The following is a 72,089-nucleotide window of genomic DNA, read 5'->3' as shown; positions in this document are numbered from 1 at the left end:
ACAAATTTATATGCCCAACAATTTTTTGCACAAAACCCCACTTCATCATTTTCTAGGTGGACCCCTGTAGATGCAGTAGAGATGATGAAGTTTTGGGGTCTTGTGCTCCACATGGGCATTGTTAAAAAACCAGAGGTTAGGCAGTATTGGAGTACTGATGTTTTCTACAGTACTCCAATTTACCGCACCGTAATGACACGGCCACGCTTTGAGGCAATTCTTAAATTTTTGCATTACAACGATAATGCACAATGTCCACCTCAAAGTGACCCATCATTTGACCGGCTATATAAAATTCGGCCAATCCTCGACCATTTTGGCACAAAGTTTGCCGAGGCATACACCCCTTTACAAAACATCTGTGTAGATGAGTCACTGGTACATTTCAAAGGCAGGTTAAAATTCCGCCAGTACCTGCCCAGCAAGAGGGCCAGGTACGGAATTAAAATGTACAAGTTGTGTGAGAGTACCACAGGGTACACCCATAGGTTTAGGATTTATGAGGGTAAAGACACCCGAATTAGCCCTCCAGAATGCCCCCCTGTCCTAGGAGTTACAGGGAAGCTTGTGTGGGATTTGGTGCACCCACTTCTGGATAAAGGTTACCACCTCTACGTGGATAACTTTTATACCAGCATTCCACTTTTCCAATCCCTAAACTCCAGAGGTACTGTAGCGTGCGGCACTGTACGCAAAAACCAGAGAGGCCTCCCGGGATCCCTTGTTAGGCAGCCACTTAGAAAGGGGGACATAAAGGCACTCTGCAATCAGAACATGATGTTGGTAAAGTATAAGGACAAAAGGGATGTCCTTGTTCTGACCACCATTCATGGGAACTCCAGCACCCTCACCCCTGTACGAGGTACCACCACCACTACCCCTAAACCAGACTGCATCCTGGCTTACAATAAATACATGGGTGGGGTTGATCTGTCAGATCAAGTGCTGAAGCCGTACAGTGCTCTACGGAAAACGAAGATATGGTACAAAAAGCTGGCTGTGTACATTGTACAGATGGCACTGTACAACTCTTACGTGCTGTTCCAATGTGCAGGCCATGCTGTATCATTCCTCCATTTTCAAGAGGTGGTGATTAAGGCATTAGTATTTGGACAGGAAGGACAGGTCCCCAGTACCTCTGGATTAGATGTCCCCCGTGTTGTGCCAGGGCAACATTTTCCCGGTGAAGTGCCCCAGACTGCATCTAAAGGAAGGACTCAGAAAAGATGCAGAGTCTGTTCCAAAAGAGGGATTAGGAAAGACACTATATACCATTGCGAAACCTGCCCTGAGAAACCTGGCCTCTGCATGAAGGAGTGTTTCAGGATATACCATACAACTCCTGAGTAATAAAATTTTAATAAAAATTCTTGGGCATCCATAGCACATTATATTGGGAAAACCACCTGTATGTTCAAAATGCTCACTACACCACTTGTATTACACTACACCACATATTACACCTTGCTCAATTCTTCAAGGGGTCACTTTTTAGGTTTTACTCTGTTTTGTACCACTAGGGCTCTCCAAATGCATCCTGACACATGTAAAGGATTTCTGGGTTCTAAAAGACCAACATCACTCTTTTCCTCTACTTTGCACCCAAATCACATTTGATATGAACATGTGGGGCAATTCTACATTTGGGAGAAATAGTCTTACAAATGTGGGGGTATTGTTTCATCTTTTATCCCTTGTGGCTTAGAATAATTTGGGGTAAAAGTGACTTTTTTGGGAAAATTTTCACCTTTTTCCTTTTGGGGTCTAATTGGATCATACACCTTTAGGGGTACATACACATATTACACCTTGCTAAATTCTCCAAGGGGTGTACTTTCCAAAATGGTGTCACTTGTTGGGGTTCCCCTCTGTTTTGTACCACTAGGGCTCTCCAAATGCACCCTAACCCATGTATACGATTTCTGTCAAATTTGGCTTCTAAAAGACACACATCCCTCTTTCCCTTCTGAGCCCTACTGTGTACCCATACAACCTTTTATCTGCACATGTGGGGCAATTCTACATCCAGGAGAAATAGTTGTACACATTTTGTGGGATTGTTTCATCTTTTGACACTTGTGGCTTAGAATAATTTGGGGTAAAAGTGACTTTTTGGGGAAAATTTTCACCTTTTTCCTTTTTGGGGTCTGATTGGCTCATACACTTTTAGGGGTACATACACATATTACACCTTGCTAAATTCTCCAAGGGGTTTGCTTTCCAAAATGGTGTCACTTGTTGGGGTTCCCCTCTGTTTTGTACCACTAGGGCTCTCCAAATGCACCCTAACCCATGTATAAGATTTCTGTCAAATTTGGCTTCTAAAAGACACACATCCCTCTTTCCCTTCTGAGCCCTACTGTGTACCCATACAACATTTTATCTGCACATGTGGGGCAATTCTACATCCAGGAGAAATAGTTGTACACATTTTGTGGGATTGTTTCATCTTTTGACACTTGTGGCTTAGAATAATTTGGGGTAAAAGTGACTTTTTGGGGAAAATTTTCACCTTTTTCCTTTTTGGGGTCTGATTGGCTCATACACCTTTAGGGGTACATACACATATTACACCTTGCTAAATTCTCCAAGGGGTTTGCTTTCCAAAATGGTGTCACTTGTTGGGGTTCCCCTCTGTTTTGTACCACTAGGGCTCTCCAAATGCACCCTAACCCATGTATAAGATTTCTGTCAAATTTGGCTTCTAAAAAACACACATCCCTCTTTCCCTTCTGAGCCCTACTGTGTACCCATACAACATTTTATCTGCACATGTGGGGCAATTCTACATCCAGGAGAAATAGTTGTACACATTTTGTGGGATTGTTTCATCTTTTGAAACTTGTGGCTTAGAATAATTTGGGGTAAAAGTGACTTTTTGGGGAAAATTTTCACCTTTTTCCTTTTTGGGGTCTGATTGGATCATACACCTTTAGGGGTACATACACATATTACACCTTGCTAAATTCTCCAAGGGGTGTACTTTCCAAAATGGTGTCACTTGTTGGGGTTCCCCTCTGTTTTGTACCACTAGGGCTCTCCAATTGTATCCTGACACATGGAAAGTATTTCAATAAAATTTGTTCTCTAAAAACTGAACAGCGCTGTTTCCCTACCAAGTGCCACCCTGTGCCCGTACAGCAGTGTATATTGACACAGTGGGTATTGGAATACTCAGGAGGAATTGCACCAAACATTTTGAGATGCATTTTCCTTTTTAACCCCTTGTGAAGGCGCAAAATTTAGTGTTCAATGAATATATTGTTAAAAAAAATTAGATTTCCGTAATTTCACGTTCATTTATTTTTCACGCTCGTGAAATGCTCAAAGGGTTAACTAACTTTCCAAAGGTTGTTTTGAATATTTTGAGGGGTGCAGTTTCTAAAATAGTATCACTTGTGGGGGGAGTACTATCATAAAGTCCTTAAAAAGTGATTTCTAACTAACTTGGTCACTGCAAAAATAGGTTTTGACGATTTTTGTGAAAATCTGAAAAATAGCACCTAACGTTATAAGCCTCCTCACATCCAAAAAAAAAGGAAATAATGTTTGAAAAATGATACCAAGTTATAGCAGATATATGGAAAATGTTAGTTATCAAGTTATTTTGGTGATATGACCAACTTTCCAAAAAGTGTAAATTTTTGAATTTGGAAAACATCATTTTTTTCAAAATTTTGACCAAATTTCCATTTTTTTTATAAATAAATACTAAACATATTGCCTTAATTTATCCACTTACATGAAGTACAATGTGTCATGAAAAAACAGTCTCAAAATCACCCAGATATATTAAAATGTTCCAAAGTTATTACCAGATAAACTGACACATGTCAGATTTCAAAAAAAGGGCCGTGTCAGGAAGGTGCAAAATGGCCAAGTCGTTAAGGGGTTAATGGCCAAAATAAAAACACAAAAATTTTCCAAAAATTGATGATTTTCATTTCCTCCACCAACAGAGTTAATAAAATCTCAACAATTAGCTATAGATTCCCCAAAATTACGTACCAGAAAAGTGCATCTCATGTGGCAAAAGAAATAAGACCCTATAGGTGCACATTAAAAAAAGAAAAAAATTATAGCCTATACAATGTGACATAGCAAATCTGATCTGCATGGCACCTCCTTCCCTTCTATGCCCGGCCGTGCGCCCATACAGCAGGTTACCACCACATATAGGGTATCGGTGTACTTGAGAGAAATCAAACTTTGTGGAACCTTTTTTATTTAATCCATTGTAATCCAATGTTTCATTTTCCACCCAAAATGAGTGTATTGTGAAAAAATATTACAATTTGTAGACTCCATTTTGTTTTAACCCCTATAAAACACCTAAAGGGTTAACAAACTTCTTAAAAGTGTTTTTTCATACGTTGAGAGGTATAGTTTCCATAATGGGGTAATTTACGAGTCTAGCTATTATTTAGGCCTCTCAGTGTCAATTAGAAGTTGAGCAGGTCCATCTAAATACGGGTTTTGGTGATTTTACAAAAATGTGAAAAATGATACCTAAATTCTGAGCCTCATTTTTTCCAAATTTTTGCCAAATTTATTTATTTTTCATAACTGAACACAAAAGATTTCATCCAAATTTTTAAACTAATTTGAAGTACAATGTGTCACGAGAAAACAATCTCAAAATCCCCTGGATATCTCATAGGGTTCCAAAGCTATAACCACTTATAGTGACACAGGGCAGATTTGAAAAATGGGGCCGCGTCCTTAAGGCCAAAAGAGGCTGAGTCCCGTAGGGGTTAAAGAACTCAGTTCTGTTATTGCAGTGCCGCTGCCTAAAATCTTCCTCTAGAACTTCTCCAGGCAATTACATGCCTGTAAGCTTAACTTCTTTTGTGGGGAAAATATTGCAAGGGTTAGTTAAAGCCTACATACAGGAGTATGTGACACCACATAAGTGATAATATAATATATACATATAATAAGTGACAGCCAGCATGGGTTTATTAAGGATAGATGTTCTCAGACTAACCTAATCTGATTCTATGAAGAGGTGAGCAGATGCCTGGACAGGGGAGCTGCTGTGGATATTGTGTTCTTTGATTTTGCAAAGGCATTTGACACTGTCCCTCATAGGGTAAATAAGGTCTAATGGTTTGGCAGGAATGATTTGCAATTGGATTGAAAACTGTCTGATGGATCGTATCCAGAAAGTTATTGTCAGAGTTATCAGGCATTGCTATCAGGCAGAGCGCATATATTACATCACTATCATGCAGATCACCTGTATGACATCACTATCATTCAGATTACCTGTATGACATCACTTTCATACAGAGTGCATAATCAGGCAGAGCACATTTATTATATTGCTATCAGGTAGAGTGCATTTATCTGGCAAAGCACATTTATTACATCACTACCAGGCAGAGTGCATTTATTAAATCACTATCGTGCAGAGCACATGTATGATATCACCATCAGGCAGGTAGAACAATATTGACTGCACACCATTTTGGGGGTTGGTGCTGAATGTGGGATTATCAGTCCGCCTCAATCCATATAGAGAACATGGCGTACACCAGAGTAAACTTCATGATTTTATTTCAGTTAATATTTCACATAGCATAGCCTTCACTGTAATATATGAGCAAAAGGAAATATATTATACAGATCAGAAGTAGTTTACATCGTTTCGGTCATTACGACCTCTGTCAAGTATGATCTGGCCTGAAAATATAAGAATATAGAGAAAAGATCATGCTAAGACACCAAAATAAAAATCAAAGAAATACTGTCAGGTTCGCTGGGGAGATCGCTGGGACTTCTGTTCCTTACCCCGATGCTTCTGGTGGTGCTAGCAGCGTTGTCCGTCCTGCTGCACGTCTCCACGCAGACTCCACCTCTCATCCGCTACCAGCGGTCTCTGGCCTGCACTCCTGGCAGTGGCTGCTAAGATTTCGCTCTGTTCTGGAGTTGTGGTACCTCTGCATGGTGTCTGCAATTGTGCTTTGTTGTTCTGCACCATGAGGGGTTAATTCCCAGAAGTTGTCCAGCTCCAAACTGGTTGCTCTGGCTGCATATATTGCAGCTTCACTAGTCACCTGTGCCAGTGTTTGAAATCCCTTCATCGCTTGCTCTCTGCTATAGGTTTGACCTGTATTGTCAAATTTAGGAAGCCATGCAGATTCCGGATCAGACACCACCGCAGGCTCCACTGCCACCTGCGCCAGAACCTAAGGTTGCTCTCCCTGAATAGTTTTTTGGTGACCGTAAGAATTTTTTTTTAATTTCGGGAGGGATGTAAACGTTATTTTTCTTTACGCCCTCACTCATCAGGCACAGAGACACAAGGGGTGGGCGTGGTCATTTCCGTTTTGCTCAGGGATCCGCAAAATTTGTCCTTCTCTCTCCCACCTGACTCACCATCCCGTTCTTCTCTTAACCCTTTGTTTTCTGCTTTAGGCCAGATTTAGGCCAGATTTATGCCAGACCGGGTGAACCTGCGGCGCTCCCCTCGGAGCAGCACATGGCCAAGATGGCGGCCGCACAGGAGATCTCCAGCGGGGGAGGACATGAGGTGCTGGAGTGTGCGTCACCGTGACCCGCTCTGCAGCAGGTAGTAGCAAAGATCCATGCTGATCCCGGAGGAGCACAGAGGGAGATCCTTCACTCCGATAAAGGTCCCGGCTATGTGGTGATTGTGCCGGCCTCCCCACAGGTACTGTCACCTCTCCCTTCTGCTCTAGCAGACCATACAGCTGGGCACAGAGGGGATAATTTGTCTTCTGCCTCCTTAGGCCCTCGGCATAGAGGGCCCTCTCTCAGCTCCCCAAAATGGTCGACAGACACCCCATGCAGCTTTCTCTCCAGGGGGTACTCCTGGGTCTCAGCATATGTTGCTTTCACAAGAATTAGGCGCTCTTTCTGAGCTGCACGCCCTGAGCTCTTATCTCGCACTATACCTGCCAGAGATGATATAGAGAGTTTATATGGCCAGATTGGAGCAATCATATGCTATTGAACTTAATGGTGTGCGAGAGGAGGGCCAGCAGCTGGGAGGTCGAATGTCGGGGGCAGAGATGGCCTATCAGGTTGTTAATGAACGCTTGGACTTCTATGATGCTACCCTGTCGGCCCATACTTACGACGCAGAGAACAGGGGGGCACCGTAATAACATAAGGGCCTGCGGCCTCCTGGAGACAGTGGAAAACTCTCAGCTTCACGAGACTACTCCAAATCTTTAAATCCATACTAGAAGTCCCGTCTGACTCGCCCCTGGAACTTGATAGGGCCCATCGTTCGCTACAGGCTCGGCCCTCACCACAGGAACAACCCAGTGACATGATCTGTAGGGTCCATCGCTATCAGCTAAAGGACGCCATTTTGTCTAAAGCTCAATTACACCTTCTTCCTGACCTATCTCGCTTGACTTTACTTAAGAGAAGAGCTCTTAAACCTCTGCTGAACGAGCTACAACAAAGGAATATTGCCTATTCATGGGGATTTCCATTCCGCCTGCAGATAAGGAGAGCAAATTGGAGATTTGTTATTCATCACCCTAGTGAGATTCTGGCCTTAGCTGAAGCACTGGAAATTCCTGTCCCGGTCATAACGGAATGGCCAGGCCTTCCTACACCAGTGCAGAGGGGAGCTCCTCCCCTCCCTTAGAGAGCACCCAGACGTCGTGCCCGAGGGGGTGCTGGGCGTGGGGGAGCTACTGTCGGTCGGGGCCTGGATCCTCGGCCTCCCCCTTTGGAATAATGCTAAGTTCTGCAACATGTGTTAATTTTGCCAGCCCTATTACATATTGAGAATAATAACTTAATTATTCAAGTCAGATGAGCCTATTGTACTATGCCCTTAGGGGCCTATGATGTAAATGCTATTTAATTGAGGAGGCTCACATTGTTATTGTGCTGATCTTGCACTGGTAGGCGCACGTTCTCTTTCTTTTCTCCTCCTCCTTTCCTTCCTATTCCTTCCCCTGATTCTTCTTTTCGCTGGATACTTTAAGAGTTCTTCTTTTCACAATGTGTAATTATCGGTTGTGGTGGGGCGGGTAAGGGTACGGTCCACAGCTAGTTTACTCCCCACCAGGGAGTCCGTGGTCAGCAGGCTGCCCACGGTATTGTTACTGTTGTTTCCCCAATCTATTATTTGTGATTTGTTTGTAGCTTATTTGTCATCCCTCTCCTTAGTGTTGTCTGCTGTTTGTTACCCTCTTTATCCTTACTAATTTCTGTTTGTCAGAAAGGCAGAATTTATAGTATGTAACACATTCCTGGGTTGTCTACCCTCTTGCTTTTTTACCTTCTGTGTTTCCCCCTGGTCGGTGGACTTTGATCCTCAATATGGATGCCCTCAAGATAGGGTCCCTCAATGCAAAGGGAATGAATGTCCCACAGAAACGATCTCAGATTCTGTATGATATGGACAAGCAGAGGGTTATGGATATGGACTAGACATCCATATCCTCCCCCAGGAAACTCTGTTAAAAGAGGCACTATGGCTGAGGAGAAGTTTGACCTCTAGATGTATTTTTCCCACCAATTTAGCCCGCTTACGCCGATATTTCGGAACCCAGCTTTCCCCCCCAAGGCTGTCCTTCCTGGTCTGAAAACTCCAAGACGACCCGTGCATGTATGACATTCTCAAGGGTCATCCTCTACCTTCATTGGGGGACTTCCATCCAGGGCAGGACAATGTTGCCGTCTCTTGGTTTGAATACTCCCAGCTACGGTCCTTCATACTTATTGCGGGCTCCAATGCGGCATATGCAGATTCTCTGACATCATTCTCTATTCTTACACAGCACCAACACACGCCATCTCACAAATATACTCTCTCCTCTCGCAGGGACCAGATGTTTCAGGACTTCCATTTGAGACCCCATTCCAGTTGGAATCTCTAGATGCCATTCATCTTGGTCTAATGGGGTCCCTAGTTCTCCAACGCTCCTTTCTCTATACACATAAGATTTCCTCAGCATGCGCAGCACAGGAGAAGGGATATAAAGTGGTTTCCAGGTGGTACCGGGTGCCGACAGTGATTTATAGGGCCTTCCCTTCCATACCAGACTCTTTTTGGTGCTGTGGGACGGGTGTGGGCAACATGCTACACAGATAGTGAACCTGCGCAAAACTTAAACCATTTTGGGACCAGGTAATCGGGGCATACAAACAAATGTCCGGAAAGCAAGTTAACCCCTCTCCTGAAATTGCGTTACAGTCCTTCCTGGGCATTCAAAAAAAGGATATTCTGAGATTCTGCTTGGTGGCTGCTAGAGCGGTGATACCACGCCACTGGGGCTCTGCCGTCTGCCCCTCTTCTTCAGAATGGGCCCGAGAAATGTCCCACCTTTTCCACATGGAAGAGCTAGCGGCGGTGTCTCCGGATACCCATGAGAGATTTTTAAAGGTGTGGGAGCCCTGGATACGCTTTAGGTAATCCAGGGAATATAAGACCCTCTTTGGAGACTAGATCCATCAACCAGTTCCCCCATTTTCCTTTGTGGTGAGCTTCTAGGCTGTTCCCTCCCAATCCACGGCACCCCAACTGGTATTTCCTCCCCAAGGTGCATAAGACCCTTGTCGATTCCCCGGGCCGCCCAATTGTGGCAGGGATCGGCTCTTTGTTCGAACCCCTGTCACAATACTTGGATTGGCTCCTCCGCCCCCTCTTGAGGGACATCCCTTCGTACCTCAAGGATACGAATGCCTTTTTGGGGATATTGGAAGATTTACACTGGCAGGAAAACTACAGCCTTGCATCGATAGATGTAGAGAGTCTGTATACACGGATCCCACAGGACTTGGGAGTAGATTGCATCAAGGAGGTATTGATCAACGCCGGCCGGGAGGAGAAGTACATCGACTTTGTATGTGAGGGTCTGAGATTGGTGTTGTCCCATAATGCCTTCACATTCGGTGGCAAGTGGTTCGCCCAGAGGACAGGTACGGCCATGGGCACCCCTGTAGCGTGCACCTTTGCCAATATTTTTCTGGCATGTTTTGAGAGCCGCTATGTCCTTTCCCTGGGCAACCACTATGCACAGAATGTGAAGGCATACCACCGATATGTGGATGATGTGTTTATAGTGTGGGAGGGATCTGAGCTCGAGTTCCACTCATTCGTACAGTACCTCAATACAGTTAATACGATGAACATGCGATTCACATCGGTGTTTGGGAACAAAAGCATAGATTTCCTGGATGTACGGGTAACAGAGTCTGAGGGTAGGCTCAGTACCACGGCATTCCGTAAGCCTACAGCCACCAACTCCCTGCTGCATTTTGGTAGTTTCCACCCGGAGCATACTAAGACCAGCCTACCTTACAGTCAGTTCCTCCGACTTAGACGAATTAACAGCGACGAAAGCAGATTTCAAATCCAAGCAGAGGAGTTGAAGGCCAGGCTTAGGGACCGGGGATATCCAGCAGGACTACTAGAGGAGGCACAGGGGAAGGCAATGAATGTCCCTCGGAGGGACTTGTTGAAGGGCAGGAGGAGGACCCCTGGGGGGATAGAGGGAACAGAGGAGAACAGGTTTTCCTTCTCCTTTAGATACTCCCCCTGTGAGAGGGCCATACGATCGGCCATTCAAAGGAATTGGCATATCCTCACTCAGGATCCAGATTTAGCCAGTATTTCAGGTGCTAGACCGCTAGTCGCTTTCAGGAGAAGCACCACTATTAGAGACAGATTGGTCCATAGTAAACTTCCACCAATGGGAGGGACATGGTTATCTAGGGATTCACCCACTGGCAATCACAGATGCGGTCACTGCAACTACTGCAACCTAAATGGCCAACTAAGGGTGGCAGAGTTTGGAGGGGTGAGACAGGTAGTGAAGTCGCTGATAACTTGTCGGTCGGACTTCGTGGTGTATGTGGTCTACTGCCCCTGTGGTCGTTTCTACATTGGGAAAACCATTAGGAAATTATTTACCCGATTTAGGGAGCATCGAAGATCCATTACTAAAGGTAATGGAAGCCCCCGTCTGATTGAACACGTACAACGAGTACACGGGGGCAACCCAGATGTTCTCAAGTTCTCTGGCATTGAGAGGATTGAGCATAAGGGCGTGGGAGGGGACCGTGCAAAACTCCTCCTTCAGCGTGAGAGCAGGCTCATTAGTAAATTTGGGGCCTTGGGCCCTTTGGGACTCAATGACCGCAACGAGCTCAATGTATTCTTGTGATATTTACTATCTCTTCGTTTTTCTTCTTTCATACTGGTCAGGCTACCTTGGCCACCTAATCCCAAGCCACCATTTTACTATAACTTGGAGCATATGCTCATACAGTATTCCGCGACCTGCGCCCCTTACCATATAGCACCCTGCGCCCTTTATAGCACCCTGCGCCCCTTACCCTCTTCAAATTGTAGGGTGGTATTAATAGTTCGCTGTACATAAGTGCCATTTAGCATGGATCGACGATCAGATCGTCGCAGCTTTAGTGTCTTCTTGTTTTTAACTTCAGCAGTGGGATTGAACCTCCGGTCCGGGTTTTGGAAGGACCTCCATGCCGGGCCTGACGATCTATCATCCTCCCACTTACCTGAATAGTTTTAATTATCACCTGGTTGTCACATATACTTTGTCTCCTTGTGTGTTTATATAAGGATATTCATGTGCATCACTGAACTATTGTTGCAGTCTCATTGTCACAGGTGTTGTAATGCATTGCTTGTTACTAGGTATGGCCACGCCCACTAGGCATGGCCACGCCCACTAGGTTTGGCCACGCCCACACGCGGTCATGTGTATTTTAGCGATGATGCGGAGAGGCGTGGCCATCGGCTTGAGAAAGCGCCACAGTGCGTGAAACGGCCCCGTTGCCGGAACCTGTCTGTTTAACCCCCTGCATGCTTCCCCACCAATAAAGGACGCTTTTCCTGCTTTTGGAACCGGTGAGTGTCGTCATCTTTCTCTATGTTTATGTATGGATATCCTCTTTTATATATTGATTGAGCACCGCTGGAAAGTCCTGCCGTGATCACCCCTGGAGAGTCGGGCACGCGTTGGGCTGTTGGCGGTATCGTTGGGGCTGTGCCCGCCAGAGACTTTTTTCCATTTAATATTCCTTTGTGGTCTTCTTTCACGCCTTCTGTTCCCCTTCCCGCCCTTTGAGCCCCCCCCTCTCCCATTGTCCATGAAACTGGCCTGCCTGCTTAAATTTACCTACTTTTTCCTGGTCTTCCCTGTTGTATGGCCCCATGTGATGTGTGGTATGTTTGTGGAATACTCCTTATATTGGTTTGTGTTATTGATAGTTAAGATAAGATAACATATGGTTTAAGGAACGGGCATCAGAAATAAAACCCATGGGGTACTGAACCCCCTTCATGGTTTCCTTCACAACTGGGGTAAAAGCAGTATATGAAAGTAACAACCCCGCCATGCCACAATGCGTGTTTAGCTTTCATTGTTTACTCCTTTATCGTCCATTTCTCATGCTGTGCGTTCTAAACGTGACTTAATTCTTGGACAGCCCTGTATATCTTGCCGTTTGCCTTAACCTTAACGCAATGCTCATTGTACGAACTATCTTGGAATTTTGTTAAATTCCTGGTACGATGCACTATATCATATTATACCATACTTAGTGGGGTTTTTTTTGTGTGTGTTCTTGTTCTATATTAAACACCTAATGACTTCATACGCAAAACCAATAAATCAGAATAAAAATATACAATAAAACATGGTAAACTTTATAACTGATAATCAATGTTACATAAAATACAGTAAATCTGCAGGCAGTGTAAAGGGACAGACAGACAAAAAAAGAGTACACACAGTTCAATCAATACAATAGACACTAAGTATTCCCAGGTAAGTATGGCTATGGAAAGTAAATGGTGGGCACAAATGACGCCACCCACACCTAAATCCGCAGTAAAATAACATAATTCCAAAGTGGAAGGCTTAGGGAAAACAAATATGCAATACAGACCAAGAGCGTGTGTACCACCCTTAACCGTCCATTTCTCATGCTGTGCATTCTAAACGTGACTTAATTCTTGGACAGCCCTGTATATCTTGCCCTGTATATCTTGCCGTTTGCCTTAACCTTAACGCAATGCTCATTGTACAAACTATCTTGGAATTATGTTAAATTCCCGGTACGATGCACTATATCATATTATACCAAACTTTGTGGGGTTTTTTTGTGTGTGTGTTCTTGTTCTATATTGTTTTATATTGTTTACTGTTTATTGTTTATCTTTGTCTTTTGACAATAAAGAGATTCAACATAAATTAGATATTCGAGAGGCTTATAATCTGATTTGCAATCGGGAGGTGGGTGAGTGGAAGACCGCATTTAATACACCTTTGGGACAAATTGAATACCTGGTTATGCCCTTTGGTTTGAGTAATACTGCAGCGGTCAAGGGTTTATGAACTCCAACTTTAATGATTACATTGGGGTGTTCACGGTGGTGTATCTTGATGATATTTTGATTTTCTATCCTGGATTTGGTTTCACACCAGCAGCATCTCCGCCAGGTACTTACTTGGTTACGCAAAAACCACCTCTATGCTAAGCTGGAAAAGTGTGTTTTTTGTGTCCGGAAGGTTTCCTTATTAGGTTATGTTGTTACTTCCACTGATGTACAGATGGATCCGAGTAAGGTTCAGGCGCTCATGGACTGGGTTCGGCCTACCACACTAAGGCCTTGCAACATTTTTTGGGTTCCGCTAATTATTATCAGAACTTTATTAAGAACTTTTCCGTGATCGCCAAACCCCTCACGGATCTAACTCCCAAGGATGCTGATCCGAGTAATTGGTCTCCTACCGCTTGCTCAGCGTTTGAAACGCTAAAAGCAGTTTTCTCGTCAGCTCCAGTTCTGGTTCAACCTAACCTCTCTCAACTGTTTGTTGTGGAAGTAGATGCCTCCGAGGTTGGAGTAGATGCAGTGTTGTCTCAGGGGTCCTCCACTCTCACCAGACTCAGACCCTGTGCATATTTATCTAGAAAGTTTTCTTCTTGTGAGAATAATTATGATATTAGTAATCAAGAGCTCCTTGGCATTTGCAGTCGGGCATTTGCGCATGCTCTGGTCACAAGTTCAGCAGAATATTCAAAGGGCACAAAATTATATGGTCCAACAGGCTGAAAGAAGGCATGCTAACTCTGATACATTTTTGGTAGGGGATAAAGTGTGGTTATCCACAAAAAACCTTAAATTGAAGGTCCCTTTCTTTGAAGTTTGTGCAAATAAAAGGACCTACAAAACAAAAGGACCTACACACCTGGGTTTGTAGGTCCTTTTGTTGTTTCTCAAATTGTTAACCCGGTTTACTTCAAGATTACTCTTCTAGCAGGGTGGCGGGTTCATAACACCTTCCATAAGAGTCTTCTGAAGGCCTGTTTTGCCTTTTCCTGACCCTCCTTCTGCATCTATTGTGGAGGGGAATTTGGAGTTTGAGGAGGAAAAAGTCATGAATTCCAGATGGGTAGGTAACTCCCTGCAGTACCTGGTCCATTGGAAAAGTTTTGGTCCTGAGGATAGGTCTTGGGTTCTGGCTAGAGATGTTCAGAAGCCATTTTTACGATCCAGGGGTCCGAAGGCCCCCCGTCATGGGGGGGGGTACTGTCAGGTTCGCTAGGGAGAATGCTGGGACTTCTGGTGGTGCTAGCAGCGTTCTCCGACCTCCGGCGCATATCTGCACAAACTCCACCTCTCATCAGCAGTCTCTGGTGTGCGCCCTGGGCAGCGGCTGCTAAGATCTCGCGCTGTCTAGAAGTTGTGTTCTGAACTGCTGGGACTTGTTGTACCTATGGTGCCTGCTATTGTGCTTGGTTATTCTGCACCATGAGGGGTTAATTCCCAGAAGTTGTCCAGCTCCTATCAGGTTCTGGAGGTGGAGTTCTGGCTGCATAAATTGCAGCTTTACTAGTCACCTGTGCCAGTGTTTGAAATCCCTTTTTTCACTCGCTCTCTGCCTTAGGTTTGACTTGCTCTGTGTCTGAATTGTTGTGATCTCGGCTAGTTTTTTGACATTGACTCTTTGCTTACTGATTTTGCTCTTGACGTTGTGACCCCAGCTCGTTTACCACTCTTTTGTGTTTTATGTTTGTCAGTCTGTTTGTGTTCCCCTTCCCACACTTATCCAGTGTATTTCGAGTCTTCAAGTAGTCGCCCCACGCTTTTGTGTTGGGGGGGCTACAAAAAGGGACAGAGATTGGAGCAAGCTCAGGGCACACTATCCCCTGTCTTCTGTGTTACCCAACCATAACATTGTGTCTTACCGGCTCCGGTAAAACTTTGAACCGGAAGCAATACCTGGATACCGGCAACCAAGCATTTCCGGTATCTTGGCATATATATATTAAAATGTAAAGAAATTGTATATGTATTGCCTGATGAAGGTCCGAGCACCAGACCGAAACGAGTTGCAATAGAGTTTTTAATAAATATCCGATATTAATGACATATATCGGAGTCCAGAGTATCTTTGAGCGCTCAAAAACCACGTGAATGTGGAGCAGCAGTTTGTCTTCTACAACTTCTTTATTAGTTACCTCCATGTCTCTTATGACTTTCCCAACTTTGATTTCACCATTTTTCATTTTATCCTGGATCCTCTTAAGGTCATCTTTAATTAGCGCAATCTCTGCATCAAATTTTTTTGACAGCTCCATCACTGATATATTACACTTTTTAATAGCTGATAGAATCTCTACAATAGCGTCTTTATCAACAGATGTATTCACTACACGTTCACCATATATTTCCTCCGTCTCCATTGGTGATCCTGCAGTGTTAGATTTAACATTTCCTTTTCCTTCACTTCCGACTTTTTGACTGACTTTAGTTCTTGTTTGAGGGGACTGCCATATTTTATCAATTTTATTTTCTGTCTTATTCATTACTTTCTCTTTAGGTGATGACGTGCCCTGTGATCTGCGTTTATCACTTTTATCTGCTTTTGGCGCCATTATCAATTTTACACTATACCTCAGAGAGGTGTGCCAGACCGATTGTCACAATAGTTCGAATATTGGTATAGCCTACAGCAATGTAGTCAATTATTCACATCCAGCAGTAACAATTTGATGGACAAAGGTGTGGTATAAACCAGTTGCTTTTGTTCGCAGTACACAGCAGCGAGATTCAGTTCTATCACAACGTCATAAGCACAAAATAATCTACAGTAATATGGGAACTTGTTTTGAAAATTAACTTCAGCGCACAGCCATGCGACACAGCACAGAAACTTGTATTAAGGCTTATTCACCAGTTATTTTGCTGCAACATAGGGGCTTATTTACATCCAACAGCAGCAAGATGTAGGTTTTAACAAACAGTCTTAATGAGAGGGCCAGATAGTCTACAGCAGTGTAAAAGCTTATTTTGTCCAGCGGCAGCTGATTCTAACTTGAACAAACAGCAATGTAAAATAGTCCAAGCCTTCTGCAATAGGGACCTATTCACATGAAGTAGCAGCAGATTTTGAATTTAACTTCAGCTCATACCCGTGCGACACAGCACAGATGATCTGCAACAGTATTAAGACTTATTCATATCCAACAGAAGTAGGTTTTAACTGTGGCAAACAATAATACAGGGACTCACACTACCCCTATCCACAGTACATCACCATATCATCACTGTATGTTAATCTTTTAGCGTCTCTGCATTTGCTGAACCTCTGGCATCTCGGCGTCCACTTCTCCCCTGCTTGCTGTCTCGCTTCAGCTTTATGCGCTTCTCACAGAGCCTCACATGGGCCTTTGCATGCTGGAATTGTGCTTGCCTGCAGAGCGGGGCATCATGGGAGGATGGGAGGAGTTGCGTGCATCACAACTACGTCATTCCGCTCTCAGTCCCCCCTCCCTGCTAGGGGTTCAGCAGATCATTAATTAGTTGAGCAGAATCTTTGAGAAAACTTGAAAGTTTGGTAACATAAGGTTTCAAATACAACCAGGGGGTTCTTTCTCATTTTTGTGTATTTTTGGCAAAAAAATAGGTACTGCATGGCAGGAAAAGGAATGAAAAGAAAGTTTTCTTCATCCTTAGTGATAGTCTTTTGTTTTACGGCTGTATTAACCCCTTAACGCTGAAGCCACTTTTCACCTTCCTGACACAGCCCATTTTTTCAAATCTGCCCTGTGTCACTACAAGTGGTTACAACTTCGGAACGCTTTAACATATCCAAGTGATTTTAAAATTGTTTTCTCGTGACACATTGTACTTCAGGTTAGTTGAAAAATTTTGATGGTATGTTTTGCATTTATTTATGAGAAAATCAGATATTTGGTGAAAATTTGGAAAAATTCTTGATTTTCGAACTTCAAAATGTTCTACTTTTTCCATACATAGTCATAACCGCAAAAAAACTCAATAACTAACATTCACCGAATGTCTAATGTATGTGGACATGGTTTTTTATGCATACTCTTGATTTTGTAGGATGTTATGGGGCTTTGAACGTAAGGTGCAATTTTTCACATTTTCATAAAAAAGGCAAAATCCTGCTATTGAGGGACTTGCTCAGGTTTCAAATCACTTTGAGGGGCCTAAATAAAATTAAAACCCCATAAATTACCCCATTATAGAAACTACACCCCTAAACGTACGCAAAACAACTTTTATGAAGTTTGTTAACCCTTTAATTGTTTTACAGAGGTTAAAAAAAAATCGGATGCAATTTTGAAAGTAACATTTTTTTGGCCAAATGAATGTGTTTTTCAAAAAAATGTACAAATTCTCATTGGATAAAATACCAAAACGCTCCACAAAATTTGATACCCAATCTCTTCCGTGTATAATAATACCCCATATGTGGTGGTAAACAGCTGTATGGGCACACGCCAGGGCATCAAAGGGAAGCTGCGCCATTCAGAGCAGATTATGCATTGTCACTTTTTATTGGTTATACAATCTTTATTTTTTTGGCAATTTGGACATATAAGGGCTTATTTTCTGCGACATGAGAAGCACTTTACAAATACTTCATTTTAGTGGGTCATTAGCTTATTGATGAGATTTTATTAACTCTTGAATGTATGGGTGAAAAGAAAATTGTCAATTTTGGTTTATTTTCTTTTCATATTTTTGGGGGTTGTACACCGTACACTAAAAATACTATATTATCTTTATTCTATAGGTCACTACGATTACGGTGATACCTCATTTATATAGTTTTTCATTTATTTTTACAATTTTACTGGATAAAAACTAATATAGAGGAAATCTCATTTGTTTTTGCATTGCCATCTATTCGGAGACGTAACTTTAATATTTTTTGGTTGACAGAGCTAGTTTTTAACTTTTTTTGATCACTTTTTAGAACATTTTTGTGTAGAGATTTTATGAAAAAATGTACATTTTTGGTGTGTTTTTCGGGTTTTGTTTTTACGGCGTTCACCGAGCGGGTCCAATAATGTTTCTGAGTTATTGTACGGATTGTTACGGACGCGGCGATACCAAATATGTGGGTTTTTTTGTGATTTTGTGTTTTTTTTTTTACTTTATTGCATGTGTATAGGGAATATTTGTGTTTAGGGGACTTTAACTTTATTTAATTAATTATTTTTATTAAAAAATTATTTTATGTAATGTTTTTAACATTTTTTATTAACTTTTACAGGTTAGCTTGAACAAGTGATCCACTGATCACTTGTTCAAGCTCTTCTTCACATTACACAGTGTAATACAGAAGGCAGGGACCCGGCACACAGGGGAGGATCGCGCAGCCCCGGGCACCGGCAGTCCCGTGGCTGCAATCGGAGCAGCGGTCCCCCACGGTAAGCGCCGCGGGGGGGGTCGGATTCTTCTAAAATTCCCCTTGCACGCCGCCGTAAGCGCGACCGCGGAGTGTCAGGGGTTAACACTCGCGATCGGCGAAATCTCCGATCGCGGGTGTTAGAGGCAGGTGTCGGCTACAATATATAGCTGACACCCAAGGCTTCTGACGCCGGCTCCGTTTAGGAGCCCGTGCCAGAAGCATGACGTAATAGTACTGCTTTTTGCGGGAATGCACCTCCCGCGATGCAATACTATTACGTCAAATGACGGGAAGGGGTTAACTAATGTTTTAATGTTCTTTCTTAGGGCAGGAATAGGGTCTTCTTTTACCCTAGTATAATAGTGAGGATTTGACACAATTATTAATGATTCCTGCTTGTAGTATAATTGGGAACCACCCCCCTTATCTGCAGGATGAAATATAAGGTCTCTATTGTCAGAGAGTTTCTTTAGGGCTTGAATCACCCCCTTGTTTAAATTAAAGTTGGCCCCTGTGTTGCTACTATTGTCATGACATCTTTTCTCTCTCAGCACCTGTCCAGTAAACCAGGCTTGGCGCTAGCTGTCAGACTAGGTAAGTGGTGGTGAATCACAATGCAGATGAATTGCCCTGATAAGGGCGAACCCACTATCAGGAACTGATGGTCCCTGAGCGACCCTACAAGGTTACAGGGAAAACTTACTTTGTCTGGCAGCTGCTGGATGGTGGACAGGTAACCGGAATACAGGAATAGACCAGTGTTCACACTGGTGCACAGAATACGCAGACAGGTAACCGGAATACAGAAATAGACCAGTGTTCACACTGGTGCACAGAGTACTAACACAGGTCTGTGACAGGGAAAGTGGGATAACAATAGGATGTAAATGATACTGAGGGACAAACAAAGTTATATACAGGTCTTCAGGCAGGATATACACAGGTGAGGTCAAGATCAAGCGGGTTATATACAGGTCAGGTCCAGATACAGGCAGACAAGCGGAGACAGGTCAAGATCAAGCGGGTTATATACAGGTCAGGTCCAGATACAGGCAGACAAGCGGAGACAAACAAGCCAGGTCAAAACCAAGAAGGCTGCAAAGGTACAGATACCAAACAAGATAGCAGCACACTGGGGAAACTGTCCATCAGGCTAGTAACCCTTGCTGGGCAGGACAGAAATGCAAGGAGCAGGGTGTGGCTCAGTTAATCCAAACACAAACACTAAGCCACAGTTCTCACACAAATAAACGCCAACTATTCTGCCAACTGCGGATGTTTAGGCACGGACATTACATTCTCATTATTTGCAACTTTGGTTAGAGATCTAAAGTCTTCCTGTACTAATAAAATAAAAATAAAAAATTTTTATATAATGGCCTTGGTTATACAGCAGGTAGAATTTTGATTTGTTTTGAATTTGAATCGGACGCTTGTTGACAGCTCCAGGATTAATTGTAGGATTGTGAATTTCTGGGTTGTTTTAGTGGTTTTCTCTTTGAGAGCGAAATCGTGAGCAAATTAATATCTAGGAATAATTCACAATCATTGGGCGGCTGATTAGGGCAAAAAGAAAGTCCTTTGGATAGTAATGATAGATCATCTTGTATTAGTTTATAGTCAGTGAGAAAAAAGATTTTTACTGTGTTGTTTTGTTTGGGGGTGTCAGGCTTACAGGTGTGGATTCTCTGGACCACTGCAGACGATGACACAAGCCACTACCTGGGACCGGAGTCTAAGTGGTACCCGGTTTTCACCAGAGCCCGCCGCAAAGCGGACTAGACAAGCTGCGGCGTGGTACCACCAGGTCATTCCACAGGCAGTGGCGGCCGAGGTCAAGGTACAAGAACGGCAGACAATCTCGAGGTCAAAGTCCAGGCACAGGATCAGGGCCGGTGGCAGAGATGCAATGTCAGAGTCCGATCCGGGGTCAGCAACAGGAGGTCAAAGGAGATGGGTACGGGAACACAGCAGCACGGAGGAACACTGGTACACAGGAACATGGAGGAGCTCAGGTAACACAGGAACACGGAGGAGGTCAAGTAACACAGGAACACGGAGGGACCAGGAAAGAGGCAGATATAAATAGCCTCATGGGAAATGGCCAGCGCCAATTAATGGCGCGCTGGCCCTTTAAATTCTCTAAGGCTGCGGCCTAAGACACGGGGGCGCACACACGGAGCGAGGCTCAGGAGCGGGGAGAGGTATAACGTGCTGGCACTGCGCCTGCGGGGAGTGAGAGGCACGGGTGAGCCCCGTGACAGGGGGTTTCTCTTTCAATGGTAGTTCTGCTGGGTTTCTTTTTCTTGCTACCTCCTCGTGTTCCTCGTTTAGTTTTTTCTTTTTCTTTGTTGATGGAGAGGAGGAAAAAAAGTTTCTATTTTCCTAGTTTTTATTGTTTATATATATCTATTTATAACTGGGCATCCCAAACCCCCTTGCTATTTATTTATTTTAGCCCTCTGAATTATGGGTGACTTTGTACAATGATCTTTTTGTATTAACTAAGCGGACTAGTGTGCCATTTCTAGTATTCATTCTAGCTTCATTGATTCTTTTAGCTGTAATCCTACTTCGTGTCTCGGACACTTTGTGTCGCAGTGGCTGTTTATGTGTCTCCATGAGAACGGACTGGCACTTCCGTACCTAATGACGCAGGTGCAGCCAGGTACCCCCGATTTGCGTTCCAGATATGCGTACCAGCAACATGCTGGGATCTATGCATACTTATGCATACTCCTACAAACAGAGTTGCTATCGGAGGATTAAGAACACATAGGGGTTTGTCTATCCACCATGCTTGGTGGATTTTTAAACACTTTGACACTTTATATTGCTATCATGTTTACAACCTATGCACAATATATGATCTTACTGCATCTGGCACTTTATAAGATAAATGTTTGTTTATATTATTCACATGCTCTATTCTAACACTGTATATATATATATATGTATATTTGTTTATATGATGAGACATATACAACACATTATTGATGTTCACAACCTCTGCGGCAGTCATCCCCGGACATTGTGGATACTACCCTCTACACTTGGTAAGGACTGGTTCTAATCTCCCTAATTGCTTCCCTACTTTACTATACTGGCATGAGTGCTTGCTGTGCCATCACTGCTGCATTTATATATTGATCAATATCATTTTCAGGTGTAAGCCCTGTCCATACCAGTCCTTCCCTATGCCTGATATATCATTGTACAATTTCTATATGTCTGGGCATGACTTCCTCTTTCTGCTGTATACCATTCTCATAACCCTGTCATGTATTTTTCAACAATTTTTAATTGTGTTTCTTTGTGTATATGTTTGCATAAATAAAGATTGTCAACTTTTTACATTTACCATTCTTGTTACCATATTGCCTCACTTTCTTCTCCTCATTTTGAGGGGTACAATAAGCTTTGTATATTCTATATTTTTGTGAGGCATCCTTTTTGGGTGTGATAACCTGCACAGGATCTATAATCTACCAGTTGATACTAATCTATATGTACTTAGTTGTCCCTGTGCATTTCCTGCCTCTAATTTTTGTTCTAATGTTCACAACTTTGTAGGGTGGGATTTGTATGGTCACATGACCTGTGTACTCACCTTGTACACTGATTGTTTGGCTTGAGAAAGGCTCAATTGGAGCCGTAACGTCGCTACTGCTACACATGAAATAAAGAGGACCACTTTTTCTTCAATTTGACCGTTTGAAGTGCTGCTTATTTCCTGAAGTTTATTTATGGAGGAGCCTGAACCCAGCTCCACACAGCCTGCACCCACAGCTGCTTGATTGCCGTGTGCTGCCTGGTCTTTCTTTTCGTATTTATAACTGAGGAGATCAGTTTGGGTACGGTAAGCAGACTTGTGTTGGTGTCTATCGTGTTTTCATGAGTTAGATCAGTGTCATCATGGTAGAAAGCCTCCTGTGAGCACGGGTATGTACTGATATCTCCTTGGGAGGGGGAGATACTTCCGTAGAAAATGGTGGAAGTTTCCTGTTTATTAGATGCCCTAAGGCAGTGGTGGCGAACCTATGGCACTGGTGCCAGAGATGTCACTTGGAGGCCTCTCTGTTGGCACACGGGATGTCTCCCAGGCACAGAGTTTGCCAGACATGGCATCTTCCTGCAGTCTTGCAGTCCAAGTAGTGCCCTACTATTTTAAAGTGACCCATCCTGTGCTGATTGGTCCTGTCCGAAGAGTGAAATGGTGTGGACAGGGTCGGATTGGAGCTCCAAAATTCTGGTAGCAATAAGTTTGTTCCTGCCTGAATTGTACTGTTGGCACTTTGGAAAAAGCTAGTGTTTTTTGGGTCTCATTTTGGGCACTCGATCTCTAAAAGGTTCTCCATCACTGCCCTAAGGTGTTCAAGCTACTTCTAATTTTACTTGGGGTATCAGCCGGCGTCTTGGGATTGAATAGGCTCCCAATGTCTATTTTCAGCTGGGAAACTGTGTTGGAGAAAAGTTGGTCTTGTTCCTTTCTTGTACCAGGAGATCCATTTGATGTCAGATTGGTACTAGATGATGTATTTGGTTGTGGATTATTGTCAACTGGTCCCGGGTCAGGATCAATAGTAGTTTGATTGTTAGTTGTTGGAGGTGCATACCGGTTTTTGTTTAAAAATCTGTCAACTTGTGTAGGTATGTTTTTAGGGTTGGTATTTCTTGTGTTGACATTACCATGTGGTCTTGGTTGAGTATGTGGGTAGAGGGCTGGGCCGTACGGTCTTGGTTGTTCTATAGCGGGAGTTCCGTCTGTCACTCCTGTCTCTATTTAATTTATTTGCTCTTCCGAAAAAGATTCATGCTGTATAGTCTGTAAAATACATTTCGATTCACCATTTGTAGACAGCTGTTGTATAAGATTCAGTCTATTAGAGATACAGGGGCTCATTTACTAATGGTCCGAACGCCGCACTTTCGTCGAGTTTCCAGAATATTTCTGTTTTGCGCTGAATTGGGGATTTTGGCACACACGATCAGATTGTGTGTGCCACGCGACAGAAATCGGGGGGCGTGGCCGTCGGACAATTCGAAAAAAACGCAGAATTTAAAAAAAATATTTGTGTCTCAAGATCAAGCACTCACATGCACCAGGAAGAAAAAGGTGAACTCCGGTGGACCTCGGCGCTTCCCGGCAGACCCGAATCCTCGTCGGACAACGCGCCGCGGGATCGCGACTGGACTGGGTAAGTAAATGAGCCCCACAGTCCTGAAAATAGTCAATTTCCAAGATTTATTAATACCAGGCTCAACCCTGTTTCAGTGATTCCGATGGCTCAATGGATCAAACGTATCACTGATGGACAGATACTCGAGTGGAGGCTGTCTGAAAGCGAACTGGAGTGGAATAGAGAAAAATACACATGCGTTTCCTGGTGCAATGAAACGTGGTATTCCAAGTGTTGCTAGGTAAATTAAGTACTGTGCTCGTCTGTGGTTGTGCGGGCAGGGACAACACTGTCAAAAGCGTGGGGTTTCCTCCAGTGTGGAAATGCCAGAAGCATATCCAAACGCTGATGGAGAAGTTACTTCATCGATGGATAATGAGTAGAGAATAGGACTTACTATAGCTGGATTGTAATGTTATTTAATGATACAAAAGTAAAATACATATAAAACAGGGGCATATAAAATTTACATATAAAAAAGAGAGACAGCAGACAACAGACATCAATGCAGAGTTATATGATGCATCTCCAGAAGTGAAGTCATAATTAGATTCAAAAGAAAAAGAGAATGAAAAAGGTTTTAATAACTTAAATGAGTCATGACAATATACAGTGAACAAAAAAGAAAAAAAAAAGCCTCAGAAGCGATCATGTAAACTTTATCAGAGCCTGTTAGGTTACAACAACTGATCATTGGGACAGATTTACTTACCCGGTCCATTCGCGATCCAGTGGCGCGTTCTCTGCGGTGGATTCGGGTCTTCCGGCGATTCACTAAGGCAGTTCCTCCGACATCCACCAGGTGTCGCTACTGCGCTGAGGTCCGCCAGAGTTCACGATCCATTGGTGGGTGCAGGTAAGCGTGTCTCCAGTGACACTTTTTTTTTTTAAATGCGGCGGTTTCTCCTAATCCGTCGGGTCATCGTCCGGCCACGCCACACGATTTCGCGTGCACGCCGGCGCCACAATCCGATCTCATGCGCCAAAAACTTGGGGCAACTCATTGAAAATCGGCACAAATCGGAAATATTAGGGTAACCCGCCGTAAAAACGCGATTCGTTTCCCACATGCACCTCAACTAATCATTTTCACTCACTCACCCCCCATCGGATTAGATTCATAGTATGTACATGTGTTTATTAGGAATGAATGTCATTTCCAATCATCATTGTATCATTGTATATTGCCTTCACTCATTTAACATGCATTGATGTGTATGGTATATTGACCTGACGAAGCACCCGGTAACAGGCGTGAAACGCGTTGTACGTTATCTCTCTTTTTTTATATGTTAATTTTATGTTGAATCATTTTATTGAAAAAAAGGTAAACAGTAGACAATAAACAGTAAACAGTAGAACCAAAGAGAAACACACTATTGCTCGTCATATATCATACTGGGGGTTAAGCATAAAATAAATTCAAAATAATTCACCTAAGGAACACCAATTTTAAGGCAATCGGCAAATCACGCAGGACTGCCAATGAATTAAGTTGTGCAATTAATGAACAATAAGAGAAAAGCATGTTGGTTAGTGAACAATAGCTGTTAAACGATGAAAGCCCCACCCCGGGGTTATTCCACAGATATATTGCCGTCACCCCAATCGAAAGAAGACTGTAAGGGGGGCCCAGTATCTCCGTTGGCATGTTCTCATACGATGTTGCACTGATATAGTATGGCGAGTGGCAAATACTTTATCCAGTGCAAGAGAGAGAATCTCCCCCAGATTATATCAATGAGAAAGCCAAACATATTATCTAATACCTATTTCTGAGCCGAAAGTTATCTTAACTAGCAGAAACATGTTTACATATGAAACAGGCAACAGACTTAGTACAAATTTTGCACAGGTGCGATCCAGCTCAGTCCAAACCAGGCACAGCGTTAAATAAAACTTCTTTCTTTATTCAGGACATTTTAAAAGACATGGGGATACATCATAATTTCCAACGCTTTTCAGACGCAGTGTGCGTCCTTAATCATGGATTACAATGCTTGGTGCAGGTAAAACATTTAAGTAAATGGGAATATGTCATGTGACAAAATGAAACCTCCTACAGGGGATGGAACAATTGTAATTCAGCTGTTGATGTAACAATGGTGACGCTAGGTGGATGAACGGCAAGGTTAGCCGGATGGGGTGTGCCTGGATTGACCAATTCAAAGCCCACAAACGTCGTCATGGTGACCAAGGTAAACATGGAATGGGCAAAGAGACAAATCCATCTAGGGAAAAGAGGGAAGCCAAGGTTAGAATTAATAAATGTGTCAAAGGGCAAACTTTCTGAATGTTCACTTTCAATCATGAGACTCATCGTGAAATATGAAGAAGAAAAGTTAAACCAAATAAAGCAAGACATTTCTGACCTGCAAAATAATTTGAAACAGGACAATCTCATCTCCAATTTAGATGAACATCTTGACAAAATAAATAAAATTGTTGCAAAAACAGAGGATGAAATCATGATCACCAAAAAAAACAAATTCCAGAGAGACAGTTTTGACTACCTCCAGGATCATGTCTATGAGTGGGGTCGGTGGGAGCGTCCACCTCGCACACCCAAATCAATTCTGAAAAAAAGAGACAATCAGCTCAAGTCTGTCAGTCATGTCAACTTTACCTCCTCAGAGATGGATTCATCTGATGGTGCCACTGATCACACGTCAGGAGATACACCTAAAAGAAAAGCTTCATATTACAGAAAAAACAAAAAGACCCAGAAGAAACCCCTACATGATGGTCCTAATATATCAAAAAACGGAGAAGGAGGGGCCGCAAACACAGACGTTCCCGACACTGCGACAATGAAATTACGGAGCCAGAAGTAAACATGAAAACTGCTGATGTTTTGAATCTCTCATCATATCCACTCACTCAAGACCAATCTGAGGTACTGTCATTGGGTATGAACTTTGTTCCGTCTAATCGCTTTGATCTTTTCTCTACGATATGTGACATTAACAAATTTGTTTGGGATCTTACTATAAAGAGACATTTTCTTACAGACGATGATATTTTTCATGCTTCTGAAGATGTTAATTACGATGAGATCCGTCAGCAATTTGTTTGGTGATTTCAATTTTCAGGAACAACTCACCTTGCTAAACTTGACATCACTTGACACCACCTTTCCTAGTGATCGGGAGGTTAACTTTTCGAGTGATTTCAGGTCTAGCAACCGTTATTTTTATCCACTACAGTCGCGCACATCTTCCATGAAAATTTTTCAGAAAAGAATTGTGCGTGATTTGTATCATTTAAAACAAAATTCGGTAACCATAGGTGATGGTAACCTGTCCATGCGACAACATCGTGCCCTTTCCGATTTAAAAGCCAACACTGATCTTATTATTAAAATGTCGGATAAAAGGGGCACGGTTGTCCTTATGGACAGGTCACTATATTGTTCTCAGATTCTTTCCCTACTTGCTGACCATAGTGTTTATAGAACACTTGATAGTGATCCAACCAAAATCTTTAACAAGAAAATTTCTCTCATGATTAATGATGGTGTCTCACTAGGTGTTATTACACCCAGACAGGGTGAACAGTTACAAACGCATGAACCAATAATTCCCATCATACACGGCTTACCTAAAATACACAAAAATACTTTCCCTCCACTCATGAGACCCATCATCTCTGGCATGGGCTCTGTTAATGAAAAAATGAGTGAGTGGTTGGACACCCTTTTGCAACCTCTTGTAAACAGGGGCCCCGGGCTATCTCCAAGATTCTTCTGATGTTCTTAGAAACCTTAATCAATACATTTGGGACAGTAATTTTTGTTGGTTGAGCTGTGATGTAATTTCACTTTATCCATCTATTCTGTATACCATAGCAACTAAGGCATTAGAATTTCATTTAAATTCATACAGTAATTACTCACAGGATTTGAAAGAATACATCATGCAAGTCACACACCATCTCACGACCATCACAATTATTTTATGTTCTCTGACAAATTTTATTTACAGATTCAAGGAGTCCCCATGGGGGCTAAATATTCGCCCTCATTAGCTAACCTTGTCATGTCATGGTGGGAGCTCCAGTTCATATACACTGAAGAAAATCCCTTTCAGTCTCACATTGAGTGGTATGGCAGATACATTGACGATCTCCTCCTTATTTGGAGGGACGATGTATCTGCCATACCCTCATTCATACAGTACTTAAACAATAATGCCTTTAATTTACGTTTTACACATTACTCTAGTACCAATGAGATAAACTTTTTGGATCTCAAATTATGTGGAACTGTTGGAGATTTTATCTCCACCTTCAGAAAACCCACAGCGGGTAACATAATCCTACATTACTCCAGCCATCACCCTAAACACACCACCAAAGCCATACCCGTAGGAGAAATGATCAGAAGTAGAAGAAACTGCAGCTTAGACAAAGATTTCCAAGAGGAGACTGAACAAATCTCACATAGACTTATCAAGAGAGGGTATCCTCGGTGGACACTCACCAGGGCTTTTCAAATAGCTAGCAGAAAAGATCGTATGTCGTTACTGAATAAAAAATCTCGTACTCCTAATGCCACCACACCAAGTAACCCACCAGTGCTCTCTCTCCAATATAGTTGTCAATTTTATGAAATCAGACGGATAGTTCTGAAACATCTTCCTCTCCTACGGGATGATGACAAATTGGATTACATTCTAAAAGACGGCTGTAGGGTTGTAGCATGCGGGGGGTGCACCTTAGGTTACATTTTGTCCCCTTCAATGATGAGAGAAGAACACCCCCATAAAACCTGGCTTCACAACCAAGGCTTTTTCCGCTGTGGCTTAATAAGGTGTAGATGCTGCACCTTCATTAAAGCCACCAAGGTTTTTTTAATGACACATCAGGTACTAAAGTTTTTCATATTAACCCCTTAAGGACGGAGGGTTTTTCGGCTAATTTCTCGCTCTCCAACTTCAAAAATCCACAACTTTTTCATTTTTACGTGTACAGACCTGTGTGAGGGCTTATTTTGTGCGTAACAAATTTTACTTTCCCGTAATGTTATTTATTTTAACATGCCGTGTACTGCGAAGCTGAAAAAAAATTCCAAATGTGGAAAAATTGAAAAAAAACCGCACGTGCGTCACGTTCTTGTGGGCTCAGTTTTTACGACTTTCACTCTTCGCTCCAAATAACACGCCTACTTTATTCTTTGGTTCGGTGCGATCGCGGTGATACCAAATTTATATAGGTTTTATTGTGTTTTAATACATTTTCAAAAATTAAACGAATGTGTACAAAAAAGAAAAAAAATTTTTTGCCATCTTCTGACGCTAATAACTTTTTCATACTTTGGCGCACGGAAATGTGTGAGGGGTCATTTTTTGCGAAATGAGGCGACGTTTTCATTGCTACCATTTTGAGGTCTGTGCGACATTTTGATCATTTTTTATTTCATTTTTTATGTTATGTAAAAAGGTGTAAAAGTCGCATTTTGGACATTTGGGCGCCATTTCCCGCCTCGAAGGTCACCGCCGGCCGTAACCGTTTTTATATTTTGATAGATCGGGCATTTTGGGACGCGGCGATACCTAATATGTCTGTGATTTTTACTGTTTGTTATGTTTTATATCCGTTCTAGGGAAAGGGGGGTGATTTGAACTTTTAATATTTTATTAATTTTTTTTATTTTTTAAACTTTTTTTTTTCTTTTTTTTTTCACTATTTTTTAGACCTTGGTCTGTGTTTCCATGCACATCACACCCAGCATTTGTGTTGATTTATGTTTTGTGTTTTTTCTTTTGTTTTAATCTTGTATATATTTACATTGCGTATATATTATGGTGAACTCATGTAACGACTTAACATCATCATGACTCTATTTTTGGAGCGGACATAGAGACAATCTATTGCCCTTTGACACATTTATTAATTCTAACCTCGGCTTCCCTCTTTTTCCTAGATGAATTTGTCTCTTTGCCCATTCCATGTTTACCTTGGTCAGCATGACGACGTTTGTGGGCTTTGAATTGGTCAATCCAGGCACGCCCCATCCGGCTAACCTTGCCGTTCATCCACCTAGCGTCACCATGGTTACATCAACAGCTGAATTACAATTGTTCCCTCCTCTGTAGGAGGTTTCGTTTTGTCACATGACATATTCCCATTTACTTAAATGTTTTACCTGCACCAAGCATTGTAATCCATGATTAAGGACGCACACTGGGTCTGAAAAGCGTTGGAAAATATGATGTATCCCCATGTCTTTTAAAATGTCCTGAATAAAGAAAGAAGTTTGGACTGAGCTGTATCGCACCTGTACAAAATTTGGACTGCTCTTTGCTGGAACGAGGATCCGTGCTCTCCCTCACTCAGCGTTTTCACGTGGTAGGAGCTGAACATCACGTTTGTCTGTCAACAGACTTAGTACACACCACATAGGACCACACAGCAGGAGGAAATGAACACGCATAGGGAAAGGTAGGTAAGCCTAGTACATAGGAAGGCTCAGGAAATAGGAGGAGGAGCAGAAACAAACAGAAAAAGAATTGGGGAAGCTGGTTGGTGAATCTAGTTTCCAAAGAAGGTCTTATATTCCCTGGGTTCCCTAAAGCGTATCCAGGGCTCCCACACCCGCAGAAACCGCTCATGGGTATCTGGTGACACAGCAGCTAGTTCATCCATGCGGAAAAGACGGGACATTTCCTGGGCCCATTCTGATAATGAGGAACAAACAACCGAGCGCCAGTGTCATGGTATCACCGTTCGAGCGGCCACCAAGCGAAATCTCAATATATCCCTTTTTTGAGTGCCAATCAGCCCAGGGAGGACAGACAGTAAGGCAATTTGAGGAGAGGGGTTCACTTGTTTTCCGAACATTTGCCTGTATGTCCCAAATACCTGGTGCCAAAATGGCTTAAGCTTCTTGCAGGACCACCATACATGCAGCATGTCGCCTCCATTCATTCCACAGCGCCAGCAAGAGTCCGGCATAGAGGGAAGGCCTTATGAATCACTGCCGGCACCCGGTACCACATAGAAACCACTTTGTATCCCTTCTCATGAGCTGTGCATGCTGAGGACATTTTGTGGGTGTAGAGAAAAGACAGTTGCCAGTCTTCCTGATCTAGGTCTCTATCAAGGTCTCCAGTTCCCTATCCCAACTCCTAACAAACGGAAGCTCTGAAATGTCTGAACCCTGTGAGAGGAGAGAGTAGATTTGTGAAATAGCATGTGTCGGTGCTGTGGTAGAGTAGAGCAGTCCCTCAAACGATGTAAGGGTTTCTGTGTACGCCGCATTGGGGCCTGCATTGAGCATGAAGGACTGCAACTGGGAGTATTCAAACCAAGAGACAGCAACATTGTCTTGCCATGGACGGAAGTCCCCAAGCGATGTTAGGGGGTCACGCTTGAGAATGTCATACATGCATGGATCCTCTTGAAGTTTCCAGCCCAGGAAAGACAAACCTGCCATGCCTGGTGGAAAAGCCAGATTCCGGAATATAGGCGTAAGAGGGCTGAATTGAAGGGACAAGATACCTCTAGAGATCATCGATGTGATCATCGAAGTTGCAGTGTTTCTCTTAAGAGAGTGGCCTGGGGGGGAATTTGGATGTCTAGCCCTGTGGGGACTGGAGACAAGGCCTGCTCCAACCCCACCCACTGCTTCTCAATGGAATGGTGCTTCCAATCTAGTAAACGTAGGAGTATTTTTAAGGTCAGGGAGACCCGCTTCCCCCATAGATTTTGATCTAATTAAAATTTTCCACGCTATTCTAGGGCGAGTAGTCCCCCAGATGAAACGTAGCATAGTGCTGCGTAGGGTATGGAAAAAACTTGTTGGGGGGCTTATCGGTATGCTCTGAAATATGTACAAAAACCTGGGAAGTACGTCCATCTTTAAGACATTGATCCTACCAAACCAAGATAGTTTCCTCTTGTCGCACAATTGTAAGTCCCTACGGGTGCGTTCGAGGAGTGGCATGTAATTCAATGCATTGAGTTTGGATAAATCATGTGGGAGCGATACCCCCAGGTAGCCTATATAACTCGGTTGCCACTGGAACGGGAAATTATCTTTGAAATGCTGTACCTCAGCTTGGGGGAGAGAAATAGTTAGAGTCTCAGACTTAGAGTAATTGATCTTGAAGTTACTAACCATACTATACTTTTTAAATTCCTGAATAATTGAGGGAAAAGACATCCTAGGCTGGGACACGTAAAGCAGCAAGCCATCAGCATATAGTGCTGCCTTGGAGTGTCGAGTGCCAACTTGGATACCATGTTTATTGGGGTTCCTTCAGATGGCAGTGGCCAAATGCTCCATCACAATTACATACAATAACGGGGACAATGGGCAGCCCTGTCTCGTACCATTCTTTATGGGTAAAGAAGTGGACAAACGACCATTAAAGCGCCAATATTTTGCTCAGAAATTTCAGGCCCAATCCGATTTGCCTCAATGCTGCCTCCATACAACACCAGTGGACCCGGTCAAACGCCTTCTCCGTATCGATAAATAGCAAGAAAGATGGGATTGACTGTGCATGGGCATGTGACATGAGAAGAATTGTTTTATTTAGATTGTCACGGGCCTCTCGACCCTGAACAAAGCTGACCTGATCACTATGAATTACCAATGTACCGCCAGTACTTTAGAATACAATTTAACATCAATATTTATTAGAGAAATAGGTCTATAGCTGGCTGGGAGTGATAAGTCCTTCCCTGGCTTCGGCAAGACGCTAATATGGGCCTCTAAGGAGGATTCCAGGAACCCAAAGTCTACGGAGACAGCGTTGAATATTTTGGCCAATAATGGGGATAGAATGTCCTTAAATTGTTTATAGAATGATGGAGTGAAGCCATCTGGGCCTGGACTTTTCCCTGTTGGTGTGTTTTTTATAACCTCAAGAAAATCTTCCCCCTCAATTTCCCATTCTAGATTATCCTCATAGGGTAGGGTAGGCAGGCGGGTGTCCTCTATGTAGGAATCAATTTGGGTCGTGAGAGAGGAAGCATCTCAGGGCTGAGTAGACCCGTCTATTTCGTATAAGGATGAATAGAAGGAAGCAAAACTTCCGCACATCTCATCAGGATGAAACACATCTGTCCCCCCTGGTCCCCTAATTTTTGGTATATAGGACGTCTCACTCCGTGTAGGAGACGGGACAGGAGGCGTCCACATTTTTCAGCATGGTTGTATAGGTAACTCTGAAAGCGTGTCCTATGTTGTAGGTATTTCTGATCGAGTAATGATCTCAGGGAGTCCCTAGCCACTGACAGGTCAGCCAGATCTGCCGCAGTTAGGGAGGACTTGTGACGCAGCTCTAGCATCTGAATTTGTTATCATCAGGTTGCCTATCCGAGCCAAATTTTCCCTCTTCAGTCGAGCACCGTGTTTGACAAAAATTTCCTGCAGGTAGCCTTTGAGCAATTCCCATTGGCTAAGGAAACGGGAAGGATCATTAAGCCCCAAAGACTGTGTATGAAGGGTAATACATATATTTACTCAATTTGCATTTCTGCAAGAAAAAGGTCTTTGGACCAAATTGGGGAAAAGGAAAATTATATATAAAAATTAGCTTTTATTATATTCGTTTTTTAAAACCAGAGTGAAGTCTGTGTCTATCACTTATCTGGGGTATATGTGCTGAGCCGAACAAATTTAAAAGTTTTTGTGGTGGTAGTGGGTTAGTGGTTGTGGGTGTTATGGCACCTTATGGGGAGAACGTACGACTCTATAACCATAGGGTATGTGTTAGTGACAACTCTTTTGCCTCTACCAGGGAGGGGGGAACCTCTCCGACTCTAGTTGTGAGTACTGCTGGGCTGTTGTGGACCTTAAGAGGTATCCCAATGGTCAGTGGTGTCCACAGGGGGAGCCACTAGTTGATGAGATGTATTACTTGTCCTCTCTATAATTAGCAGTAATGCAGTTGATAAAGTATATTGCTTAACCTCTCTATGGTTCGCAGTCACACATGCTCAATTGTTAGAGGTTATTCAGAGTTCACATACACACACTGATAAACTTGCTAGCAAGTAGCTATTTCTGATCCTGCTACTATTATAATCCCTGATTTGTACGGGATAGAGGTCTTGAGATCTAGTATTACGTCTCCTAAGACGTAATTGAGCAGCTTATCTTTTGAAAATTGTGTTGGAAAGTAGTGGGATATCTAATGGTCCAAAAGTGTCGGACTGCAGCGACATCTATTAGGATCTGACTAAGAATTTATTTAATTTAGTTGGACACCTTAGGAAACGTAATACTAGATCTCAAGACCTCTATCCCGTACAAATCAGGGATTATAATAGTAGCAGGATCAGAAATAGCTACTTGCTAGCGAGTTTATCAGTGTAACAATAGAAACGGAAGGGCCAAAGAGGTAGTTGAGTGACACCCATTATGAGTCTTAGAAAGCAAAATGAGTACAAGGGGGTGTCCATGGTATAAATTCACACATCTTTATTTAAATAAATCAAAAACATGATTAAAAGCCATTAAAAAGCACTCATGGTGCATAAGACAAGAAACAGAGCATTAGTCCCGGCATGTAAATCAATCAAGTAAAGCAATGATTAGGTAGAGGATACAGCAAATGTCCAAGGATAGATTCAAAAATAGATAATAGTATAAAGATAAATTCACATTACAATAATGTACATTATAAATACAGGGGCAAATAAGAATCCATAGTTACCTATATGAACACAATTAGTTGGTCATGAAAAGGCCAGGTACTAAGGATCAGTGTGTGTATGTGAACTCTGAATAACCTCTAACAATTGAGCATGTGTGACTGCGAACCATAGAGAGGTTAAGCAATATACTTTATCAACTGCATTACTGCTAATTATAGAGAGGACAAGTAATACATCTCATCAACTAGTGGCTCCCCCTGTGGACACCACTGACCATTGGGATACCTCTTAAGGTCCACAACAGCCCAGCAGTACTCACAACTAGAGTCGGAGAGGTTCCCCCCTCCCTGGTAGAGGCAAAAGAGTTGTCACTAACACATACCCTATAGTTATAGAGTCGTACGTTCTCCCCATAAGGTGCCATAACACCCACAACCACTAACCCACTACCACCACAAAAACTTTTAAATTTGTTCGGCTCAGCACATATACCCCAGATAAATGATAGACACAGACTTCACTCTGGTTATAAAAAACGAATATAATAAAAGCTAATTTTTATATATAATTTTCCGTTTCCCCAATTTGGTCCAAAGACCTTTTTCTTGCAGAAATGCAAATTGAGTAAATATATGGATCTTCAACAGGTCTTGACCATAATAATTTTAAATCACCGATCTTTTCTATCAGTAATTTGTTTTTGAAGGGTAATACGGTCCCTGATCTCACATAGTAGCACATGAGGGGTCTCTGAGGAGGTTGTCATTTAAATGTCACATCCATGCTTTACGAGATTCCTGCGATAGGGTGAGGGTCAGGTACAATGGGGCATAATCAGAGTGAAGTATGTTTCTGATCGAAACTGCGGATTCCCAAGTTAAGGAATTGTGGCTCAACAGAAAAAGTCAATCCGGCTATTTGAGCAGTGCGCAGGGGAGTAGTAAGAGTAATCGCAATCTCGAGGGTAAAGGACACGCCATATGTCAAGCAGTTACCAACCTTCATTATCTTCTCTTGTGGCCAACACCTCTTGTGGCAGCGATTTATGGAAGGCAATGGATACCCCCTTTGATTTTGCCTCTGGGTTGGCGCTGTGGAACCATTGGGAATAATAGCAGACATGTATACTAGGCACGCTGGTAGATCAGAAGTGTGTCTCCTTCAAAAAGAGAATATTAACCCGCTGCTTATGCATGTCATATAAAATCTGAGACCGCTTCTGTGAGACATTCAATCCTCTCGCATTAAGCGACCCTATCTATGTTGATGCTCAAGGCCCACAAACCAGGGGGACACATGAAAGGTAAAACATCAAGAGGAGGGAATGACGTAACAGAGAATGTCACAAGAATATATCCGTATAAAAAGGTTAACTGCGATAGACAGGTAACAAAACACCACAAAGGAAACGGGCGAAAAACAAACTACAATTAAACGACAAGTAGTATATTTGGGGAAACAACAATAACAATACTGTGAGCAGCCTGCTGACCAGTGAATCCCCGGTAGGTAGTAAGCTAGCTGTGAACTATGTCATTACCCACCACAACCGTTTATTACACCTCATGAGAAAGGCAACTCTGAAAGTATCCAGCAATAGGGAAAATCTTTGAAGGAGGGAGGGAAAGGAAAGGAAAAAGATGAAGGGAAGAAAAATGGAAACCAGTGCTTGAAGAGGTATCTGCAACTACAAGTACAAAAATAGAGCAGATAGCATGTACCTCCATAGTCAAACAAATAGTAACAGCGTAGGCCTCCAGCACCATTAATAATATCAACTAAAATAGTGACATTGATTCATCTGATTTGGGGAGGCCACCATTCGCAATGTGCATCAGGGCTATCATAATCAACCCATATAGTAAGGTTCAGTGTTATTCTGGAGGGAGAAAACGAGGTTCCCGATTGCGGCCCATATTAGCTCCTCCCCATCCGGGTCCGCGCCGGGCTCAACGTCTCAGGGTTCCCCCATGGAGGGCAGGGGCGCCGATCTGTGATGGAACAGGGAGACCTGGCCAATCCAAAATATCCAAAGCAGGAATTTCCAAGGCCAGGGCCGGGACCTCGCCAGGTCCCAGCCTCTTATCCACTCTTCTTATCTACAAGCGGAATGGAAATCTCCACGAAAAAGCAATATTACACTGTTGTAGTTCATTCAGCAAAGGTTTAAGGGCTCTCAGGCGAGATAGGTCGGGGAGAAGTTGTAATTGAGCCCCTCCATGCATGATGTCGCCTGCCAGTCGAGCCTTCGACATAATGGCGTCTTTCACCTGATAGCGGTGGACCCTGAAGATAACATTCCTGGGTTGATCTTGCGGTGAGGGTCGAGAATGTAAAGATCACTGGGCCCCATCCAGCTCCAGGGGTGAGTCCGCTGGGGCCTTTAATATGGAGTTAAAGATTTGGTGTAGCGTCTCATGAAGCTGCAGGTTTTCCACCGTCTCTGGGAGGCCACGCACCCTGATGTTGTTACAACGTCCCCTGTTCTCAGCATCGTCCATCTGGTCAGTCAAATTTTGCAATTGGTAAGTATGGGTAGAGAGAGTAGCATCATGTGAATCCAGGCGTTCAGTGACAGCCTGATAAGCTACCTCTGCCGCAGTAACTCAGCCCCCCCAGCTGTTGAACTTCCTCTCGCACACCATTGAGTTCAATAGCATAGGATTGCTCCAATCTGGCCATGTAACTCTCCATATCATCTCTGGTAAGTATAGTGCGGATATAAGAGCTTAGAGCGCGCAACTCAGCGAGAGCACCCAATTCTTGTGAAAGCAACATACGCTGAGGCCAAGGGGTGCCCCCCGGAGAGAAGACTGGATTCAATGTTTGCCGACCATCATGAATGGACTAGAGTCCATTCTAGTTGTGAGGGATCGGAAGTCATAGGAAATGGAGCAGGAGAGTGGACCAAGGGAGGGTCTGGCCATTCGTCTCCACATTCGGGCCACAGAGCTGGGGACTGGGGTGTTGACATGGGACTCTGTCCCTTAACATTTCCCAGGGGTCCCATTCCTGAAATCTTAGGCCTGGTCCCTGTATCCCCCTGCCCCTCCTGTTGGGCATCCACTTCCTCGGCCCAGGACGAACCCGGTTTCAGGGAGCTGTAAGGGGATCTCTGCGGAGTTTCCAGGGCAGCAGGGATCATGCTATCTCCCCCTCGCCCGTCCACATGTACAGCAGGGGCGAAAAACTGTTAAGGTGGTACCTGAGAGGAGGCCTGCAGGAATCAGAGCCGGGACCCAGCCATGGGCAGTCCTGGGTAGCAGGCATCTCATTTTGTGCTCCTCCGGTGGCTGCCTGTGCTGCAGCTGCTGCCTGCTGTATACTCATCCGCTGGTGTATACGCACTGGTGCCACATATTCTCCCCCGTCGAAGGTCCTGGATTCGGCCACCATCTTGGCCACGTGTCTCTGGAGGAGTCTAGGCAGGCCTGCTCATTCCGACCTGCGGACTCCAAGCGCCGTTGCGATGACGCCGGGTCTGTCGCCACCTCCATGTCCTTCCTGCCGGCAATTAGCCCCGGACAGCTCTCCTCGCCGGGCGTTGAGGCGGTCGCCATCTTAGAGGCCTGGGAGATGGTTCGGCCAGATATCTGCCTATCCCTCGGGTAGAGGCTCTTCCTACTGGCGCTGGTGGTGGTTTCAGTTGTGCCCACCGTTTGGCACCCATCTGGAGTGAGGGGAGTTGCTGGATACCGGTGTGTTTAAATATTAAGTATTTACAATATTCTTATTTAGGTGTAAAAATGTACTCAAGAGTTGATCAAGCACAGCATGGTCATTGAGATAAAAATGTGATAGGATTAAAATACAATTGGAGAGTAAGTGTGTAATAATCATGAGTGAAAGATCAGGGCTATATATGGGCAGCATTGGAGTTGTATGTACATTCTTGACATGTACCTAAAAAACCTATGGAAAGAAACAACCTGCCCCCAAACACATTCATATGGATTTACCATATAAGGGTCCCTTTGGTTTAGCTGGTCATATAGGAAGTGTCCTATGGATTTTTACCATATATGGTTGTGAACAAGGCTAATGGATGATTTGGCTTACAGTGTAACTCTATAGGAGTGCAGTCTTTAAAAGTGATCCTCTCCAAGGGGGAGGGGTACCTTTAGCATTTTACACATGCCAACATATGGAGGAGATTTAAGGACACAAGATGTGGATGAAGAGATTGAAGAAGAAAGACCAACAGAAGATCATAATTTCAAGGACTGACTGTCACATGACTAATAATCTGCACAAGTTTTCTGTATTCTGCAACCTGGACTACGACAATAAACGTAACTTTTTATAATAATTACTCCTGAATTCACCTAAGTAAGGTATTTTTGGAAGAACATACTAAATATTCACGACGATATTTTTCTTACACGTTGCTATCACAGAAAACTGTGGGGTGAGTGTAGGAGCGCTGTCAATGTGCATCCATCACCGTCCACAGCCAGGCCACGTCCCTTATATGTAAATTTTATATGCCCCTGTTTTTTTCCTATTTTCTCCTCTTTTCTCCTCATTATCCATCAATGAAGTAACTTCTCCATCAGCGTTTGGATATACTTCTGGCATTCTAAACTGGAGGAGAAGGCAGCACCCCATATACGCTTTTGACAGTGTTGTGCCTGCCTGCACAACCACAGAAGGTGAGCACAATACTTCATTTACCTATCAACACTTTGAATACCACGATTAATTACACCTGTGTATCTTTCTCTCTTCCAGCCCAACACATCACCAGGCATCACCAGGTACTCGAAATGTCCATCACAGGATGGACATTTCGAGTACCTGGTGATGCCTTTCGGACTATATAATGATTCTTCTCATGCTTCAACCTAATGATACACTTTCATCCTGCGGAGAAGAATATCAAAGCAGATGCCCTTTCCCGTGCCCGTGATGTTGTTGGAGAGGAGCCAGTTCCTCCACATATTATCCCGGTGGATCTTTGGCAGCTTCCCACCAGCAAGACGTAAGTCCGACTTGCACTGTGGAAGAGGATTTTGTCTTGGGGACATTCTTCGAATATGGCTGGGCACCCTGCTAGCACCGATCGCAGTAGTTACCGGTAAGTCTTTGCTGCAATATGCAGCAAAGATTTACCGGCTATGGATGCAGCGGGACCTGAGCGCCACCGTGAATACACAGCGGGCGGTCGTGAACCAGTTAAGTAACAGATAGTTTTTATAGGTTCTTGGGACAGCCCGTGAGCCCTCTCCATGCAGCGGGACCCGACCGCCACCGTGAATACATGGCGGGCGGTCATGAACCAGTTAAGTAACAGTAACAGGTGGTACATTGACATGTGCTAATCACACATCCAGGACTTATCTAACCACTTCACCTGCTTCCCTCCTGAGCATCCTGAACATTAAATCACAACACAATTCATTTGGTCCTAATATTAATGGTAGGTTCTCTACACAATCTTGGCCAAATTGTACATAGGTATAACCACTCCCTCTGTAGAATTAGGTGTATTAGGTTGATATTGCACAATCCTTGGTTTCCCTCGCCACAGTTTTACAACAAGCCAGATTACTACTCTTATGCAGATGTAAACAAACACACATAACAAAATAATCTGAAATATTTCTTGTAAAATTCCCATGAGCCACCCAAAAATACCCTTAAACCAATTGGCGGGGTTTAAGGATGCGAATGTGTCAGACCACCAGCTGTCCTTATTACTATCATATATGGAAGAAGCAAAAGGTTTTGAAGCTATGTGCGGGTGCGCTATTAACCAAATTTGGAGATGCTGAGAATGAGAATAATTATGTGTATTTTTATTACAGCAGTAAGAAAGTCCGATGGTAACGCGTTTCGGGATAAAATCCCTTTGTCAGAACATATCTAGAATACATGATAAAAAATAAATAAAATAAAAATAATAATAATAAATAGAAATAAATAAAAAGAAAGTAATGGTAGTATACATTATACTTAGTTATAACACAAATGGTATGTATAGACAAAAATTACATGACAGGACTTATTCAATAAGATGGGTGCAGATACTTGAAAGGATTGAAAGCACATAAAAATACATATGAATAAAAATGTATAAAACATGAATTTAAATGTGCCATGATAATATAAATTAAATTAAAATGATATAGTATAAAGTGCATCAGAAACAATTAATCTATTACATTTAGATGACTACAGTTCATAAATTAATTCAGATGTACTAAATGATTAAATAAATAAATAAATAATCCATAAAATCTTCATTGGTACAAAAGTCTATGATTAAAAAGCAATGCTTATTAGCTCCACAATGTTACACAATGCTCCACAATGCTTCTAGGCTACACAGTGCTTCACTATTAATATGATGGTGTGAGATATAAATACTTACATGGAGTAGGGGACCGGCAGGGCATAAATGCTGCTGATTCAACAGGAGCCTCTATGCAGACTGAATTTATAGTGCCCGGGGACGCCGGCGCATGTGCAGTCACGGCAAAAAACTGAGGCATGCGCAGTGGGGCATGACCGGCGACCGACAGCGGTGTGGGACGATCGCTGCAGAGTAGAAGAAGATGCGCTTGCGCGCGCCTGAGAGCAGGAGAAGGATCGGTAACGGGAGAAGGGTCGGCGTCCCCGGGCGCGATAAATTCAGTCTGCATGGAGGCTCCCGTTGAATCATCAGCATTTATGCCCTGCCGGTCCCCTACTCCATGTAAGTATTTATATCTCACACCATCATATTAGTAGTGGAGCATTGTGTAGCCTAGAAGCATTGTGGAAGCATTGTGTAACATTATGGAGCTAATAAGCATTGCTTTTTAATCATAGACTTTTGTACCAACGAAGATTTCATGGATTATTTATTTAATCATTTAGTACATCTGAATTAATTTATGAACTGTAGTCACTATATCTAAATGTAATAGATTAATTGTTTCTGATGCAATTTATACTATATCATTTTAATTTAATTTATATTATCATGGCACATTTAAATTCATGTTTTATACATTTTTATTCATATGTATTTTTATGTGCTTTCAATCCTTTCAAGTATCTGTACCCATCTTATTGAATAAGTCCTGTCATGTAATTTTTGTCTATACATACCATTTGTGTTATAACTAAGTATAATGTATACTACCATTACTTTCTTTTTATTTATTTCTATTTATTATTATTATTTTTATTTTATTTATTTTTTATCAAGTATTCTAGTTATGGTCTGACGAAGGGATTTTATCCCGAAACGCGTTACCATTGGACTTTCTTACTGCTGTAATAAAAATACACATAATTATTCTCATTCTCAGCCTGTATCTACTTATTATCTTTCATCTCCAAATTTGGTTAATAGTGCACCCGCACATAGCTTCAAAACCTTTTGCTTCTTCCATATATACACAATTATGGTTTCCTCTGGATACCGGTCATTGGAGCAAGTGGGAGCTTCTGGAGTAACCATTATCGGAGACCCGCAAAAGGGGTGGATATCATCCCCCATTTTGATTTTCTTATTGCACTTGTACAAGTGCCCATCAGGTGAGCACCTTTCAATACTAACCTGACACAACTACCCTGACGATATCTCGAGAGGCGCCGTCCTCTTTGTTGTCCTTTTGTTCTCCAATTCTCGTTACTTATTACTATCATTTTCCTTCAGCCATTTGTCTCTAAAATCTGCAATTTTTGCTAAATTTGTCTTGATTTGCATTTTGCCTTGAGGATCGATGTAATGATAACATGTTGGCCCTATGACTTGACACATGCCACCCTGGGACGCAGTGATGTAATCTAAAACTAAAGTATGTTGGTTGGTTATCACAATTAACTGTCTCTGGATGACATTTGTCTTATTCACAGCCGCCAAAATCTGAGAAATTTGTTGATCTAGATAATCTGTGGCTTCTACCAATGTTTTCCACATCTGCATTATCATAGGATAAATAAAAAGTGTGCTGAAGATTGTGTTAGCTGTCCCCATCTCCACCACATGTGGGCGTCCGTCTGGTCTAGGAAGATTATCTGCTTTCCTCTTGTGTAATGTGTGCTTGGGAATAATATTTACATTCACATTGTTATGGGGAACAATAAAAGTGGCAGGAGTAAGGCGAGCCAGTGTACAAACTCCTGTAAAATTGCTAGGAAGCCATTTATAAGCCAGCCTGATGGCCACACACAACATATATGTTTTTCAGTACTCCAACGAACATGCCATTAAAAAGCTCTGCTACCCATTTAACTAGCATGTTCACCTACAGGTTTTCACTCACTTCCTGTTGGAAAAAGGTGTCAAGGAAACCTGCAACATGGTTTTGCAAGGACATGCTAACACAGGGGAGCGTAGAATTAATAGTGGCATCGACTCCTACACATTGAGTGATGTCAGATTTGTTGCCATCACACTCTGTATAGTTGGAGTTAGAGAAAAACATTCCTTTAGATCTAATTTGGATACAACTGCAACATGAGAAATTAGGATAACAGGCAAGATTAACAATATTTAAAGCCCAAGGAATAACAGTCTGCCCTAACGGTGGACCGCTCCTATTAAATATCATCCACGGATCTTCCACCCACGCAGCTACAGGTAATGGTACAGTCATCTCCTTATGTTCACTTTCCAGTACAGCTATTATTGTATTGTTACAGATAGAAAATATTTCCTCTAAGGTCACTGGGATAACTAAAAAAGGCATACTGCTAGAGCTGACAGGACTGTGGGTACAAATCCAACAATCTTTGGGTAATACATCATCTCTCATATCTTTTAATAGGATTTGGTGATGCTTAATGAGCAAATTATCCCAATCCCCTCTCAATATCTCGTTGAAAGTTCTTCCAAGGGGTAGTATCAATAGTATCTTAAGTAATATTAACATTTGGAGATAGAGGTTCATCTTCATGAGCAGCTGGATTCAATATTCTTCTGCAATGGCTGGTCTGAATCCAATTAGGCTTCCCTTGTAACTTCACAGAAGTAGATGTGGTCAGAAGGACTTGAAATGGCCCTTGAAAACGTGGCCAAGGATTTTTCTCACATGTCGCTTCAAGTCCATCCAATCTCCAGGTTGTAGATTATGCGATCCTCCTACTGCATCAGGGTCTGAAATGGAAGCAAAAACTTGTTTATTCACCATAGCTAGATGTTTTTGCAGGGCTTGGACGTATCCTGTCAATTCTCCATGGTAGATCTGTAAAACTTGTGGAAAATATAAGCCCATCCTAAGAGCAGATCCAAAGAGAATCTCAAAAGGCGAGAGGCCTGTTTTCCTATTGGGAGTGTACCTTATAGGAAATAAGGCCAAAGGAAGACAATCAACCCAGTTCTTCCCTGTTTGTTCCATGGCTTTCTGAATTTTTAACTTAAGAGTCCCATTTAACCTCTCCACCTTCCCACTACTCGGAGGATGGTAGAGGGTATGGAAGGCCTGTTCAATCCCAAGTACTCCCATCAACTCCTTCATCACCTCCCCTGTAAAGTGGGAACCTCTATCGCTCTCTATGGTCTCTGGAATCGCAAATCTACAGACTAGCACCCTTACTAACTTCTGTGCTGTGTTTTTTGCTGTGGCTTTTGTCACAGGATAGGCTTCAGGCCACCCAGAAAAGAGGTCCACACACACAAGTACATATTCATAGCTACTTACCTTTGGTAGCTGTATATAGTCAATCTGCAACCTCTGGAAGGGGTAAAGCGGCTTTGGAGTATGTTTAAGTGGTGTTTTCACTACTCTACCTACATTATGCTTAGCACAGATCATACAGGCTTGTGTAAACCGGGTAGCAACAGTTGTAAATCCAGGTGCTACCCAATACTTGTCAACCAATGAACACATAAACGTCTTGCACAGATGCGTTGGTCCATGGACGTACTGAGCCATCATAGGATAAAGGGCCTTTGGCAGACACAGTTTGTCACCTTTTTGCCATAGTCCATCCTCCGCCTCTTGGGCCCCTATTTTGCTCCAATCTTGTTTCTCACCTCTCGCCTTTTTTTGTAAAGACTGAAGTATATACAAATCTTCTGGGCCAGCGGGTATTACGGACTGTACTAATATAGGCTCCTTTTCCCTAGGCTTCTTAACAGCTAGTTTAGCCGCTTCATCTGCTCTAGCACTTCCTCTGGCCTCAAAAGTATCACTTCTAGTGTGGGCCTTGACTTTTACTATAAAAAAACAATGTTAGTGCTCTAACTCCAACATAAAATGTTAAAATTGAGACTTCCACAGAACGGTCTCACCCAGTTCCTTATAGATCGGAACATCGGGGCCACCGGAGGGTGAGTATATAAGTTTATTTTTTTTTAATGCTGGGCTGGGCTTTATACTACTGGGGGCAGGCTGTATACTACTGGGGGCAGGCTGTATACTACTGGGGGCAGGCTGTATACTACATGGGGCAGGCTGTATACTCCTGGGGCAGGCTGTATACTACGGGGGACACGCTGTATACTACTGGGGACACGCTGTATACTACTGGGGGCAAGCTGTATACTACTGGGGGCACGCTGTATAGTACTGGGAGCAGGCTGTATACTACTGGGGGCAGGCTGTATACTACTGGGGACACGCTGTATACTACTAGGGGCTGGCAGGCTGTATACTACTGGGGGCAGGCTGTATAATACTGGGGGCAGGCTTTATTCTACTGGGGGCAAGCTGTATACTACTGGGGCAGGCTGTATACTACTAGGGGCTGGCAGGCTGTATACTACTGGGGGCAGGCTGTATACTACTGGGGGCAGGCTGTATTCTACTGCGGCAGGCTGTATTCTACTGGGGGCAAGCTGTATACTACTAGGGGGTGGCAGGCTGTATTCTACTGGGGGCAAGCTATATAGTACATGGGGCAGGCTGTATTCTACTGGGGGCAGGCTGTATACTACTGGGGGCAGGCTGTATACTACTGGGGGCAAGCTGTATACTACTGGGGGCAGGCTGGGCTGGCTGTATACTGCTGGGTGCAAGCTGTATACTACTGGGGGCAGGCTGGGCTGGCTGTATACTGCTGGGGGCAAGCTGGGCTGGCTGTATACTATAGGGGGCTGGTTGGCTATATACGGGGGGGGGTCTGTCACCAATGCATTTCCCACCCTCGGCTTATACTCGAGTCAATAGGTTTTCCCAGTTTTTGGTGGTAAAATTAGGGGTCTCGGCTTATACTCGGGTCGGCTTATACACGAGTATATACGGTAAGTAACAGATAGTTTTTATAGGTTCATGGGACAAAGGAAACTTATGCTCGCATTCCAATTGCCTTGAACAGGATATATCTGAAAGATGATCTGTGTGCGCGGGGGATGATACTTTGCATAGGGGTCTTTGTAAAAGATACATGGTAGGAGAACAAAATAAAAAAGGGGATTCTATTCCCTCACATATGTTACAGGTCTGTGCCGCAATACTAACATTCTGCGTACTGCCTTGATTGCCATGGATCATGTAGGTAAGATTGCTGTGGGAAGTGTGAGACACTGAAGGGGTTAACTGTGGATGGGCGGTATGTTTCCCCTAGGTTTTGCTATTATGCAAGGCCTTAGTGCTGAGGTTGGGTGTCCAGCACCTTGGACACAGGTGATGGGAGCAGCCCAATCAGTCTTTTTTTTAAAACCGCTCAGCAGAGCTGAGAGGGTTGTCTCTCTCTGGAAGGAGGCTGGAGAGCACACAGCCCTGACCTCTGTGCCTGGAGCAGCCAAGTGATTTTGTATAGTGGTGAGTTAGTGAACACCTGTATAGTTAGCACCCTGACGGGTAGGATTTTGTTTGTTTAATGCCTGAATGTAAAGGCTGTTTTATTTTGCTGCTACAATAAACGCAGGCGAGACCTGTTTTGGACTAAAGCTTGGTGTCACTGTCTTGAACTGCATCACAGCACCCCGCTACCACGGTCTCTACTGGGCCAAATCTCCCACAGAAGGTTGCTATATATGGCTCAGATTAAATTGCAGCTAGGTGGATTCAACCGACCTCCCCCACTAAAAAAGTGTTCCTTTAAAAGGTGGAGGTGATGCTAGTCAATGATAGGGGTATATATAAGAACAGGAAGACAAGAGGTAAATTTGAAAAAAGAAGTATATTGTTCACCGCATCAACGTCCTTGCCCGCTCTTTATTAGCGCACATCAAGCGCCAAGAGTGAAGTTAGATTAGTCAGTACCTTTCTTGATGGAAAAAGGTGTGCTCGTATTCCACGCTCTCACTGAGCTTTCTTCCGGTCTTGCTGGACGAAAACTCTGGATCGTTGTTTGTTACCGGTGCGTGGGTAAAATCCTCCGACCAGGAACTGCTGCCACCGTGTGGTGTGTTCCACAAATTTCGCAGTCACTCCGGTTCACTCGTCAAAAGGAAGAGAAGATAACACGCGATAGTGCAGACAACTTTTGTGGTAATTAAGTTGAAACATTTATTCAATATACTCACAGACAAAAGTTAAAATAAATCCTTTAGTAATTTAAAAATGCACGTTCGGTTTTCCTCGCCCGACTCCGAGTTTCGCCTCCACGGCTTCTTTCGGGGCTTACCGACGTGCATGCATTGTTAACTCTTTATAGTAATTACTCTCCCAGACTAAATCAGTGAGATTTACTTTGATGAGACATCCAAGTGGAGGGGGAACATACATATTAAAAACGTATTAAAAACATATCAAACTATATAAATGTAAGAAGGTATTAATACTAAAAAATTATTTTTCATCTTATCAGTAACTTCCTTCTTATATGAATTCCGTAATGAATTTTGATATATTTAATAACAAAGTATTCTTCCATTCTAACATAGATATATATGTATAACATTCAACATAAAATATGAGGTAGATTATGTATTAATACTAATGTTCAAAAATTAAAGTGCTCTGTGTTTAGTGTTCAATAGTGATTATAAACCTCATACTCAGTTGCAGGGGGATACTAGAGGAAACATTTAATCTCAATGTCTGCATTGAGTCTCATGGGATCAGGGTTTTTAATTGATAAATCCAAAAGGATTCTCGTTGGCTCATTTTCTTTTCTAGATCATCTCCTCTCCAATGTGGGGATACCTGTTCAAGGGTAAAGAACTTAGTACCCTTGGGATTGTTTTGATGAAATTTCACATAATGGGCAGACAAAGAATGATCTAATTTACCATTTTTGATGTTCCTAAAATGTTCTTCAACCCTAACCTTCAGTTTCCTTATGGTTCTTCCAATATATTTTAATCCACATGGACAGATAATCATATAAATAACTCGAATGGAGTCACACGTGGCAAAGTGTTTTATATTAAAAACTTGTGCGTTGTCAGATAAAGTGAAATTATAAATACCACCCGTGGATGATTCTCCCGTGCTGTTGCACACTTTACAATGTGTGCACCTAAAAAAACCTTTATGTGCTATATCTGTGTAGTCATCTTTATGATTGATACTACTCTGTACTATACAATCTTTCACATTCCTTAATTTCCTGTGAACAATTTTTGGTTCTGTTATAAGGTGTCCTATGACTGGATCGTGTTTTAAAATGTGCCAATTCTGTTTAAAAAATTTTTGATAATGTGTGCGTCCTTCGTATAATCGGTGATGAATGGAACAACTATTTTTTCATTATTTTCGCCCATAATATTATGTTTATTCTTATTTTTCTTTTCACTATCACTCATTCTTGAGGTTTCTTGCTCTAATTCGGTTTGTGCTTTATCTAGCTCCTCTATTTTATAATTTCTTTGTAAAAACCTCTCTTTTAATATTGCAGCCTGCTCTTCGTAATCCTCCTTCTTGGTGCAATTTCTTTTTATTCTTTTTAGTTGTCCCTTTGGGATGTTGTTCAACCACGGCGCATAATGGCAACTGCCGTATTGGATAAAACTATTATAATCGGTATCTTTAAAGAAGGTTTTAGTATAAATGGTGTTTTTATCTTTAATAAGTTCTAGATCCAAGAAATGTATATTTGAAGTACTGTAATTGGAAGTAAAAGTTAAGTTAAAATCATTACAATTAATATACCTGATGAAGTCATTTAGTAATTCCTGGGGGCCCTGCCATAAAATTATGACGTCATCTATATACCTCTTATATAGTTTTAGATGGTCTTTGAATGGATTATTGTAAAAAATATGTTTGTCTTCCCAGGTGGCCATATATAAATTCGCATAACAGGGGGCAAATTTAGCCCCCATGGCCGTTCCTGACTTTTGTAGGAAGAACTTTTCCTCAAACCAGAAATAGTTCCTTTCGAGACCAAAATTTATTAAATTAATTATAAAATTCTTCTGTTCTTCTAAAACCCGTGTATCCTTCTCCAAAAATTCTCTAATAGCAGCTACACCTTTCAAGTGTGGTATGCAGGTGTATAAGGAGGTAACGTCGCAGGTACAAAGGATAGTGTCATTGTCTACTTCAATATCCTTAATGATTTGGAGTAAAGCCCCCGAGTCCTTAAGGTAAGCGGGGGTATTACATACATAGGACTGTAGGAATCTATCTATATATTCTGAGATCCTACTTGATACAGAATCTATACCGGCGACTATAGGTCGTCCCAGGGGTGGGTCTTCTTATTCTTATGTAACTTAGGTAAGAAATATATAGTTGGAAATTTGGGGAATTTTATGTTTAAATATTCAAACTCCTTATTATCAATAATGCCCAACTCTTTGGCTTCCATTAAAATTTATCTCAATTCTCTTTTAATTTCCAATATGTTGTTTCATCTGATAAAATACGATACATCTCATCTAGATAATAACTCTTATCCATAATAACAATCCCCCCCCTTATCCGCTGGTTTTACTACTATTGAACGGTCTTTTTGAAGGTCATGTAACGCATTCCTCTCTTTATTAGAGAGATTAGAGGTGGATATATATTGTTTTGTAGGGGCGTATTGTTCCAATTGTTTAGTTACAATCCGTTTGAAGGTGTTTATACAATCATTGCTCGACAAATTCGGGATGAATTGGGATTTTTCTTTCAATCCACTATGTACATATCTAGTGGGTTTTTGTGAAATTTCATAGGGATGTAACAAAAAATATTTTTTCAAATTAATGGACCGCACAAATTTTTGAATGTCTATATATGTGTCAAATTTGTTCATATTTCTATCTGGAATATATTTTAAACTTTTTGATAGAAGGCTAATATGAGCTGAGGTAAGTACTTTCTTGCTTAAATTGAAAATACCATTTTTTTCAGGGTCTGTTTCTCTTTCTGTTTTTTTGGGGCCATCACATTCACCTCCATCTTTCTTACCTCCTCTTCTAATTTTTCTAGTTTTCTTTTTATAGGGGTTGATTTGTTTTCCTGAGTGACCTTCAATGTTGTTTCCTGTAGTCTCCCTAATTGTCCATTCCCTCTCTGTTGGTGGGGAAAATTCCGTTGATCATTCGGGGGGTTATATTGGAGTGAATTTCTAGATTCACCTCCACTTAGAAGTGGAGCATATCTATTGGAGGTTGTGATGTCCCTATATTCAGAGGATTCCCTCCTTCTATAGTCTAGTCTCCTCTCTGGATTTCTTCTAGCTATAAATTGATTCTCATTTGGTCTCCAAATCGGACGGTTATAATTGTGTCTATTTTGTTGTCCATATTCATGGCGTTTATGGTAGGGATTTCTATAATTCCAATTGGTTTCCCAATATGGATTATTGTTCCTACTTTGATGGTGTCCATAGCTGGCGTTATTATTTCTATTGTTCCTAACACTTCCTTTATCTCCATACTTCTTGTCACTATATCCATGGTGAGTGGATTGTGTTTGACTCTTGGTCAATTCATTATGTGGTGTCTCCTGTTTTTCTTTTGCCAGCTTTTTTTGCCATTTAAAAATTGTGTTATTCTCATAATCATTTTTTACTTTAGAATATTTACGTTGTTTTTTCAAATGTACCTCATTCTCCACTTTTTTTATGTTTTTTTGGCACTGACCTGAAAGCTCTAAATAGTCTTCTAGATTCTTATATGGCTCCAATTTAGTTCTAAGTTCTTCGATAGACTCATTTATTAGTCTTAGCTTAGTTTTTCGCATATGTATGATAAATTCCATTACTTTAAATGAACAATGGCTTAACAAATTCTCCCAGTTAGTCTGGTCCTGCGGACTCTGTTCGCCATTCAGCGGCAGATTCCACCTAAGACCTTCCGGGATCATCTTTTCAGCCATATATTTTTCCAAAGATGCCACATCCCACATTAGGGTAATCTCTTTAGTCATCAGGTTTTGTAGCTGCTTAAAAACAGTTTCCAAATCATCCAGTTGTGATATTTCAACTGGATCACTTAGATTAATAATTTCCTTAACCATTTCTTTCTTAGTCATATCTCTAAACGAAAAGATATCCATGGTTACAAGGTGCGGTAGAGCCTAAGTGTACAGACTTTTACAATAAGCACAAATAACAAAAATTTCACAAAAGCTCAAACCTTAACCTATTATGTAAAAGAAAATATATAGATTCTGTATCAAGTAGGATCTCAGAATATATAGATAGATTCCTACAGTCCTATGTATGTAATACCCCCGCTTACCTTAAGGACTCGGGGGCTTTACTCCAAATCATTAAGGATATTGAAGTAGACAATGACACTATCCTTTGTACCTGCGACGTTACCTCCTTATACACCTGCATACCACACTTGAAAGGTGTAGCTGCTATTAGAGAATTTTTGGAGAAGGATACACGGGTTTTAGAAGAACAGAAGAATTTTATAATTAATTTAATAAATTTTGGTCTCGAAAGGAACTATTTCTGGTTTGAGGGAAAGTTCTTCCTACAAAAGTCAGGAACGGCCATGGGGGCTAAATTTGCCCCCTGTTATGCGAATTTATATATGGCCACCTGGGAAGACAAACATATTTTTTACAATAATCCATTCAAAGACCATCTAAAACTATATAAGAGGTATATAGATGACGTCATAATTTTATGGCAGGGCCCCCAGGAATTACTAAATGACTTCATCAGGTATATTAATTGTAATGATTTTAACTTAACTTTTACTTCCAATTACAGTACTTCAAATATACATTTCTTGGATCTAGAACTTATTAAAGATAAAAACACCATTTATACTAAAACCTTCTTTAAAGATACCGATTATAATAGTTTTATCCAATACGGCAGTTGCCATTATGCGCCGTGGTTGAACAACATCCCAAAGGGACAACTAAAAAGAATAAAAAGAAATTGCACCAAGAAGGAGGATTACGAAGAGCAGGCTGCAATATTAAAAGAGAGGTTTTTACAAAGAAATTATAAAATAGAGGAGCTAGATAAAGCACAAACCGAATTAGAGCAAGAAACCTCAAGAATGAGTGATAGTGAAAAGAAAAATAAGAATAAACATAATATTATGGGCGAAAATAATGAAAAAATAGTTGTTCCATTCATCACCGATTATACGAAGGACGCACACATTATCAAACATTTTTTTAAACAGAATTGGCACATTTTAAAACACGATCCAGTCATAGGACACCTTATAAGAGAACCAAAAATTGTTCACAGGAAATTAAGGAATGTGAAAGATTGTATAGTACAGAGTAGTATCAATCATAAAGATGACTACACAGATATAGCACATAAAGGTTTTTTTAGGTGCACACATTGTAAAGTGTGCAACAGCACGGGAGAATCATCCACGGGTGGTATTTATAATTTCACTTCATCTGACAACGCACAAGTTTTTAATATAAAACACTTTGCCACGTGTGACTCCATTCGAGTTATTTATATGATTATCTGTCCATGTGGCTTAAAATATATTGGAAGAACCATAAGGAAACTGAAGGTTAGGGTTGAAGAACATTTTAGGAACATCAAAAATGGTAAATTAGATCATTCTTTGTCTGCCCATTATGTGAAATTTCATCAAAACAATCCCAAGGGTACTAAGTTCTTTACCCTTGAACAGGTATCCCCACATTGGAGAGGAGATGATCTAGAAAAGAAAATGAGCCAACGAGAATCCTTTTGGATTTATCAATTAAAAACCCTGATCCCGATGGGACTCAATGCAGACTTTGAGATTAAATGTTTCCTCTAGTATCCCCCTGCAACTGAGTATGAGGTTTATAATCACTATTGAACACTAAACACAGAGTACTTTAATTTTTGCACATTAGTATTAATACATAATCTACCTCATATTTTATGTTGAATGTTATACATATATATCTATGTTAGAATGCAAGAATACTTTGTTATTAAATATATCAAAATTCATTACGCAATTCATATAAGAAGGAAGTTACTGATAAGATGAAAAATACTTTTTTAGTATTAATACCTTCTTACATTTATATAGTTTGATATGTTTTTAATACGTTTTTAATATGTATGTTCCCCCTCCACTTGGATGTCTCATCCAAGTAAATCTCACTGATGTAGTCTGGGAGAGTAATTACTATAACGAGTCAACAATGCATGCACGCCGGTAAGCCCCGGAAGAAGCCGTGGAGGCGAAACTCGGAGTCGGACGAGGAAAACCGAACATGCATTTTTAAATTACTAAAGGCCTTATTTTAACTTTTGTCTGTGAGTATATTGAATAAATGTTTCAACTTAATTACCACAAAAGTTGTCTGCACTATCGCGTGTTATCTTCGCTTCCTTTTGACGAGTGAACTGGAGTGACCGCGAGATTTGTGGAGAGAGTGAGAGCGTGGAATACGAGCACACCTTTTTCCATCAAGAAAGGTACTGTCTAATCTAACTTCACTCTTGGCACTTGATGTGCGCTAATAAAGAGCGGGCAAGGACGTTGATGCGGTGAACAATATACTTCTTTCTTCTGTTGAATCTTTAGGTGTTTTTGGACTTTCTCACCTGTGTTCCCCTGCGACGCCCCCTATCGAATGTTTTTTCTTTTACATAATAGGTTAAGGTTTGAGCTTTTGTGAAATTTTTGTTATTTGTGCTTATTGTAAAAATTTGAAAAAACTCTGGGGCCCCTGGTTGTAAAGCCCAGGGGCGATCTCAGCGGAGCTGTTGAGAGAAAGCTTACTGCAAGCCAATCTGGGTCCATAGGCAGGATGTTGTGCTAATCCAATAAGAGGTCAATGTTTACTTTGCTGTAAAGTTGAATCTCTGTAAAAGACTTTCATAGCCCTGCATGGTGACTTGATTGTATGTGGAATGCATGCTTATTTAGCCATAAATGTCTTGTAGCCTTGGCTGGGATTGGGACGGGAAGGGGGTGGTGGGGTGGTTGTTTTTCTTTTGTTTGTATGCTTATATGAAAAATTTGAAAAATGAATAGAGAAACATCTGATTCCAAAAAAATACTGGGAACCTGTTACAGGCACCTGTGCAATCCATGGAGCCGGCCCTGCTCCACCGGACTTACTTCTCCACTTTGCTGCTCCCGTCTGGACTAGTCCCCGCCTGCGCCCCGCTCCCTAGGGCATATGTGCGGCGGTCCTCCCAGATTTAAAGGGCCAGTGCAGAGGTGATTGGCGCCGGCCACTTCCAGGTCTGCATAAAATCTGGCGGCTCCCATAATTCCCTGCCAAATCTACCTTTGCCATTTCTATGAAGAGAAAGTTCTCCTGTGTCTCCAGCGTTCCCATGTATCCCGCATTCCTGTTCCTCCTCCTGTGTTCCTGTGATCTGGCTCCTGCGTTCCTGTCCCGTGTGCCAGTCCATTTCTGCGTTCCTGTTGCGTGTGCCAGCTCCTGTGTTCCTGAGTCTTAGTGTAACTTCCTGTACTGTTCTCCCGCTAACACCCCGGGTTCAAACTTTCCCCTGCATTGCCACCTTGGCTCCCACCGCAGGCTAGTCACACCTGTGGAACGACCTGGTGGTAACCCGCCGCAGCAAGACCATCCCACTTTGCGGCGGGCTCTGGTGAAGACCAGGTGTCACTTAGACTCCAGGCCCAGGTGTCGGCTAATACCATCTCCCGCGGTGGTCCAGAGGGTCCACTGACTCTGAATCCTGACAACACCCACAGCAGATGGCAAATATTGGAGAGTCCCAGAGAAAATGGCAAATCCTGGAGGCCCCCAGAGAATACAGCACGTTCTGGAGACCCTCAAAGGAGACAGCAAATACTGGAGACCCCCAGGGGAGATGGCTAGATCCAATGATGCTCAGACCAAACGGTTTATACAATAGACCCCCAGATCAGGCAAATAATGAAGATCAATTCAGGGGGCAAATACAGTAGACGCCCAAAGCAGGCAAATACTTGAGATTCCCAGATAAAGCCAATGTTGGAGACCCCTAGAGCAGATAAATAAATAAATAAATACCTTTCCTGGCTCCTCTTCTCTCACCTTACAGCTTCTATTGTGCTCGAGGCACCACTCTTCTGTGTGACCCAGAGCAGAGCAGTGCCCTAGTGCAGGAAAGGATCTGGGAGAGGTGAAAATAGCTGATAAGTAATTCCTGCTCCTACCAGTGCCAGGAACGGAAGCTGCAGAAGAGAACCTGGGAGCATTGTGTGACATCGCGAACACACACGGCCTCCTCCATGATGGAAGTGATCAATTGTCTGCTTTGAAGTACATGCAGGCTTTGAAGTACACTGCCACCAGTTATTCCTTGTGATATCGCTGCCTCGCCCTCATTTTAAAGTGATGCCTAGTGCAAACCTACCAAACATCCTGATTCAGCAGGACATTACCAGTTTTCCGCTTGACGTCCCAAGCATTTGGGAGCATTCCGCTCTCTCCCCCGGGTTGTCCTACCTCCTGAATCAGGACCAGGAAGAGGCGGAATCAGCTCCTTCTACCATCTCATAAGTCTGAAAGAGTCATGTGAGGAGGTAGTTCCTTCCCTAAGCTGGCCCCACACCTTACTCCATGTCACAGTCAAGCTGTGAAAAGAATATGTGAAATTGCTGTGGGGGAACAAGGGAAGGTAAGTAACAGCATTTTTTTGTTTAATATCCTGGAACAGGGGACTGGGGCCACCTTAAGAGGGTCATGAAGGGCATGAGGCCACAGAAAGAGCAGGATGGAGGACAGAAGGCCACAAAAAGAAGAGGATTAAGTACAGGAGGTTACATATAGAAAATGATGGAGGAAAACGGGCCAAAGAAAGAGGAGGCTGGGCGACAGGAGGCCACAGAAAGAGAAGGATGGAGAACAGAAAGCCAGATAAAAAAGGATGGAAAACAGAAGGTCACAGAGAGAGGAGGCTTAAGGACAGGAGGCCACAGAAAGAGGAGGAGGGAGGCCACAGGAAGAGCACCATGGAGGACATGATGCTACCGAAAGAGGAGGAAGGAGGCCAAAGGAAAAGCAGTATGGAGGACAGGAGGACACAGAAAGAGGAGGATGGCAGATAGGAGACCACAGGAAGATCAGGATAGGGGACAAGAGGCCACAGAAAGAGGAAGCTGGGAGACAGAAGGCCACAGAAAGCAGAATGTAGGACAGTAGGCCACAGAAAAGGAAAGGTAGGGGACAAGAGGCCACAGAAAAAGGATGGAGGACAGGAGGCCACAGAAAGAGAAGGATAGAGGACAGGAGGTGACAGGAAGAGCAGAATGGAGAACAGTTAGCAAGAGGAATAGCAGGATGGGGGCAGGAGGCCATAGAAAGAGGATTATAGAGGCGAGGAGGCCACAGAAAAAACAGGATGGAGGCTGCATGAAGGGGAGGATGGAGGACAGGAGGCCGCAGGAAGAGGAAGCTGGAGGACAGGAGGCCACAGAAAGAGGAGCAGGGAGGACAGGAGACCACAAAAAGAGGAGGAGGAAGGCCACCGAAATCAGGATAGTGGGTCACAGAAAGGGAAGGGAGGAGTACAGGAAGCCACAGAAAAATGAGCATGGAGGATAGGAGGCCACAGGATGAGAAGGATGGAGGATAGTAGGCCACAGTAAGAGCATAATGTGAACAGGAGGCCTCAGGGAGAGCATGATGGATGCAGGAGGCCACCGAAAAAAGGAGGATGGAGGAGAAGAGGCCACAGAAAAAGCAGGATAGAGGCCACAAGAAGAGAAGGTTGGAGGACAGCAGGCTACAGGAAGAGGAGGCTGGAGGACAGGGGCCACACAGAAAGAGCAGTATTGAGGACAGTAGGCCACAGGAAGAGAAGCCTTTCAGCCCATGCCATAGATTTCAGAGACTTGAACCTAGGCATAGACATCCCTCCAGTTTAGAAAAGTCTGGGTTTGAGATGGGACTTGTTAAATGATTCTCTTGGCTTCCAGGTCAATTGTACAGACGAGCCATTCACTAAACGTGGAGTCCTCTCAGTAGTGAACAGCCTATATGATCCACTGGGATTCGTAGCAACTTTGACTGTACATGGCAAATTACTACTAAGAGGACTCTCAGAGACTATTGAGGACTGGGATGCTCCACTGCCCCATGACAAGCAGAGAAAGTGGGGGTCCTGGAAAGAATCCCTGCATGCCTTAGACAAGATTCACATACCATTTTGCTACACTAAAGCATCTCTCATCACCAAGCCTGAAAGGAGGTCCGGCTTGAACTGTCACTGCTTTGAGCGCTTTTCCAAATGGCTAAAACTTGTATGCACCATTGGAAGGTTAGTTCACATTGTGCAGTGTTTTCATACCAGTAACGATAGCACTGAGTTTCGTGGTTGGCACATGTGTCGCAAGCCTCTCTCTGCAGAAGACATTACACTAAGTGAGATGTTAGTGATATTTAATCTACAGCTGAGTGCTTTTTTATTATGAACTGAAATGTCTTTGTGACAGGCAGGACATTCCAAAAAACAGCCCAATTGTCAACATGAAACCAGTGGTTGATGATTATGGTATGCTGAGGGTTGGTGGCCGTCTGAACGAGGCCAAGTTAGAAGTGTTTGAAAAGAATCCTCTCATTCTTCCTGGCCATCACCATGTAACTACATTGCTCATGCTGCATCATCACGAAAGGGTCAAGCACGAGGACAGACATGTTACCGAGGGTGTTTTAAGAGCTACAGGCCTGTGGATAGTAGGATAGTTTTTGCGTGTAGACAGTGTCTACATGCAGAGCCATAGGTGGGAGCAAACGATGGACAGTGTTGTTTACATGCATGAGTGTACGTGCTATACACATTTAAGTTATAGAGTTCATGGACACTTCCAGTTCTATCAATGCTTTAAGACATTTTCTCGCCATCAGAGGACCAGTAAAGCAACTGAGATCCGACTGCGGGACCAACTTTACAGATGCCTGATGAGAATTGCAGATGGATTCTAAGCCAGTTCAAAACTACTTGGCCGAATACGGTTGTACGTGGGTCTTTAACCCTCCACATGCCTCTCATATGGGTGGTTCATGGGAAAGAATAATAGGCATTAACCATAAGATATTGGACTCCCTGTTCAGAGGCTTAAACTCCTCAAGGCTCACCCATGAAACCTTAACCACCTTCCTTGCTGAGGTGTCTGCTATTGTCAACTCCAGATCTCTTGTCCCTTTATCTACAGATACTGAATCTTCTGTTCTTCTCACTTCAGCAACTCTCCTCACTCAGAAGCTCAGATCTGTTCCTAGTCCACCTGAAGAGCTTTCATCTGGTAACATCTATCAGACCGGGTGGAAACACCGTTCAGCATTTGGCCAATTGATTCTGGAACAGATGGAAAAAGGAGTATTTGGCTCTTCTTCAAGGATGAAGAGAGTGGCAGCAGGTCAAACCGAACTTACAAGTGGGAGATCTTGTCCTGATGAAAGAGCAGAAAGTGGAAAGGAATTCTTGGCCCATGGAGCTCATCTCTAAAATCTTTCCTAGTGAGGATGTTAAAGTTTGTAAGGTGGGAGTTACCACCATACGTCAAGGAGTCCCCAAGACTTTCATAAGGCCTATATTTGAGACTGTCCTCTGGATACCTGTTGAGGAATAAGTCAATCAGAAGGGACAATGCAAGTACATTGACTGGCCAAGGACAGCGGTTTGCTGCGAGCTGGATAATTTACCAATGAATTGTTCCTGATCAACTGTTTTCCAGTCAGAGCCGGCACTATGGGTAGGCAAAGTGGGCAGAAGAATCTCTTCTTTCATATGAATCTAAAATTGTGTTTGTAGGTGACATGGATCCAGAGATTTTCAGGTTTAAATTGAGAATATCAGGTGTGATTTTTATATATAAATATCACTGGCCACTGCAATTTAACAGTTAATATCGCCGTTTTCCTGACACTTAGAAAAACAAATTTAGATTCATATAAAAGATGAATCTCTTCTTTCATAGGAAAAAAGTGAGATACAGCCCCCTGAAGCTTAGCCCCCTCCAGATTCTTAGCTGGCAGCTACAGCAGCGAATTCTGAGAATGCTGGACACAGGAGCTGTTGCACCTCACAGATAATGGAAATATTCACTTTTTATGTTACTAAATTTTGATAAGGGATAATATCAACTAGTATTCATGTATTAACCCTCTCCTATCCAAAACTATCTATGAACACACTTTCTCTCTTATTGCCTTTTATTTATTTATTTTTTTGGCAAAAATTGACTGATACAATGAACATTCGATCCTCTTCACCTAATGTCGCTATTGGCAAGCTAAACAGGTTGATAGAGCAGCATTGTGGCTAACTGGATTCAATCCAACGTGGCTGCAGGCTTCAGAAGAACCGACTCGAGATCTTCCAAATGCAAACTCCAAAGAAGGGAAGCAGCACTCCAAAGTAAATAGAAAATATTTATTCCACCAGTGGTGAATACTACGTTTCAGCTAGCTCTATGTAGCCATTCTCAAGCACAGAGTAGAGTGGTACAGGGCGGGTTTATATCCCCCACAGGACGTGACATCATGAATACATAAACAAATAGTGAAATAATAAATTTAACAATATTCAAAAAGTATAAACAACATAGCAATGTGCATTTGCAACACCCTCGCCGATGCAAGGCAGAGGAGTGGTTGTGAATACGTCCCACCATGTAGCTTGCAGCCTGTGTAGGGTCTGATTAGCCTCACAGCATGTCACTACATAACACTAGATAACACAGATGAACTGCAGTGGTAGATCCTGCCTGGTAAGGCAGGAGTTGTTGTATGTGATGTAAAATGTGTCATCCAATCACATGTATTATCCCAATGTATTGTAAGCTGGGATGTGATTGGAGGAATAACCACCACATGACCAAGAGCTGAGAAAAAGTGATGGTTGGAGATTTCCAACAGTCAGTTCAGTCAGAGAAGTGAGTCTGACAGGATTCAGTCAGAAAGACTAGCCAGTCAGACCATGCAGTAAGACAGTAGAGTGTAGTGAGTTAGACAGAGAGAGGAAATGGGTATCATCCTACCTTCCAGGGTGATACCTGAAGCAACCCAGGACAAGCTGAAGCAGCCTTTTAGGACAAAGCTATCTCCCAGCCTGCCATTGCATCCAGGCTGATGATCCCTCCTGTGGCTCCCTCCAACTGCATCTCAGCACTCCACCATTTTGTTAAGACACGTTGCTGCGGTTCCTGTCGGTTCCAATAAAGAACTGTAAGTTGTTTTTGTTCAACCTCTGCCTCCGTCTGGTCCCTGCTACTACGGCTGCCATCATCACAGGCACCCTGACCACTACACAGAGACTTATACTCTAGGCACCAAAGGGTTGCCCCAGGGAGATCCGCTATAGCAGCCTCTCCCTCATCATTTCTTGCCAACACCACCCTGCTGGAGACCTGCCAGGCTGTAGGACAGCCCTCCGGTTCCCCCATACCAAGCACCGTGACACTAGCGTGCCTAGGCCGCAACTGCCAGCCACTTAGTCCCCGGCTGACTCCAGGCCCCGAGAAAAGGCTAGGCCCCGGTGGGGGATGTTGCAAGTGGCGTCACGAACACAGGATCATTACTTCTGTGCCTTATTCTGGCACTAGAGACTATCCTTTATTGAAAAACTACTGTGCTGCCTAACCCTGCTACCATTCGGGTATAGGACCAAGTGATTTTGTGCTATATTTCACATTGACTTTATTACTGCTGCCAAGCGCTGTCAAGCATCGCTCCAGCAATCAGGGGGTTAATCCCTGCCAACGGACTCTGTTAGCTCAACTACAGTTGGTGCAGAGCGGTTGAAGCATTTACCTCACAAGGCTGTGGCGCAGCAAGTATTTCCAGCCCGCCAAATCCTCACTGGCGGGAACTCCAGAGTCGTCACTAGGCTCCGCCCCCTGCGCTAGTGGCGCGAAGCACCGTGGAGGAGGAGCTGGAGCATGTGCGGCTGGCAACGAAGAGGGTTAATCGGCCATCTTGGATTTCGGCGCAGGCCGCGCCTGAAGCCTGCCAGCAGCGTGCGCCTCATCCGGAGTTCCGGCGCACGTGTCCTGCAACTGGAGGAGAACACCTCTGAGCATCACCGAGCCCCTGCTGCCTGACGGACATCGAGAACGGAGTCCTTCATGCACCGGAGCTGTCCTGTCACCGCGGCTGATCCTGAGTGAGTACCGCTGGGGAAGTTAAAGGGGGGTAGAGATTGTTTCCGACGCTAGGTTATTGGCTCACCTCCCAGGGAATAGTGACTGTGTCTTAAAGTGCCCACGTCCCATTCTAGCCATCGCCCATAGCAACGGACATTGTGTAACCCTACAGACTTCCCTCAGCTAGGCCAGTCATGTCCGCCCAGGACGAAGATACGGGACTGGAGCAGGTCCCGTCCTCTGGTCCCTCCTCAGGGTACTGGAGCATGTTAAGCCCTCCAGAGAGTCCTTTCACCCCTGCTACAGCCAGGGTCCCTGGGACCCCCACCATGATGCCTCTGACTACTAGCCCTACTATCTGGGGGCCCCCTGGTTACCCCTACGAGGGAGAATCACACACTCTCCCTGAATTCAGGGACAAGTTGTTAGCCACCTTCGCCCTGTACCCGTTCACAGAGGAACAGAAAGTGGGCATCCTAACCGGGCAGTTGAAAGGACCCGCTCTCCGGGAAGTCAAGTCTTGGCCCCGAGAACAGTGTCAGAATGTGGTCCAAATTCTTGATAGGCTGCGCAACACCTTTGACAAGTGTACTGCCTCAGAGTTGAAGCAGCAATTCTTCGGGAAAAGACAGAAGCCCCAAGAGTCCCTCCGAGACTTTGCCCTCTCCCTACAGGAGACATGGAAGGCCATAACCCGTCTTGATCCCAAAGACGCTGAAACCTCTGATCAAACCCTGAGGGAACAATTCATTAATGGACTTGTTGATAGAAATCAAAGGTGTCAACTAAAGATCATCTCTTCTCAACATGCCCAAGCCTCCTTTCTTGAGTTTAAGGAAATTGCCATTGACATATTAGGGGACCGACCGCCTACTGGACCGCAGAAAGAGCCTGAATCCGTGAAAATGGAGGACTCTGCTCTAGCTTGCCATCCAACGCAGTCGACATCACCTACTCCTGCGGCTACGGAAGTTGCTGGCTTAGCAGGACAGATCCCTAATCTGGCGGACACCCTGCATAAAATACTCGATCCGTTGACCCAGTTGGAAGTGACTGTCTCCGCTATGAGGAAGAAACCTCCAGAGAACTCTGTACGGTCAGCTACCCCTCGTGACTCTCCGGCCAAACAGCGCCCAAGAGAAGCGAAGTTGTTAAGCACCTGGAGTCAGAAGAAACCCCGCCAGCGGTGCAGCTACTGCCATAAATATGGGCATGAAGAGAATGGATGTCGTCAGTTAAACGACAAACCCTTGGAGCTAAGGGACGACCTCCAAGGGAAGAACCTGTAAGTCCCCGAGATGCTAACTGGATGCCCAGGTTCGTGGGGACTCGCCCCATGGTTTATGTAACCATCAACGGAGTTACCCTACCGGCCTTAATTGATACCGGCTCTCAAGTGACCACCCTCCGGAGTGCTGCCTTCGGAAATGCCGAGGAGGAGCATCCTTAGTCCAGCCTCCCAAGGCTTACTTGAACATTATTGCTACGAACGGAAAGCCCGTACCCATCCGTGGCTACTGGGAGCCCACGCTAACCATTGGAGACACTGAGTTAACCAGACAGGGCGTAGTGGTGACACGAGTGCCCGAAAACGGTAACTTCTCCCTGGTCCTGGGTACCAATGTCCTCCGCAACTGCTACCCTGAAGTGCTGAAGGCTCTCCACGACTCCCTGCCAACAGTGCCCAACAGTTCCCGGAAGGTAATTCAGGAGACTATGCAGGTTCTAGCGGCGCAACAGAAGTTTGCTGGCCCTAATGGTGAAATCTGCAGAGCCCGGATCAAGGATCCCCAACCTGTCCGCCTTCAACCTGGGACTGAGACATTAGTATGGTGTCGAGCCTGCATGGGCGTCCAAGGTCAAGACTACTAGGCGATAGTAGAACCTCTACCAGCTGATGAAGACCTGCCCATTCTAGCCGCCAGGAGCCTAGTGACTATATCCCGAGGACAAGTACCCATTCGACTACTAAATGTGGGAGACTCCCCAGTGGATCTGAGAAAGTACCAAGCCGTAGCCACTCTCTTCAGCGTCCATCCTGAAGACTTGGTGGAAACCTCTCTGTCTGCCTCCCAACAGTTGGAACTGAAGCAAAGTGCTGAAGGTGAGCCTGCCGAGCAATCCTGGTGGCTTGAGCTCAATATTGGAGACGACGATTTTACTCCTGCAGACCAAGTACAAGGTGTCCTGGATGTCGTTATGAAGCACCACCAGGCCTTCAGCAAACACCCACTGGATTTTGGGCAGACTACCCTGATCCAACATACCATCCCTACTGGCTCTCAGCCCCCTATCAAGGAGCGATACCGGCCCATACCTCCAGCCCGTTACCAAGAGGTGAAAAAGCTGGTACAAGAGATGAAGACAGCCAATGTTATCCGGGAGAGTCACAGCCCATGGGCTGCCCCGCTGGTCCTTGTGAAGAAGAAGGATGGAACCCTTCGATTCTGTGTTGACTATAGGAAGATCAACAATATCACCCACAAGGACGCCTATCCTCTGCCTCGCAGCCCTAGGGTCAGCTGCCTACTTCTCTACCCTGGACTTGACCAGTGGCTACTGGCAAGTGGCCATGGCGCCAGAAGACAGAGAGAAGACAACTTTCACCACCCCAATGGGCTTGTTCGAGTTCAACAACATGCCGTTCGGGCTATGCAACGCCCCAGGCACATTTCAACGGCTGATGGAGAGATGTTTGGGTCATCGCAACTTCGAGACCGTCCTGCTATATTTGGACGACATCATCATCTACTCCAAGACTTATGAAGACCACCTCCACCATCTGGCTGAAGTCTTCCAAATCCTGACCCAACATGGGTTGAAGGTCAAGCCATCCAAGTGCCACCTGCTACAACCTAGCGTCAAGTACCTGGGACATGTGGTGAGCGCTCATGGAATTGAGCCAGATCCAGAGAAGATTGCAGCTGTTCACGACTGGCCTACCCCATCAACCATACGGGACATCAACAGCTTCCTGGGATTTGCCAGTAATTACAGGCGTTTCATCCCGAAGTTTGCCCAGCTGGCGGCTCCCCTGCAAGAACTTCTAAGGGGCCTGCCAAAACAGAGCCAACGTTCCCGAGTATCCATTCAGTGGACAGCTGAACGAGAAGCTGCCTTCCAGATGCTCAAGCAACGGTTGACTGAGCCTCCGGTGTTGGGATATCCTCACTACAATCTGCCTTTCACCCTATACACCGATGCCAGCAAGCAAGGCCTAGGGGCTGTACTATCCCAGCTCCAAAACGGAACTGAAAGGGTCATAGCCTACGCCAGCCGTTCCCTCCGAGAACCGGAGCAAAACGACCAGAACTACAGTTCCTTCAAGTTGGAGTTTCTGGCGTTAGTCTGGGCTGTGACCGAAAAGTTCAAGGACTACCTGGCTGCATCCTTCTTCACTGTCTTCACAGACAATAATCCCTTGGCGCATCTGAACACCGCTCGTCTTGGAGCACTGGAACAACGGTGGGCCTCCAGACTTGCCAACTTCAACTTTACTATCAAGTACCGGGCTGGTAAGACCAATGACAACGCCGACGCTCTGTCCCGTCTCCCTGACCAGTGGGAGGGACCCTCCACGGATGCTCAGTGGGAAGATGTGGAGATGCCAGCGTTCTATGCCCGGTTTGTGCGTCAAGATGCCCAGAGAGTTTACTCCTTACCGTCAGAGGCAGCGCCAGCTATTCCTCAAGAAGAGTCAGAGCCCCCTGCGGAAAAGGACCTCTGGATAAGTCTTCAGGCTGATAGGCGCGCCATAGGAGAAGTAATGGACTATCTCTCTAGTGGGCGAGTGCCTGACAGAATCCGCCGCAGAAGAGCTGATGGAGAACTGTCTCAATTGTGGCGCCAGAGAAAGACTCTGAACATGCACCAGGGTCTACTAAAGAGAACTCTGGACCCTATCACTTATGACCAGATTGTGATTCCCAGGAGGGACGCCAAGATAGTACTGGATATGTACCATGACCAGTCCGGATACTTTGGCGCTCAGAAGACTGAAGCCACCCTCTGAAGGCGCTTCTACTGGGTCAACATGAAGCCCGACATCGAAGCCTGGTGTCGGGAATGCCCAGCCTACGCCAATGCTCGAGGAGAGCGACACAATCAAAGGGCCCCTCTACATCCCATTGTGAGCCAACGGCCCTTAGAGATCCTGGCATTGGATCATGTGATGTTGGAGCCCAGCAGATCCGGTCACAGTTATGCTCTCACGATCATCGACCACTATACCAAATTTGTGGTTGCAGTACCTGTCAGAGACCTATCTGCAAGGACCGCCGCAGCGGCCCTGTGGAAGAGCTTCATCCTCCCCTATGGCTGTCCGGACCAGATCCTTACGGACCAAGGAACAGCGTTTGAGTCCCAAGTCTTCCAAGAGCTGTGCACTCTATATGGCTGTAAAAAGCTGAGGACCACAGCCTATCATCCCCAAGGCAACGGGCTTTGCTAAAAGATGAATCAGACTCTAATCAACATGCTGAGGACTCTGACCCCTGCAAAAAGGGCTGACTGGCCAAAACTGTTGCCTAAATTTGTGTACCTGTACAACAATACCACTCATTGCTCCACAGGATACACCCCATATTATCTGATGTTCGGGAGACACGGCCATCTCCCTGCTGATATGACCTGGGACATGGAGTCCCCTGATTCCCAGTCTTTAATCCCCCAGACTGACTGGGTTCACGAACACCAGAGGCGCCTGGCGGATGCCAGAGAAGTTGTGGATCTGTGGTTGGAAGAGGCCCGAGAGAAACAAAAAAGGGACTTCGATCGTAATGCCTGTGCTGAGCCTCTTGCCCCAGGAGATCGAGTGTGGCTGCGCAACAACCATCCCACCAGTAAGCTAGATGGGCGTTGGGAGCGTGAGCCATACCTAGTTAGGCACAGTCTCTCCCCTGAAGTCTACGAGATTTCAAGAGGAGACCGTCCACTACTCCGGGTACATAGGAACCGGCTGAAGAGATGTCTTCGTCCTTTTGCCCCTATGTCCACACCTCTCACCTCGACCCCCAACTTACAGACCTCCTTGTGTTCACCTACCCCCAGTTTCTTAGAACTTGTGACTGTGCCTCAACTCTGTTTTGTTGTTTCCACTCCAGTAAGAGGTACCCCGGAGAGACCATCATCCCCACCGCAGTCTCCAATACTGCTGCCTGTGGAGGATGATCCGGCTCCAGAGTCTGCAGCCCCTGAGGCATCAGAGGCAGCTGAGACTCCGACTCCAGCGCCTGACTCAGAGGAGGACGATGAGGAGGTTGTTATCTTCTCCCAGCCGGAACTTCGGAGGTCTCAAAGGGAGACAAAAGGTAAAGCTCCTGCAGGAGAATCAACTGGTGTCACACAGAAGGAGGAGGCAGGTACGCTTTTCTGACACCGAAGTTCTTACCACCGAAGAAGATACTGAGTAACCCCTGATGGGCTGTAGCCCTCTTCAGGTACTGTGTATATTGTACATAGACTTATTTCTGCTATCCCAGTTGGGCTGAATACCCACCTATCCTATAGAGCCAAAGACTTTCCTGGGACTCTCACCCTTATTTATCTCAGTCAAGAGACTTTTCTTGAACTGCCCACTGTCATGTGCTATGATAGCACCCCTTCCTCTGCCACAGCAGAGATTCCTACAAAGGACTCTGTCCCTCTACACAAAGAGGAGACCCTTTGCTTCTTTTATTGCACTTTTCCCCACATCAAGGGCTGTACCCAGAAGATGGACTTTGCTATCAAAGACCTTCTGAGAGACTTTTGCCAACCTCAAGGAAAAGTTGCTACTTTATTTATTTTTACATGCACTTTTATGCCTTTCCTTTTCAGGTAAAGAGACATTCTATCCTGCTACCCTGAGTAGCCTACCTCTGTAACGTTTGTAACGTTTAAGATATGCTCCTAAGCCAATGTGAGTTTACAAAATGTTTGCACACTGTCAATTTATGCCAGTAGTTTGCACTAACCTTTTATAGGCTTTTCAGATTGTAGTGTGGCTGTGTCGGACCGTCTAATCTGTAAACCTTGACCGCTATCTTATGCCTCAAACCAAAGCTTTGTAAGTGGTGGTAGTCCGTAAACTGCGGGTCCTTAGGGGACCGGGGGTGTTAAAGATATAGCACCTGGATGCCACTCACACCAGGGTAAGAATGTCAGTCGGCAGGTACTTGTACATTGTACAATGTTTTATTGTGTCACATATGCCAATGTAATGCATATATACACTATATATTTGTCGCCAGGGAAGAAGTGTTTATATAACAAATATACAGGCCCCGGTGCAAGGAGTGGATTACAGTACATGACACCACACCTTTCCTACTGTACAGTTTTAATGTCGTTTTATGGTTTAATGGCGTTAGCAACCAACTGTCACACATGTCCTTGTCTTAGTCCGACACCAACCCAGGTGCCTGTCTCCAGGACCATGGGCGGTTTGTCCCTACACATCATGTAGCCTGCACTTCACAGAAGTGTCCCTATCTACCTCTGCGCCCCAATCAGTCCGTAGTCGAGCCGAGGGCGGCTCTTTCAATTTCCCCGGGGGTATGCAACACCCTCGCAGATGCAAGGCAGAGGAGTGGTTGCGAATACGTCCCACCATGTAGTTTGCAGCCTGTGTAGGGTCTGATTAGCCTCACAGCATGTCACTACATAACACTAGATAACACAGATGAACTCTGCAGTGGTAAATCCTGCCTGGTAAGGCAGGAGTTAATTGTTGTATGTGATGTAAAATGTGTCGTCCAATCACATGTATTATCCTAATGTATTGTAAGCTGGGATGTAATTGGAGGAGTAACCACCACATGACCAAGAGCTGAGAAAAAGTGACGGTTGGAGATTTCCAACAGTCAGTTCAGTCAGAGAAGTGAGTCTGACAAGATTCAGTCAGAAAGACTAGCCAGTCAGACCAAGCAGTGAGACAGTAGAGTGTAGTGAGTTAGACAGAGAGAGGAAAGGGGTATTATCCTACCTTCCAGGGTGATACCTTAAAGGAAACCTACCACCACAAATCTACCTATAAAGGTAGATCGGGTGGTAGGTGAATCAATGGGACGTGAGGATAGCCCTTTTAAGGGCTAACCCTCACGTCCCCGCACTGTTTTGTAAACTTTTATTACCCTAATATGTTAATTTACTTATGCGGCTACTGGGGCGTGGAGTAGCTGCATCTGAGGTTACACGAGGCGGTTACTCCACGCCCCGGTAGCCACTTTACCCCTCCTACTCACCATGTTCGGCAGCTGCGCGCCCTCGTCCGCCTATCCAGCCGTCTGCGCAGAACAGCAGGCCCGCGCCTGCGCGGTCACTGCTCCGAAGCCGGGGCTCCACAGACGCGGGCCTGCTGTTCTGTAAACTTAAAAGGGCTATCCTCACGTCCCATTGATTCACCTACCACCCGATCTACCTTTATAGGTAGATGTGTGGTGGTAGGTGCCCTTTAAGCAACCCAGGACAAGCTGAAGCAGCCTTTTAGGACAAAGCTATCTCCCAGCCTGCCATTGCATCCAGGCTGATGATCCCTCCTGTGGCTCCCTCCAACTGCATCTTAGCACTCCACCATTTTGTTAAGGCACATTGCTGCGGTTCCTGTCGGTTCCAATAAAGAACTGTAAGTTGTTTTTGTTCAACCTCTGCCTCCGTCTGGTCCCTGCTACTACGGCTGCCATCATCACAGGCACCCTGTCCACTACACAGAGACTTATACTCTAGACACCAAAGGGTTGCCCCAGGGAGATCCGCTATAGCAGCCTCTCCCTCATCATTTCTTGCCAACACCACCCTGCTGGAGACCTGCCAGGCTGTAGGACAGCCCTCCGGTTCCCCCATACCAAGCACCGTGACACTAGCGTGACACTAGGCCGCAACCGCCAGCCTATCAGGTACTGCGGGCCCCGGCTGACTCCAGGCCCCCGAGAAAAGGCTAGGCCCCGGTGGGGGATGTTGCACATTATTGTTACATCACACAATCATGACTCAGTGTCAAGTGTTGGAAACAGTGTAGCCGATCAATAATCTCCCTGCGCGCCGTCATGCCAGAGTTTGTAAATATCATCAGAGCGCATGTCCACGACCAGTTGCTAAGCAACATGACGCTCCACAGCAGATACACTCACAATAAGGAAAACGCTCAGTGCCAGGGAACGACTAATAGCACCAACAACAAGAGAAAGCGTGTCCTTACTTTGGTAGAGAACAAGATCCTGAGGTGATTAGCCGAGGCAGTATGATCTCATTGCGGGGCTGCAACCAGCTCCACTGCGAACCACCATGTCGCACGGCAACGCCGAACTCTCAAGGATCAATCTCACTCTTGCGAGAACTACCTGGTGGGACTGCGAACATCTTTGAAGTGGGCAAGCGCACATGTAGCCCATAAGCAGATAAATACAGAAAAATCTGTCAAAGTCACTAATATGGGTACAATACATAAAGGTGAGCAATAACTTTTGAATGGAAAAAAGCTGTCAGGTCAGATGCAGAGCAAATTAATGGTATTTGTACTGATGATATTCAAAAAATAATAATAATAATAAAAAAATAAGATTCCTTGGGCAGACACAAGGATATGAGAGAAGAAAAAACACAAATAAGAAAAAACAAATAAGGGTAGTGGCTGATGGTCAGCGCTCCGGGTTGATTATCAACAGGCATCATGTGAATAGTGATCTAGGTTAAAAAAAGAAGAAAAGAACAATTTTTACTATACAAGCATATGTCAATAAGAAAAAAATTACTTCCTTACATCATTTATTGTGTGATCACTAGAAGGGGACCATCTGGCAGGACTAATTCAGAATGTTAACATTAAAATCCACATTCAGGCCGGCCGGTTGTAGAGAGTTAAGCTTATGTATCCATTCGATTTCTCATTTTAGCAATAATTTCTGACAATCACCACCTCTCCTCAGTGGTGGTAAGTAGTCTACAATACAAAATCTGAGCTGATGAACACTATGACCGTAATCTTTGAAGTGTCGAAGTACAGGTAAATCATACTTCAATGTATTGATGGATGACCTATGATTATGTAATCTCTGTTGCACTCAGTAGTGGTCTCCCCCACATAAATTTTAGGACAGGGGCAAAACAGGCCATAAATCGCATGATCTGACCTACATGTCAAATGATGTCAAAACTTGTACTTCTTAACAGTAAATGGGTCAGTAAATGAGTCTCATGTAACTCATGTAACTACAATTCTCGCAGTTCATGCATGGGTAGGAACCCGGCTTAAGACTGCATGCTAGGTTGTCCTTTTTATCAATAGGGCCAAAGTCACCCTTAACCAGATTATCTCTTAAGTTTTTGGGTCTTCTGTAAGAGAAGAGTGGGGGTGCCTGGAATTCTTTGATGTCACTATGATAGCGAGAAAGGGTTGTCCAATGTTTCAATCAAGTTCGACGCAAACTGGCTGTGAGGGCCAAAAGTGGACACAAAAGGTATCCTGTCTGGTGCCTTAGTGTCCCCCATTCTTTGTGACAGCAAGGACGGTTTGTCAAGTCTCTTTACCTTGTCCTTATGTCTATTGATCAATTGGGTAGGGTACCCCCTAGCTCGAAATGTGTCCGACATTTCATTAAGTCTAGTATTCACCTGGTTAGGGTCATCCACAATTCTTCAAAGCCTAATGAGTTGACTAAGTGGAAGGGAGTCCACTGTACGTCTGGGATGTGCACTGTCATATCTCAGTAAATTATTCCGATCAGTATCTTTGACAAAGAGGTCAATCTTTAACCTATTCCCCTCAATGTATACATTGGTGTGCAGAAATTGAATGTGTGACTGGTGAATTTGACAAAGAAAAAAAAAGAAAGGTCTCAACATCACCATGTCCACTAAAGATGTAAGGTCAGCACTGCTAAGAGTATCCAAGGTCATGCATCAAAATAACCATACCAAATTAGAAAGAATAAAAGCGATGCATCAAACGACCAGTATCAAAAAACACAATCTTAATTCAATTATGGTATATAGCAACAACACAAAAAAATAAAAGCCATTAAAAAGGTGCCCATTTAGGACCTATAGAGAAGACAGGAAAAGGTACAAAGCCATGTCCCTCCTATACTCTCCCCTTTCCCCGCTGTAATACAGGTGAACAAGGCAATAAAGTCCTATCCAGACAATGAAGTGCACATCAGATTTAATACAAAAGCAGTAAAAAAATCCACACAATAGCCCTCTATTGAAGAGTACTCTAATGAATGGGATTGATAATTACATAATGGAGGCTAAGGTGAGTGGTGGTATATAGGAAAAAAGTCAATAAATTGCTAAGTAAAAAACCTGGATGGAATCTAATAGCAGGGTACGGGAGAGAGGAACATCACCATGTCCAAACCAAGAAGACATCGTCAATATATCGCCACCACCCAAGGACATGTGTAAAAAATGGTGACGTGTATATCGACGCCTCCTCCAGGTCCGCCATGAATTTACATAGTTCAAAGAAAAATCATCACAAATCCTCCTGAAATTTAAATATGAGCAGGAGGAAACAAAAAGGCGCAAATGGCACAGAGATTAAGAGGACTATAAGACAGGCAAGATCTATAATTGGCAAATGGATGAGAAATTGGAACCAAGAACACAGAGTCAGAGAATCCATGGAAAAGGAGGAAAGGCACATGCAGCTCAGCATAGTCAAACAAAATCCGCCACCAGACACTTCCACTTCTTCTTTTTTAAAGGTTGGCGAATCTCGCCTGAAAGGAGGAGGAGAAACACCCGGTGTGGCGGCAAACGCAATAGAAAACAGCCCCATGACGAGGAGTACAAAGGCATTGAAAACAGCGACATTGAAGAAATGACCACAACGCACACCAATTTGATGGTAAATATACACTCACCGGCCACTTTATTAGGTACACCATGCTAGTAACGGGTTGGACCCCCTTTTGCCTTCAGAACTGCCTCAATTCTTCGTGGCATAGATTCAGCAAGGTGCTGGAAGCATTCCTCAGAGATTTTGGTCCATATTGACATGATGGCATCACACAGTTGCCGCAGATTTGTCAGCTGCACATCCATGATGCGAATCTCCCGTTCCACCACATCCCAAAGATGCTCTATTGGACTGAGATCTGGTGACTGTGGAGGTCATTTGAGTACAGTCAGCTCATTGTCATGTTCAAGAAACCAGTCTGAGATGATTCCAGCTTTATGACATGGCGCATTATCCTGCTGAAAGTAGCCATCAGATGTTGGGTACATTGTGGTCATAAAGGGATGGACATGGTCAGCAACAATACTCAGGTAGGCTGTGGCGTTGCAACGATGCTCAATTGGTACCAAGGGGCC

Source organism: Engystomops pustulosus, chromosome 1, assembly GCF_040894005.1.
Source record: "Engystomops pustulosus chromosome 1, aEngPut4.maternal, whole genome shotgun sequence".
NCBI lineage: Eukaryota > Metazoa > Chordata > Amphibia > Anura > Leptodactylidae > Engystomops > Engystomops pustulosus.
Note: the sequence above shows the minus strand (reverse complement) of the source record.